Source organism: Trifolium pratense, linkage group LG3 (genome assembly GCF_020283565.1).
Source record: "Trifolium pratense cultivar HEN17-A07 linkage group LG3, ARS_RC_1.1, whole genome shotgun sequence".
NCBI lineage: Eukaryota > Viridiplantae > Streptophyta > Magnoliopsida > Fabales > Fabaceae > Trifolium > Trifolium pratense.
In genome coordinates, this window is record NC_060061.1 from 43,708,085 (window position 1) to 43,780,173 (window position 72,089).

At 33.5% G+C, this 72,089-nt stretch overlaps 5 protein-coding genes and 4 pseudogenes across 11 annotated transcripts; 8 read left to right on the plus strand and 1 right to left on the minus strand.

Annotated features, from left to right (window-relative positions):
* Positions 1-1,326: 1,326 nt before the first annotated feature.
* On the plus strand, positions 1,327-8,291 carry LOC123912971 (annotated as a pseudogene).
* A 39-nt stretch (positions 8,292-8,330) lies between these two features.
* LOC123912972 (ABC transporter C family member 3-like) lies at positions 8,331-16,642 on the plus strand. 7 transcript variants are annotated; one of them, XM_045963570.1, is made up of 13 exons: positions 8,331-8,653; positions 8,729-8,781; positions 8,935-9,019; positions 9,502-11,309; positions 11,838-11,924; positions 12,027-12,677; positions 13,627-13,791; positions 14,180-14,474; positions 14,561-14,775; positions 15,448-15,753; positions 15,840-15,903; positions 16,036-16,275; positions 16,369-16,642. In XM_045963570.1, exons 4-13 carry the CDS (start codon positions 9,540-9,542, stop codon positions 16,479-16,481), a joined length of 3,906 nt encoding a protein of 1,301 aa, XP_045819526.1. In that variant the 5' UTR covers positions 8,331-8,653; positions 8,729-8,781; positions 8,935-9,019; positions 9,502-9,539; the 3' UTR covers positions 16,482-16,642. The 7 variants fall into 7 exon arrangements, with proteins under 7 accessions (XP_045819526.1, XP_045819523.1, XP_045819525.1 ...); XM_045963567.1 differs by having other exon boundaries at positions 8,389-8,653; positions 8,729-8,769; XM_045963569.1 differs by having other exon boundaries at positions 8,410-8,781.
* A 232-nt stretch (positions 16,643-16,874) lies between these two features.
* LOC123915173 lies at positions 16,875-18,881 on the plus strand (annotated as a pseudogene).
* A 1,361-nt stretch (positions 18,882-20,242) lies between these two features.
* On the plus strand, positions 20,243-23,180 carry LOC123912976 (disease resistance protein RPM1-like). The gene has a single exon (XM_045963573.1). It carries the CDS (start codon positions 20,430-20,432, stop codon positions 23,133-23,135), a length of 2,706 nt encoding a protein of 901 aa, XP_045819529.1. The 5' UTR covers positions 20,243-20,429; the 3' UTR covers positions 23,136-23,180.
* Positions 23,181-27,776: 4,596 nt separating this feature from the next.
* LOC123912977 lies at positions 27,777-31,039 on the plus strand (annotated as a pseudogene).
* Positions 31,040-31,742: 703 nt separating this feature from the next.
* LOC123912973 lies at positions 31,743-35,208 on the plus strand (annotated as a pseudogene).
* Positions 35,209-35,682: 474 nt separating this feature from the next.
* Positions 35,683-37,721, minus strand: LOC123912979. The gene is made up of 2 exons (XM_045963576.1): positions 37,495-37,721; positions 35,683-37,295 (listed from the first exon to the last, which is right to left on the minus strand). The coding sequence occupies exon 2, from the start codon at positions 37,248-37,250 to the stop codon at positions 35,835-35,837; it is 1,416 nt and encodes a 471-aa protein (XP_045819532.1). The 5' UTR covers positions 37,251-37,295; positions 37,495-37,721; the 3' UTR covers positions 35,683-35,834.
* Positions 37,722-60,108: 22,387 nt separating this feature from the next.
* Positions 60,109-62,274, plus strand: LOC123912978 (cytochrome P450 71D11-like). Its single transcript, XM_045963574.1, has 2 exons — positions 60,109-61,089; positions 61,583-62,274. The coding sequence occupies exons 1-2, from the start codon at positions 60,178-60,180 to the stop codon at positions 62,198-62,200; spliced, it is 1,530 nt and encodes a 509-aa protein (XP_045819530.1). The 5' UTR covers positions 60,109-60,177; the 3' UTR covers positions 62,201-62,274.
* A 4,646-nt stretch (positions 62,275-66,920) lies between these two features.
* On the plus strand, positions 66,921-70,503 carry LOC123912980 (disease resistance protein RPM1-like). The gene is made up of 2 exons (XM_045963577.1): positions 66,921-70,099; positions 70,229-70,503. Exon 1 carries the CDS (start codon positions 67,374-67,376, stop codon positions 70,053-70,055), a length of 2,682 nt encoding a protein of 893 aa, XP_045819533.1. The 5' UTR covers positions 66,921-67,373; the 3' UTR covers positions 70,056-70,099; positions 70,229-70,503.
* The last annotated feature ends 1,586 nt before the right edge of the window (positions 70,504-72,089 follow it).

The window sequence follows — 72,089 nt, forward strand, 5'->3', positions numbered from 1 at the left end:
AGAACATACAGTCAACAAGACGCAGCTAACGATCCATCATGATGAAAAGCTAAACTGTATACGCTTCTACTATGGCCATCTTGAAGAAGCAACTCCTCTCCTTTTTCAATATCCCATAATCTCCATGTCTTGTCAAAGCTAGCAGTGCCTAATTATTTCCTTGACAGATGGAAGGCAATGCGTGCAATTCAAGACTATCAACACGACCCTCAAATCAAATGTTCTCAAAAGAGATCCTTGATCATTCCAATACTTCGCTGTCCGGTCAGCAGAGCCAGTTGCTAAATGATTGTGCAGAATAAAAGATACAAATTTTGTTATTGAAAACTTATGAAGTAACATAAAAGTTTATTTATTTGCATAAGCTCTTTTTATAAGCTAAAAAATAAGTCAAATTCAAACGTACCCTTTATCTCTCTCTACTTTTCTCAATAAACAATCACCATTCACCAATGAAAATTGTTTTTGCGTCTCACATTTATTTTAAGGAAAACACAAAAAAATACTCCAAATTACGCTTTGGTTTTTCTTAATAATTCTCCCTCCGATCCTATATAAGAAAAAGTTTGTTTTTCCCATTAATCGTAAAACTAATGTATATAGATAATATTATAGTCTAGATACATCAATTTTACGATTTATCAAAAAGTAAACATTTTCTTATATAGAACTAGAACTAAAGGGACTATGCTTTTTGTTTTAATATTCTTTTAAGATATACTACATACAACTCCTTACTTAAGAAAACAAAAAGAATACAAATTCTTAGCTACTATTACCTTTGTCCCTAATTATAAGCCACAGTTTGATAAAAATGTACTATTCACTTATCTTGTTTTGACCGTATTTTTTAATAATATATAAATGTAAATATTAGCATATAAGATCTTTGTGTATCTTGAAAAGAACACATTCACATCCATCCTATCATATTAGCATATAAAATCTTTTTCAATTTGTTTTGATGAGTATTTTTAAAATAATAAAAATTGTAATAAGGATAATATTAGAATTCTAAAATATATTGAGAATAATTTTGTCAGTTTAATAAAATTTAGAAAACCTTCCCTTGCCCCCCCTCATATCCCTTTTTAAAAATGGAACCAAACACACAAAATTTAAAATATTACCTCCTCTCTCCTCCCCTCCAAAACCCCCGAACCAAACACACGCTTAAAGTCATTAGGTTTGATCCAGTGGCAAGAAGGTTGGGTAGTATGCTAGAAGTAGTAGATTTGATTGGTAGCTCCGTTGTAAAAAAAAAAAAACTTGCCGTGAAATGATGAACTTTCCATTTTTTTCTTCATTATCTTTTACTAGCTTATGCAGAGACCCCACTTATGTATACCATTCAATTAATTGTGATCAATCAATCACAGAACTCTTGCTTTAGAGTAAAGTCAACAAGTCAACCATTACTCTCTTAAGGTAAGCTCTTACTCTTCACTCTCACACTACTTTCCTCCATGCTTTCACCTTCCAACTGATTTTCTACCTTCACAATCATGGATTGATTTGTTTGAGTTTATCTACTAATATAAAGTTTGTGTGACTGTTTTGAAGAACTTATAAAAACAATAAAAAATTTATAATCTTTTTTCAGTTTATTTTCATAAGTTTCAAATATAGCTTATGAGAAAAAACTTATAACATATAAAAAAACTTAATTTTATATTTTTTTATTGAAACAGCTTACTAAGAAACTTTCCATAGTATGAACATGATGGGTCAAAAGAACTTATCGCAATTTTTGATTTGGCTGCTAAAATAGTTGCTTTGTATGTGTTTGTTTAAATGTTAGAAAGAAAAGTGTACACTACAGGAACTGAGTTTCCTATGTTTCTTGGGAATTTTCTGCTTGGTCTATGCTTTTGTGTATTCATGTGGGATATGGAAAGTATGTTTATGCCAATAACATATTGTTTCTGATAGGGGGTTACGTAGTTCAACTAGTTTAAGCTAAGAGTGAAAGGATTTGAACGAGTTAAAACTCGGGTTCAAACTCTGGTCAAAGAGAAAATACTAACATAACTAATATCCTAACATTTTCCTTTCCAGAAAAATACAGTTTCTGATTAAGGTTCCTCTATTACAGGTCTATTTCTATGTTATGTTGGATGTTCTATTAACAATATGACTAAACTTAGCCCTCTTGAAGAGTCCCTTTTGAATGGTGAAGCTAGTGTAAGCAACAACAATTCTGATTCCAGAAAGACACTAAGAAATGAAATTTCAACGTGTTATTCAAATGCCGGATTTTTCAGCATCCTCACGTTCTCATGGATGAGTCCACTAATAACGTTAGGCAGTAGAAAGACTTTAGACCATGAAGACCTTCCACTTCTTTCAACCAATGACAGTGCCTATGGAACTTTTTCAACTTTTAAAAACAAGCTTGAGTTGGAGTGTGGTAATGTTAGGAATTTGACTGCTATAAACCTCGCCAAGGTGTTGTTCCTCTCGACTTGGCAAGGGATTCTTCTATCTGGATTTTTTGCATTGTTGTTCACATGTGCTTCTTATGTTGGACCCTACCTTATAGACAATCTTGTTCAATACCTAAATGATGAAAACAAGGTTAAAAATGATGGCTATATTTTGGCTATGATGTTTGTTGTGGCAAAGCTTGTCGAGTGTCTTTCGCAGAGGCACTGGATATTTAAGTTCCAACAGGTTGGTGTTAGGATGCAATCAATGTTGGTGTCAATGATCTATGCTAAAGGTTTGACCCTTTCAAGTCATTCAAAAGAGCAACATAGCAGTGGTGAAATTATCAACTTAATGACTGTTGATGCTGCAAGAATAGGCGAATTTTGTTGGTACATGCATGATCCATGGATGGCTGTTTTGCAAGTTTCTTTGGCTTTGTTTATTCTTCATAGAAGTGTAGGGGTTGCTTCAGTAGCTGCTTTTGCCGCCACCGTAGTTGTGATGTTGCTAAACCATCCTATCGCATCATTGCAAGAGAAATTCCAAGGTAAGTTAATGGAGTTCAAAGATAAAAGAATGAAGGCGACGTCTGAGATTATAATGACCATGAGGATTCTCAAACTGCAAGCGTGGGAGATGAAGTTCTTATCAAAGATCATTCAGCTTAGGAAGTTAGAGGAGGTGTGGCTAAAGAAATATCTTGTTGGTTCAGCAATTGTTAGATTTCTGTTTTTTAATGCGCCAACGTTTGTTGCTGTCGTCACTTTTGGTGCTTGTGTTCTTCTAGGCATCCCACTTGAATCAGGAAAGATCTTAGCGGCTCTTGCAACGTTCCGAATTCTTCAAATGCCTATATATAGTCTTCCTGACACAATTTCAATGATTGCACAAACCAAAGTTTCTCTAGATAGGATTGCTGCCTTTCTTCGTCTAGATGATTTGCAGGCCGATGTAGTGGAAAAGCTTCCACGCAGTAGTTCTGATATAGCAATTAAAATTGAATATGGAAATTTCAGTTGGGATTTATCTTCTGTCAATACAACATTGAAAAACATAAATCTTAGAGTTTCTCATGGAATGAGGGTTGCAGTTTGTGGTACTGTTGGATCAGGAAAGTCTAGTTTACTTACTTGTATAATAGGGGAAATGCCAAAGCTATCTGGAACCTTGAAGGTGTGAGGAACAAAGGCTTATGTTGCTCAATCACCATGGATACAGAGTGGAAAGATAGAAGAAAATATACTCTTTGGTAGAGAAATGGATAGGGAAAAGTATGAGAGGGTACTAGAAGCATGTTCATTGAATAAAGACTTAGAGGTTTTACCATTCGGTGATCAGACCATTATTGGAGAAAAGGGAATCAATTTGAGTGGTGGACAGAAGCAAAGAGTACAAATAGCTCGTGCTCTGTACCAAGATGCTGATATATATCTGCTCGACGATCCCTTTAGTGCTGTTGATGCTCATACAGGATCCCATCTCTTTAAGGTACCATATTAAAAACTACTGTTTCAGTAAAGAAATTATTTTTCGGTGACAATAAAGTAATTTGAAATTATCAATATATTCTAATTTTTTTTTAAGATTGCCAAATTTGCTGTGTTCTTATTGAAATGTAAAACTTAACAGATGGAATGAGTTTAGATGTCTCCAACTTGAATATTAAAATAGTTTAATGGAATTTTATATTCCTTACCTCTATATAATTTCCAATAGTATATTATGCAGAAGGATACAGTTATAATGTCAAAGGGTTTGGATTGTTCTGATTTCAGTTAAAGGGTAATGTGGTAATTCGAATCGTAGTATTTTATTAAAAGTTGTACACCATAAATCCTAAGCTTGAAATCTTGATACAAAGGAACTGAAACCACTTTGCACTCAGAAATGTAAGCACAATTGGCCAAGCTCCGTTACCAAACACCTGAGAATTATGCATTTGGATGGAAAGGCTTTTATCCAACTCAACATTTACTATTCTACTGTTTCAGGAGTGTTTGCTTGGCCTTTTGAAAACAAAAACAGTGATTTACATAACACATCAAGTAGAGTTCTTACCTGATGCTGATCTGATACTTGTGAGTGATTTATATATTTCTTCACGCTCATGAATTCAATGTTTCAAACATTATATCTTACTGTTTTGTTGGTACTTTTCACTTTCTTACAATTCATTTAGGTCATGAAAGAAGGAAGGATAACACAATCAGGAAAATACAATGACATTCTTACATCGAGAACCGATTTTATGGAACTTGTAGGTGCACATAGAGCAGCGTTGTCTTCAGTGAAGTCCTTAGAGAGAAGGAATACATTTAAAAAATCGACTATTACCGGGTCATCAAGTGAATTGGAAGTTGAGCAAGAAGTGGAAAACATAGATGATAGAAATGGCAAGTTAGATGACACAGTTGAGCCGAAAGGCCAACTTGTTCAAGATGAAGAACGGGAAATGGGTATAATTGGACTTAAAGTTTTCTGGACATACATCACAATAGCTTATGGAGGAGCTCTTGTACCTTTTATATTTCTTTCACAGATACTCACTGTGGTTTTGCAGATCGCAAGCAATTATTGGATGGCTTTGGCAACTCCTGTTTCAGCAACTGCAGAACCTGATATTGGAAGCCTTACTCTTATGGTTGTTTATGTTTCTTTGGCAATTGGAAGTTCCTTTGGCACCCTCTCCAGAGCAATTCTTGCTGCAATAGCTGGCTACAAGACCGCCACAATGCTCTTCAATCAAATGCATTTGAACTTTATTCGAGCGCCAATGTTGTTTTTTGATTCCACTCCAAGTGGAAGAATTCTTAATAGAGTATGTACTTTCATGTTTATAATTTTTCGTTGCAGTAATTGCATTATGCAATTACTGATATCGACCATCCGATTTAAATCCATGGTAGAAATTGTTTTTAAATTGATTAAGTGAATCTGAGCCGTCTGATCTCAAACCAATGGCCGAGACTGAGATTGATTACTGGGTTAAATTGTGATAGTTTGATTTCTCTATAATTCGTTTTTTTATCGTTTTCCAAATAACCATATTTAATGAAATTTATTGTTTAAATTTTGATTTTACTTTGTTGTTATAGGCTTCAACAGACCAAAGTGCAATAGATCTGACCATTCCAAATCTAGCATGGGGATTTACCTACAATCTGGTTCAAGTTCTAGGAAATGTTGCTGTTATGTCCCAAGCTGCATGGCAAGTGTTTTTAGTATTGATTCCTGTCATGGCAACTTGCATATGGTACCAGGTACTCTCTCCGTGTGATATTAAGTGTCGTCTACGTTTATGCACACTTTTTACTAAAATCAGTGAGTGTGCTAATTTTTATGATAAAATTAGCTTCATTTACTAATGTACATTTGTTAACATAGCAGTTAATGGAGTAGTTAGTTGAGCTAAGATACAATAAAATCGTTCGTTATATTAGTGGGAAAAGTAACTTACAGTTTATTTTGTTATCAAATGTGTTTGACTTAAGATTTCAATCTTGCTTTTCATTGATCATATCTTCAAATGCACTTACTTAAAGAGAAAAATAGGAATTTGTCTGCAATTTTTTGTGCAAACAATAGAATTTTGTATGCTAACTTTCTAAGTAACAGAGTGCTTCTTTATATGCAGCGATACTACTCTGCATCAGCACGCGAATTAGCACGATTAACTGGTATATGCCAAGCTCCAGTTATACAACATTTTTCTGAAACGATTTCTGGATCAACAACCATAAGAAGTTTTGAGCAAGAATCAAGATTTAATGAAATGAATATGCAATTGATAGACAAATATTCGCAACCTAAACTATACAGTGCTAGTGCAATGGAATGGCTGAGTTTCAGATTGGATCTTTTATCCATTACAGTATTTGCCTTCTGCATTGTTTTCTTGGTATCATTTCCAAGTTCGATAGTTAATGCTAGTGAGTATTTTTAATGTTAATTTACATATATTAACTAGTCATACTTGCTCATCGTGACATTAGGCATAAAATTTCATTCCTTTACAGGCATTGCGGGATTGGCCGTGACATATGGGATTAACCTAAATGCTGTACAATCTAATTTGATCTGGTTTCTTTGCAATTTGGAGAATAAAATTATATCTGTAGAAAGATTACTTCAGTACACCTCCATCCCAAGTGAAGCACCTCTTGTAATAAAAGACAACCAACCAGATCATTCTTGGCCATCATTTGGAGAGGTTCATATCCAGGATTTACAGGTATTCCTATATTGTTTAATAACTGTTTACCTCGTATCAAAATCTTCTGTTGGATTGAAAGGTACCATATAGAGTACATATGTAAACAGTACCTATGTAAAATTTTGCACTAATATGATTTTTGAAAAAGCCATCAATATTTGTTTATAAAGTCCCTAAAGTAAAGAAAAATAATAAGCCCTCAATAAAGTCTTTGACACAAGTAATTAATATGATAAATAGATGTTATGCAATGGTTTGATTAACAATTTTTACATTCTTGTAAACAATGTTTCATTTGGTATATGATATTTACTTACAAGTCGATCATGGTACTTTAAATTGTATCTATAATTACATAAGTCATGTGTGAAACAGGTTCAATATGCTCCTCACTTGCCTCTTGTTTTACGTGGACTAACATGCACTTTTACTGCTGGAGCAAAAACTGGCATTGTTGGAAGAACCGGAAGTGGAAAATCAACACTAGTGCAAACACTTTTCAGACTTGTTGAACCTGTTGCAGGACAAATATTGATAGATAAGATCAACATCTCATTGATTGGAATCCATGATTTAAGGTCAAGATTAAGCATAATTCCTCAGGATCCAACTATGTTTCATGGGACAGTAAGAAGCAACTTGGACCCGCTCGAAGAGTACACAGATGAACAGATTTGGGAGGTAAATTGGTTGTGTATGACAATAAGAAATTACTGATTCCTTTAATGCAAGTTATACAAATTTATATATTTTATGGAATATTTTAGGCTCTAGATATGTGCCAACTTGGAGATGAAGTGAGGAAGAAAGAAGGAAAGCTAGACTCCACAGGTTTGACTACTCAACACTTGTTAACGATTTTTCTTAATGGTTGTGAATATAACTTAAATGTCGCTTAATATGGAACGGAGGAAGTTTATAGCAAGTGTTAGAAGTCAATCCAATTTTTTGCAATGTATTAAATTACATCATGAATCATGAGTTTTGCAGTTACTGAGAATGGAGAAAATTGGAGCATGGGTCAAAGACAGTTGGTATGCCTCGGCCGTGTTCTACTTAAGAAAAGCAAGATCTTGGTGCTCGATGAAGCGACTGCATCAGTTGATACAGCTACAGATACTATAATTCAGCAGACAGTTAATCAACATTTCACTGATTGCACAGTTATTACCATTGCTCATAGAATAACTTCAATCCTCGACAGTGACATGGTTCTGTTTCTCAGCGAAGGTAAGAATCCTGGTTTTTTCGCTGCTTCTTTATTTCATCTTATTTTACTCAAACAAATGTGAACATGATTTTTCTTCATATTGATCATACAGGTCTTATTGAAGAATATGATTCACCAAAGAAGCTGCTTAAGGACAAATCTTCATCTCTTGCTCAACTAGTTGCAGAATACACAAGGAGGTCAAACACTGGTTTTGGAAGTTGAGACCTCAAACTTTATAGAAATTAAAGTAGAATAGAAGTTATAACTTGTAATAAGCTTATGAAATTTAAGAATAATGTAGTTTATGTTTGTAACTTGGAAGTATCTGAAACTTAAATGTAATACGTAATCGAAAGTGACATTTACTTTAATTATTATAAGTTTGTTGTAAACTGGTATTAAAACAAAAATTTGAATTTTTCTCATTATTGTAAAGTTTGATTGAATTTAAGGAAAAGTAGTAAAGAATTAATTAAGTTTAGTATAACTGGTTTACATGTAAAAGGAAGGTCCAATAAAGTTAAAATAAATATAGCACTAAACAAGTTGTTAGGTGGTGATGTGATGCTGTGAGAAAAGTCCTGCTTGGAAATCAACATCATCAACATCTTTCCCAAAGACCATACTTATGCGTCACACTACTTAATTGTGATCACAGAACAGAATTCCACATATCTTTTATCAAAGACCCTACTTACATGTCTCACTCAATTAATTGTGATCACAAATCAGAACTCTTGCTTTAGAGTAAAGTCAACAAGTCAACCATTACTCTCCAACTTGTTTCTTTATTTAAGGTAAACTCTTCTCTCAGTACTATTCCTCCACTATTCACCTTGGAACTGATTATCTCCTTCAACCCATTTTCACAGGTAGGATATATTCTTCACTTCACCTGCTGGTTGTGTCATGGGTATGTATGGGAGTAAGTTCTTTTAGACCAAATAGAAAAGAGTTAAAGAAATTCATTCCATAATCCTTGTTTCTTGTACTACAAACTCAAACTATTTATTATTTTTTGACCCATGTTATATGTCCGAATTAATTACATCGTTTATCATTGATTGATATTTGTCAGCGGTTGAACACACAAGGTGGATTCTCCTATATGGATTTTTTTCATGTATAAAGCTAGGATTTGAACTTCTGACCACTTGTTAAAGGTATCCATGTCACTTACCACTCTAAACAATACACACTCATAATTAGCTTCATTATTTGTGTGTCTAACCTTGTATTGTGCTTACTAAACTTCCTTCCATGATATGAGCATGATCGTAAAAGGAGCTTATCACAATTTTGGATTTGGCTACTAAAATAGTTACTCTGTATGTGTTTATTAATTGTGTATAGAAACTGAGTTTCCCATGTTTCTTGAGAATTTTGTTCTTGGTCTATGCTTTTGTGTATTCATGTTGCCTTGTTACTGACTTTGTAATATATGGAAAGAATGTCTTTTGCCAAACATAATGTTTCGGTAGGGGGTTGGGTAGCTCAACTAGTTTAAACTAGGGGTTAAAGGATTTGATGGAGTTAAAAGACTGGGGTTCAAAATATGGTCAAAGAAAAAAATATGAACAACTAATATGAAAACTATTTCGTATCCAAAAAAAATTAGTTTCTGATAATGGTTCCTCTATTACAGGTATCTTTCTTTGTTATATTGGATGTTCTGTTAGCAATATGACTAAACTTGGCCCTCTTGAAGAGTCCCTTTTAAATGATGAAGCTAGTGTAAACAAGGATTCTGATGCCAAAAACACACTAAAAACCTGTTATTCAAATGCTGGATTTTTCAGCATTCTTACTTTCTCATGGATGAGTCCACTAATAACTTTAGGCAGTAAAAAGACTTTGGACCATGAAGACCTTCCACTGCTTTCTACTAACGACAGTGCCTATGGAACTTTTTCAACTTTTAAAAAAAAGCTTGAGTTGGAGTGTGGTAATGTTAGGAATTTGACCACTATTAACCTCACCAAGGTTTTGTTCTTCTCAACTTGGCAAGGGATTCTTCTATCTGGCTTTTTTGCATTCTTGTTCGTATGTGCTTCTTATGTTGGACCCTACCTTATAGACAATTTTGTGCAATACCTCAATGATGAAAACAAATCTAAAAATGAAGGCTATGTTTTGGCTATGATGTTTGTTGCGGCAAATCTTGTCGACTCTCTTTTTCAGAAGCACTTTGTGTTTAAGATCCAACAGGTTGGTGTTCGGATGCAATCAATGTTGGTGTCAATGATCTATACTAAAGGTTTGACTATTTCGTGTCAATCGAAAGCGGAACACAGCAGCGGCGAAATCATCAACTTATTGACGGTTGATGCTGAAAGGATAGGTGAATTTTGTTGGTACATGCATGATATATGGATGGCTGTTCTTCAAGTTTCTTTGGCTTTGTTTATTCTTCATAGAAGTGTAGGGGTTGCTTCAGTAGCTACTTTTGCAGCCACCGTAGTTGTGATGTTGCTAAACCTTCCTGTGGCATCATTGCAAGAGAAGTTCCAAGGTAAGTTAATGGAATTCAAAGATAAAAGAATGAAGGCAACATCTGAGATTTTAATGAACATGAGGATTCTTAAACTTCAAACATGGGAGATGAAATTCTTATCAAAGATTATTCAGATTAGGAAGTTAGAGGAGATTTGGCTAAAGAAATTTCTTATTGGTTCAGCAATGGCTAAATTAATTTTCTTTAACGCCCCAACATTTATTGCTGTGGTTACTTTTGGTACTTGTGTTCTTATAGGCATTCCACTTGAATCAGGAAAGATCTTATCTGCACTTGCAACATTCAGAATTCTTCAACTGCCTATTTATAGTCTTCCCGACACAATTTCAGTGATTGCAGAAACCAAGGTTTCTGTAGATAGGATTGCTGCCTTTCTTCGTCTAGATGATTTGCAGGCCGATGTAGTGGAAAAGCTTCCTCGCAGTAGTTCTGATATAGCAATTGAAATTGAATATGGAAATTTCAGTTGGGATTTATCTTCTGTCAATACAACGTTGAAAAACATAAATCTTAGAGTTTCTCATGGAATGAGGGTTGCAGTTTGTGGTACTGTTGGATCAGGAAAGTCTAGTTTACTTACTTGTATAATAGGGGAAATGCCAAAGCTATCTGGAACCTTGAAGGTGTGTGGAACAAAGGCTTATGTTGCTCAATCACCATGGATACAGAGTGGGAAGATAGAAGAAAATATACTCTTTGGTATAGAAATGGATAGGGAAAAGTATGAGAGGGTACTAGAAGCATGTTCATTGAATAAAGACTTAGAGGTTTTACCATTCGGTGATCAGACCATTATTGGAGAAAAGGGAATCAATTTGAGTGGTGGACAGAAGCAAAGAGTACAAATAGCTCGTGCTCTGTACCAAGATGCTGATATATATCTGCTCGACGATCCCTTTAGTGCTGTTGATGCTCATACAGGATCCCATCTCTTTAAGGTACTATTTTCTAAACTCTGGTTTTCAATACAGTTTGTTGTTGTCTTTTCATGATAAAGTAATTTGAGAATGCTAAATTTCATGGAATTTTATGTTTCCGATCTAGATACCAAATCAGTAGTATATTTTGCCCATAGATATTGTTGGGTTGGGTATGGCTCACAGTTTACTCAGAAGTGGGCAGGTTGCTCGAGCAGTTCAAGGGTATTCCTGTAAAATGGACCATGATATTTAAACACAAGTTCTATGCTGTAAACCGTAACTTTCAACAAAACAAAGGTGTTGCAGCTGCTTCTGCAGTTAACACGGCGAGTTTTTTTTTTTGTTTTCTGTTTTTTTTTTATTTTTAAACAGGGTTTTTGTTTTAACAGATACAGTTATAACATCATTAAATCAGGGATTTGGATTGTTCTTATTGCCGTGATATATGATATCCTTCAATCTTCAAACATAATTTCACTAGTTTAATTATGCTTTTGGTTGAAAAGTTTGTTGTCTAACTGCACATTTACTAATGTAATGTTTCAGGAGTGTTTGCTTAACCTTCTGAAAACAAAAACTGTGATATACATAACACATCAAGTAGAGTTCTTGCCTGATGCTGATCTGATACTGGTGAGTGATTTATATATTTCATCATGCTCATGAATTCAAAGTTTCAAACACTATAGCTTACTGTTTTATTAGTACGTTTCACTTTCTTACAACTCATATTAGGTCATGAAAGATGGAAGGATAACTCAATCAGGAAAATACAATGACCTACTTACGTCCGGAACAGAGTTTATGGAACTTGTAGGTGCACATAGAGCAGCATTGTCTTCAGTAAAGTCCTTAGAGAGAAGGAATACATTTAAAGAATCGAGTATTACTGGGGAAGACACAGGTTTATTAAGTGATTTTGAACTTGAGCAAGAAGTGGAAAACATAGATGATCGAAACGGCAAGTTAGATGACACAGTTGAACAGAAAGGCCAACTTGTTCAAGATGAAGAACGGGAAAAGGGTACAATTGGACTTAAAGTGTTCTGGACATACATCACAATAGCTTATGGAGGAGCTCTTGTACCTTTTATATTTCTTTCACAGATACTCACTGTGGTTTTACAGATCGCAAGCAATTATTGGATGGCATTGGCAACTCCTGTTTCAGCAACTGCAGAACCAAATATTGGAAGCCTTACTCTTATGGTTGTCTATGTTTCTTTATCAATTGGAAGTTCTTTTGCAACCCTTGCCAGAACAGTTCTTGCAATTATATCTGGATACAAGACTGCCACCTTGCTCTTCAATCAAATGCATTCCAGCTTTATTCGAGCACCAATGTCTTTTTTTGACTCCACGCCAAGTGGAAGAATTCTTAATAGAGTATGTCATTCTTCACGGTTTTTTTAGGCTTAATTGCAGTTTTAGTCCTCTATTTTCACTATGTTGTAGAATTGGTCCTCCAATTTTAAAATTTGCAGTTTTAGTCCCTCAATCAAATATTTGGTCTAAAATATGGTGATACTACATGTTTTAAATTAAATTTATAACTGAATTTTTTAACAATTTCATCAATGTTGGTATTTGCTTATCGTCAGATCATATGCCATCGTTTAAAATATATCACATCATCAATTTTTAGACAAAATATGTGATGGAGGGCCTAAAACTATCAAATTTTAAAATAGGGGACCAATTTGTAAAATGGTGAAAATAGGGGGACCAAAACTGCAATTAAGCTTTTTTTTTAAAAGACAAGTGTTTACCTCATCATGGTAGAAACATATTTACTTCAATAATTGCATGACGTAGTTACTGATCTCGACTGTGTGATTTAAATCAATGGTCATGATTGTTTAAAATTGATTTGGTGAACGTTTAATCTGAGCTGTCTAATCTCAAATAAATGATCGCTATTTTTTTTTTTTGAAACCTTGGTATCCGGCCCTAGGACCGACTAATCCAAGGGGATCAATCCCACCGCCCACTTGCGGGGGCTCCATTTAAAGACAGAGTTTTCTTTTGCTCTACATGGACTTAGCCCACCGAAATTGGCACCAGTGGGAATCGAACCTGAGACCTTGAGAGGAGCATACTTCAAGGACCCAAACCAACACCACAAGACCAATCCCAAGTGGGTTAATGATCGCTATTTATTACTCTGTGAAACTGCATAGTATTATTATTGCATACGAACTAGATCTCATAATGGCTTAGTACATCCCTTTTGACAGTTCATTCTCTCTGTAAAATAATTTTTTTTCTTCCAAATCTCCATATTGAACGTAATTGTTTGTCGATGTCTATGTTTTATTTTAGTTTTTTGTTGCAGGCTTCAACAGACCAAAGTGCAATAGATATGAGCATTTCAAGTCTAGCATGGGCATTTACCTACCGTGTAGTTCAGCTCTTTGGAAATGTTGCTGTGATGTCTCAAGCTGCATGGCAGGTGATTATAGTATTGATTCCTGTCGTGGCAGCCAGCATATGGTACCAGGTACTCTCCCCATGTAATATTAAGTGTCGTTTAAGGTTACATGCACTTCTCAAATTAGCTTCATTTACAAATGTACCTTTGTTAACATAGTAGTTTGTGGGAAAAGTAATACACGTTTTATTGGTAATCATAAATGACAAATAATCAGACAGAGTAAATGTTCCAAAAGTGATACTTAATACGGAACGTCTAACATATCATTCCACAACATTCAAGTTAAAGTCATGCTATCAAATGTGTTTGACTTTAAATGTATAGTTACTCTCATTGATCAAATAATTAAATGCACTTACTTAAAGGAAAAATATGAATTTGTCTGGTATTATTGTGCAAAAAAAGTGTTATGTATTCTAACTTGCTAAGTAACAAAGGTCTGCTTTATATTTAGCGATACTACTCTGCATCAGCACGCGAATTGGCACGATTAACTGGTATATGCCAAGCTCCAGTTATTCAACATTTTTCTGAAACAATTTCTGGATCAACAACCATAAGAAGTTTTGAGCAAGAATCAAGATTTAATGAAATGAATATGCAATTGATAGACAAATATTCGCAACCTAAATTATACAGTGGTAGTGCAAAGGAATGGCTGAGTTTCAGATTGGATCTTTTATCCATTACAGTATTTGCGTCCTGCTTGGTTTTCTTGGTGTCTTTTCCAAGTTCAATAACTAATGCTAGTGAGTATTTCAATGTTAATTTACATACATTAACTAGTCATACTCGCTCATCGTGACATTAGGCATAAAATTTCATTCCTTACCAGGTATTGCGGGATTGGCTGTGACATATGGGATTAACCTATGTGAAATACAATCCGATTTAATTCGGTTTTTTTGCAACTTGGAGAACAAAATTATATCTGTAGAAAGAATACTTCAGTACACTTCCATCCCAAGTGAAGCACCTCTTATAATAAAAGAAAACCGACCAGATCATTCTTGGCCGTCATTCGGAGAGGTTCATATTCAGGATTTACAGGTACTACAGCGTTCAATATCAATTTACCTCTATCAAAACCTACTGTTGGATTCAAAGTTACCAACATATAGAAAATTATATATGTAAACTTTTTCCCTGATTTAAAATTATCTAATGCCATCAAAATATGTCAAGATTAATGTCATATAACTTGTAAATTACATGAAAATGAATCATTAGGTTATAAACTTTTACATTTTATGAGATTTTACACAAGGTGATTAATATGTAATATAGTTATTAGTTATTACGTGACGGTTGAATCAACAACTTTAACATTCTTCTAAAACATTGTTAATGGTGTATTATTCCTAAATTAATACACCAATGTTACATTTGGTTTATATGCTTACTAACAATGGCCTGTTTACTGTCAACAAAAAAAAAATGGCGTTTGTAGACTGGCTTATTTGAGCTTATCTAATAACATAAGCACTGGTGAGACTGTCTGGGAGAGCTTATGGAAACAACTTATAACATTTCATAATTTATTTTCAGATTTTTTTCGTAAGCTCTCTAGGATAGCTTATGAAAACAATTTGACCTTTTGTTATTGAAATAGCTTATACATAAGCACTTAAATGATAAACGCTTATGCTATAAGAGGACTTAAGCGTCTATCATGGTAGTTTAGATTGTATCTATCTTTAAATAAGGCATTGTGTGATACAGGTTCAATATGCTCCTCACTTGCCTCTTGTTTTACGTGGACTAACATGCACTTTTACTGCTGGAGCAAAAACTGGAATTGTTGGAAGAACCGGAAGTGGAAAATCAACACTAGTGCAAACACTCTTCAGACTTGTTGAACCTGTTGCAGGACAAATATTGATAGATAAGATCAACATCTCATTGATTGGAATCCATGATTTAAGGTCAAGATTAAGCATAATTCCTCAGGATCCAACAATGTTTCAAGGGACAGTAAGAAGCAACCTAGACCCGCTTGAAGAGTACACAGACAAACAGATTTGGGAGGTAAATTGGTTTTGTTTGACAATAATAAACAATTTATCTCTTTAGTGCAAGTTGTACAAATTTATATATTTTATGAAATATTTTAGGCTTTAGATAGGTGCCAACTTGGAGATGAAGTGAGGAAGAAAGAAGGAAAGCTTGACTCCACAGGTTTGACTACACTTCTTAACTTACGAATTATTTTTCTTTATGGTTGTGAATATAACTTGAATCTCACTTAATATGGGACGTAAAAAGCTTATAGCGAGTGTTAGATAACATCATGAATCATGAATTTTCCAGTTACTGAGAATGGAGAAAATTGGAGCATGGGTCAAAGGCAGTTGGTTTGCCTCGGCCGTGTTCTACTTAAGAAAAGCAAGATCTTGGTGCTCGATGAAGCGACTGCATCAGTTGATACAGCTACAGATAATATAATTCAGCAGACTGTTAATCAACATTTCACTGATTGCACAGTTATTATCATTGCTCACAGAATAACTTCAATCCTCGATAGTGACATGGTTCTGTTTCTCAGCGAAGGCAAGAACCTGGTTTTTTCGCTTGTTCTTTATTTCATCAATTTTTACTCATAAACAAATGTCAACATGATTTTTCTTCATATTGATCATATAGGGCTTATTGAAGAATATGATTCACCAAAGAAGCTGCTTAAAGATAAATCTTCATCTCTTGCTCAACTAGTTGCAGAATACACAAGGAGGTCAAACACTGGTTTTGGAAGTTGAGATCTAAAACTGTACAGAAAATAAACTAGAATATAAGTTGTAATAAGGGTATACAAATTAAGAATAACATAGTTTGTCTGTGCTTTTAAGTATTACTGAAGCTTATGTGTAATAGAACAAAGTAAACATTTGAGGAAAACATAAAAAGTCACTTCAAATTATTTTTACATCTTTCCATGAAATTTATTTCGAGGAAAACATAAAAAGTCATACTTTTATTTTATTTTTAAGAAAATATACATTATTGAAACTTTTACAACGAAAGTGAACGGTACGCTCAAATAAGACTAGCCAAATTTATTCTTTCCGGGCAGAGGCAAAACTTATTCTAGAATGTATTCCTTTCTTTTTTCATACTTGCTAGCTTATCAAAATGACACTATGCTATGAGCCATGTTGAAGCAACTTTACAAACAAAAAAGGCACTCTCGACCTGTAGATATCTCTAGAATGGATCGAGGTTCATTGATTTCTAAGCTCAGAAAAAACTTGCAACAAAAAAGGTATGTTTTCGTATTTGATGATGTATGGAACATACAGTTTTGGGATGAGATTGAATATGTTGTGATTGATAATAAAAATGGGAGTAAGATATTTATTACAACAAGAAACATGGATGTTGCTTTGTATTGTAAGAAATCTTCTTTTATTGAAATGCATGAGTTGCAACCATTAACCAAAGAAGAATCTTTGGAGTTGTCCAAAAGAGTTAATTGATATATCTTCTGAAATTGCTAGAAAATGCAAAGGTTTACCACTAGCAATTGTGACAATTGGTGGTCTTTTATCTACAAAGGAGAAAAATGCATTTGAATGGCAGAGATTTAGTGATAATATGACTTTAGAGATAAAGAAGGATTCTCATTTGACTGCGATAAAGAAAATTTTAGGTTTCAGCTATAATGATTTGCCTCTTTATCTTAAGTCATGTTTGTTGTATTTTGGAATATATCCTGAAGATTATGAAGTTGAATCAAGGAGACTAATTCGGCAGTGGATAGCTGAAGGATTTGTGAAAGAAGAAAGAGGGAATACTATGGAGGAAGTAGCAGAAGGATATTTGAAAGAGTTAATCCATAGAAATTTGGTGCAAGTATCTTCAATTAAAAGTGATGGAAAAACTAAAAGTTGTTGTGTTCATGATCTAATACATATGATGATCGTTGAAAAGTGTGAGGATTTAAGTTTCGGCAAGCATATTGGTGAAGATGGTTATTCATCTTTAGGTGGAATTATTCCACGCCTATCAATAACAACCAATTCCAATGACTTTTTGGCATGTCTTGAAAACTCACATGTTCGGTCGCTTTTTCTTTTCGCAAATAAACCAAATGTTTTAGATGATTACTCTGTGAGAAGAATCTTGACCAAACATAGGCATTTGAATGTTCTTGATTTTCAAGATGTTAACTTGCATACTATTCATAAAAATTTGGGAAGTTTGATCCATTTGAAGTATTTCAGTTTCGAGAATTCTCATATAATACTAGATCAACAAAATCTTTACAAATCTATTGGCATGCTGCAAAATCTGGAGACCTTGGATCTAAGGACTTGTTATAGTTTTCATGGGATACCAAAGGATTTTAGTAAGCTTAAGAAACTACGACATCTTCTTGGCAACAAAATGCCTTTGTCTGAATTGATAGGTGCAGGTATCGGAGGCATAGAATCTCTACAAACATTGAGTGAAGTGATAATAGATAAAGAAGAAAAGGAGTTGATTGAAGAGTTTGGAAAGTTGTGGCAGCTAAGAAAATTGGGTTTGGTTGGTGTTAGGAGAGGAATTGTAAACACTTTATCTTTCTTATTGATCAAAGAGATGCGGCAATTGGAGAAACTACGCATTGGGTTAAAATCGACACCTCTATTTCCTTTCGAAATCATAGATTTGCATTTGGTTTCACCCCCTCCTAGTATTCGAAGTCTTAGACTATATGGAAAGTTGGATAATTTTTCAGAGTGGATTTCGGAGTTTCAAAATCTTGTCGAGTTTAGGTTAAAATACTCCCACTTAACTGATGATCCATTAAAGTCTTTAGAAAATATGCAAAACTTGTTGTCCCTCCAAATCGACTTCAAAGCTTACAAAGGTGAAAGTTTACACTTTCATGATGGAGGGTTTCAAAATCTAAAGGAACTATATATTAGAGAGTTGCTTGACTTGAATTCAATTGTAATCGACAAAGGAGCATTGCAATCTCTAAAAAAGTTCAATTGTTATCATTCAGTAACGTACATGCTTTGTATATTTTTGAATTCTTCATCAATAATTATCATAATATTTTTATTGTGTTGTGACCCTCAAGAGCTATTTTGTTGTAATCCTTTCATTATGCACAGCATAATTTTCATTCCCTCTAGTAATAATTTATTATTAATCTGTAGGTAGATGGATAGCTTCTATTGTCGACTTTTATAACAGTGGCATCTTCATGTTCCTGTTTGTCACTTGTGTTCTAGAGAAAAGTATAATGTGTTTGTCTTTCTTCAATAATAATTGTATATGAAACCTCTAAGTTTATTTGAGATTTGAGTTGTCTGTGATCATGTGTCATATATGCAATATGTTGTAAGAACTTTTCTTACAAGGATTGTAAGACCTTATTATTTCTCTGTTTATGTAATTTATAATTTATATCTTTTGCAAGTGAATATGATTCAATATTAGAGAATAACTATAGCCTATAGGGTCAGTCCTCTACATAGAGGAAGCATTTTCTTGTCTTAAACAAAACTAATGGGACGGTAGAGTTTTCTTACGGATATAACCTTTAGGGTCTGTTTGGTTCAATTGAGGGGAGGAAAAGGGAGATTTTAATGGAGGGAGATTTTAACGAGTGACCCCGGGTACTCTTTAAGCATTCCATTTAAAGAAACTTTTTATTCAAAAAGTTAAATACTACAATTTCCTCACTTTACTTTTCTTATGTCATATACTTTCTATATTTTTTAAAATTCTACATTAATAATTATAAGGTTTTTATTGTAATCCTTTTAATCTTCGCTGTCCATTTTCCATAATTTGTTGTTAAACTGTAGGTGGGTTGGCTTCTCCAAGTGGACTTTTACAACAATGGCATCTTTATTTATGTTCATGCTTTAGCACTTCAGTTCCCAGTGAAAAAATGTGTTGTCTTTTTTTTAATAATGGTATATGAAACCTCAAAGTTATTTATTCAAGATGGGTGTTGAAGGTGTTTTGATGTTGAAACCATTGTATATAGTCTTAGATGGTAGTTGAAAATATAATAAGATGGCAGTTGAAAATTGAAAGCTTTTTTCATTCAAAGCATTAATGACTACTATTCCTTATTCCCATTCTGAGGCGTGTCGCACACATGTGTGAGGTGTTCGATGGCATCGGGCCTCAAAATTTTGAGGGTCTCAACTCAAAATTTTGAGGTCCTATAATATTACTAATATATTATTTATACTTATAAAATATCAAATGCATATTAATATATTAATTTTTAGGCCCTAAAATAATAGTTATATATTGTTAATGTTCATAAAATATCATATGTATCAATAGATTAGTTATCTATAATCGTAAATATAGTTCTAGTCCATTTTAATCTTTACATACAATTTGATCTTAGATTAGGATGTTCCTTTTTGACGTTATATAAAGATAATTATTTTATATTTCTTGTTTCATTTAATTTAATGCAATTCATTTAATATTGATAATTTATATGTTTATAAGAATGATTTTTTTTTTTTATATTATATGCTTTACGGATTACCATTGTGTGGATAGCATGGAATTGCTCATTGGAAATACTCATTGTGTACTGTGCTTTACGGATTACCATTGTGTGGATAGCATGGAATTGCCTTCTTTCTTTCTTTCTTTGTTTCTTTCTTCATGTAGAAATTAGAAGCTGCGCATAACAGTGTAGTCTTCACATACAGCAAAAAAGAAATTGCCACAACTTATCTAAAATGGCCGAAATGGCCGTGTCTTTTGTTCTTGAGCAACTGATTCCACTGTTAACAGAAGAAGCCAAGCTGTTGGGAGGTATTCACAAAGAATTTGCAGACATTAAAGATGAATTTGAATGCATTCAAGCCTTCCTTAAGGATGCTGATAAAAAAGCTAAAAGAGACGACACTACTGAAGGAGTCAAAACTTGGGTGAAGCAAGTTAGGGAAGCAGCTTTTCATATTGAAGATGTCATTGATGATTATCTGATCCAAGTGAGACAGGAGCCTCGTGATCCTGGATTTGTAGCTTTACTCCATAAGATTGTTCACTCACTCAAAGTTATTATCCCTCGTCATCAAATAGCGTCGAAGATTCAAGGCATTAAGTCATCTCTTCGTGGGATCAAGAAGAGAAGCCAAACCTATGGCTTTCAACGTTCTTTGGAACAAGGATCGAGAAGCTTTAGAGGAAGAAAAAGTGCGAAATGGCACGACCCTCGAATGGATGCTTTGTACATTGATGAAGCTGAAATGGTAGGCTTTGAAGAACCCAAAAATAAATTGATTGAATGGTTGCTAGAGGGAAGATCTGAGCGCACTGTCATCGCTGTGGTAGGTATGGGAGGACAAGGAAAAACCACTCTTGCAAAAAAAGTTTTTGACAACAAAAAGGTAGTGGGAGACTTTGACTATCGTGTATGGATCACAGTGTCACAATCATACTATATAGAAGGGTTGCTGAGAAGCATGTTGAATGAGCTTTACAAACAAGAAGGGGACACTCCTCCTCAAGATATCTCTCAAATGGATCGAGAGTCGTTGATTTCTATGCTAAGAAACTACTTGCAACAAAAGAGGTATGTTTTTGTGTTTGATGATGTGTGGAACATACATTTTTGGAATGAGATTCAAAATGCATGTATTGATAATAAAATGGGGAGCAAGATATTTATTACAACGAGAAATATGGAAGTTGCCACAAATTGTCGTAAATCATCTGTTGTTAAAGTGCATGATATGCAACCTTTATCGGAAGTTCAATCATTTGAGTTGTTCAAAAAGAAGGCATTCCAAAAAAAAGACATTCCAAATGAGCTCAAAGAGATATCTTTAAAAATTGCAAACAAATGCAAAGGTTTACCGCTGGCAATTGTTGCCATTGGCGGTCTATTGTCTACAAAAGAGAAAAGCTTACTTGAGTGGCAGAAATTTTGTGATAAATTGCCTTTAGAGCTAAAGAGGGATTCCCATTTGACCGGGATAAACCAAATTTTAGCTTTGAGCTATGATGATTTGTCTTTTCATCTTAAGTCATGTTTGTTGTATTTTGGAATATATCCTGAAGATTATGAAGTTAAATCAAGGAGACTAATTCGGCAGTGGATAGCTGAAGGATTTGTGAAAGAAGAAAGTGGGAATACTTTGGAAGAAGTGGCAGAAGGATATTTAACAGAGTTAATCCATAGAAGTTTGGTGCAAGTATCTTCTGTTAGATTTGATGGAAAAGCTAAAAGTTGTTGTGTTCATGATCTAACACGTGAGATGATTCTTGAAAAGTGTGAAGATTTAAGTTTCTGCAAGAATATCAGTGGAAATGGTCATTCATCTTTATCTGGAAGTATCCGGCGCCTATCAATAACAACCCATTCCGATGATTTTATGAAACGTATTGAAAACTCACGTGTTCGATCACTATTTCTTTTCGAATATGATTCACAACTTTTGAGCAAAGCTTTTATTAGGAGAATCTTTAGAGAATATAGGCGCTTGAAGGTGCTTGAGTTTGATGTTTTCTCTAATGTTAGATTGAGTAATATCCTTCGTGAAAATTTGGGAAGCTTGATTCACTTGAAGTATTTAAGCTTAAATAATGATTATCGTCTGAATTATGGATTTAAACTTCCCAAATCAATTTCCATGCTCCAAAACCTGGAGACTTTGGATCTGAGACAATGCGCATTATATGACCTACCAAAGGAGGTTAGCAAGCTTAGAAAGTTACAACATCTTATTGGCTCCAGAATGTCTTTGTTTAAATTGAAGGGTGGTATAGGAGGCATGGAATCCCTACAAACTCTGAGTAGTGTGGAAATTGAAGATGGTGATGATGGAATAAAGATAATTAAAGAGCTGGGACAGCTAAGGCAGTTAAGGAAATTGAGCTTGTTTCTTGGGAACGAAGACCATATAAGCACTTTATCTTCATTGAATGAGATGCAACATTTGGAGAATCTAAAGATTGGGACAAAAAACGTAAGAAACCGTAGTTATGATTTAACTGATTTGCATTTGAATCCACCTCCATCTAAGCTTCGAACTCTTAAACTAACAGGAATGTTGGAGAAGTTTCCAGAATGGATTCTTCAACTTCAAAATCTTGTTAAGTTGAAGTTAATATTGTCCCTCTTAAAAGATGATCCAATAAAGTTGTTAGAAAACATGCAAAACTTGTTGTCCCTTTCATTCATCGAATATGCTTATGAAGGTGAAAGTTTACATTTTCATGATGGAGGGTTTCAAAATCTAAAGGAACTATACATTAGTGACTTGCCTAACTTGAATTCAATTGTAATTGAAAAAGGAGCATTGCAATCTCTAAAAAAGTTCGAGTTATACAAGATCCCCAACCTCAAGACTGTTCCTGCTGGCATCCAACACTTAGAAAAACTTCAAGTTCTCAATGTTCAATATGTGCCACATGAAGAACTTTATGCTGAACTTTAAGGAGTTAGAAATCATAAGCCATCCAACTTCAAGGGGGGAGAAAAGGTGATCATTTTATTCCATATAATTGAATAAATATATTCTTGGTAATATTTTTTGTTCTATAATCATTCAGTAACATACAAGCTTATTTTTATCCTAAAATAATTTCACTATTTTTCCTCATTTTATTTTTCTTATGTCATATGCTTTGTATATTTTTGAATTCTTCATCAATAATTATCATATTATTTTTATTGTGTTGTGACCCTCAAGAACTATTTTGTTGTAATCATTTCCATTCTCTCCTCAATGATCTTTAGTAATAATTTGTTATTAATCTTTAGGTGGTTGGCTTCTAGTGCGATGGAAATTCAGATTTCTCCAAGTGGACTTCTACAATAATGGCATCTTTATTTATGTTTTTGTTTCTTTGTTGGACATTTGAGTTGTTTGTGATGTATCATGTATGTAAGATGTTGTGAGAGCTTTCCTTTCGAGAATTGTAAGAGATAATTATTTATTATATTCAAACTGCACTCTTTTTCCCTACATCAAGGTTTTATCCCACTGGGTTTTCCTTGATGAGGTTTTTAATGAGGCAGTTGACCAATAATTTGGTATGCATTGTTGTTATTTTGGGTTTTGGTCTAGTCCCCCCAAGCTTTTTCTTTTTTATTTTAATAATATTTGGTTAAAGTTGAGCATTTTGAATGTGGATGCAAATGTGCCAACATAGTTGGGATGTATGTGGCTTCATCTTTTGCTTCACTTTAACTTCTATTGGTGCTTAAATTGGAAAAATTAGCAGAAATTTTTTTGGTCAGGAACAGTGGGAGGGGGGTGTTTGAATGAATTTTCTGGTGAGTCGGAGGTGCATACTTTGAATGTATTGTTGTTTTGATTGTATATTTGGTCATTTTAGAATGTCATTTGTTGATAGATTATAATTTCTTTTAGATTCAATGCATTTCATTTAGATTAAATTACTGTACATGGTAGTTGAAAATATAGTTAGATGGCAGTTGAAAATTGAATGCATTTTTCAGACCATTATTGACTAATGAGTAATGACTACTATTCCGTATTCCCATTGGAAATAATCATTGTGTATTGTGGATTCTCATTTTGTGGATAGAATGGAATTGTCTTTTTTCTTTCTTTCTTTCTTCATGTAGAAATTATAAGTTGCGCATTGTTGTGAATTCGAACCGAAAACCACACCAATAATACTTAGTGTGTGAGACAAATGAATTGAAACAACCAAATCAACAATGAATGAGCAATTAAACACAAAAGCTAAAACTATGAAAGCGACAAAGAACACGATGAAATTGTTTACCCAGTTCGGTTAAAACCAACCTACTCTAGGGGAGAGGGAGCTTTCCGTTCCACTATCAATAGAATACTTGATTACAATGAGATTCACCACAAGAGTTACAAGATTTAGAGTTTTCCTAAATCTACCCTTTTCCCGATTCTCTTCCCGTGACCAAGAGATTCAATCAATAAGTGTTTCTAAGGTGTTACAATCACTTCCCCAACCCTAGAGATTACTCAAGAGAAACCCTCTAACCTCTCCAGGCTTCATGTTCAAGAAAGAACCCTAAAAATCACATTTTTCCTCCCTCTTGCGGCTGCAAAACGCAGCAGAAAACATATATATCAGGTGACCTGCGCATGGCGCAGCACCACCTGCGCATAGTGCAGCCAACAGATCAAGAAACCAATTCTTGAAACAACAATTGTGCATGGCGCAGCCTCTCCTGCGCATGGCGCAGGGCACAGGGGCAGGACTGTTTTATGCTTTTATGCATCATTTCAAAGGCAATTCCAACAATCTCCACCTTGCCTTCAAAATGATAATGGTGCCAACTTCCCACCAACCACCGTGCAGCTCCACCTTGAACTACCGTCCAAGACACCAGATCAAATCCAAGTCTCACTCGAATCATGACCTTGACACCAACCTTCACTTGCTTCCAACAACCATTGCTAGACTCACAAGCTTCCTGGTTTGAACCTCCTCCCTTCATACCTCGGAATGTCAAGATCTTGCCTCCCACTACCATAGGATTTTTAGGTAGCTTCATAAGTTTACACCATCCCTCTTCGAACCCCGGAATGTTCCTTTCCGTACTCCCGAATAAACACTTGCTTCCGACTATCCATGGAATTTTAGAATAATCCTACAAGCCTCACCACACCTTCTCAATCCCTGGAATGCCTCCCGTACTCTTGAAGATTTGCTTGCCTCCAAACCAACCTTGGAATTTTAGGTGGTTCCACAAGCCGCAACGTCAAACTCTCTTTGCATCCAACTACCTCCAGCAGTCATACAAGTTACCAAGTCTGATCACCGTTGCTTTCAATTGTCTCCCAGAAGATATTCCAAGTTTTGCACTTCTTCGGCCACAATCAAAACATAACCCACAAGGTCTCCATAGCCATACCACATTGGTGTACACCTCCACCTCAAACCGAGTCTCCTCCACCAAAGCTTCAAACCGGTATATCCACTATGTCTTCCACCTTGTACAAAAATTTCAACTACTCTGAAACTCACTTCAAGTCATTGTTAGTCTCCAACACTTCCAATTTAGTTTCAACCACCTAATAAACTTCATTTTACTAGACTTACTAAATCCAATGTCACTAACAACTACCAACCTGAAGATCCACAACTTAACCATATCATGAGAATTACCACTAGTAGCAAAAGCATGACCAATAGTAGAACCAACTATCTTTGCATCAAAAGTTCAAGAATATACCTCACATCATGTAACAAAGAAACAACCATTCCTTGAACCTTACTAGCTTTCCCTTCTCCAAGATGAACAAACTCCACCTTCAACTAGCTCTAGGGCTTCAAAGTACTCATTCCTCAAAACACATGTGATCGGAGCATCCAAAAGTCCACGACTTAAGCTCCACCAATTCTCAACTTCACCACACTAGCATCTCCACATTCTCACAATAAAGTTGTTGTTTCACAAGTAACCCGAGTATTATTCCACCGCCTCTTCAGGCCGAAGCCGAGTATTGTTCCACCGCCTCTCTAGGCTGATGCCGAGTATTGTTCCACCTCCTCTCCAAGCTGATGTCGAGTATTATTACCACCACCTCTCCAGACTGGCCTTCATCGCAATCTTCATTAGCTTTTTACCTCTGAAGCACCGGATAACAACATGTCGTGTTTTACCCATCATCCTGAACCTTAAAATTGCTCTTGCTCCCATCTTCACTTTCCACAATTCCCAATTGTTTCCGGAAAGTCCCTCGATAACCCATTTTGAATCTATGGTACTTAATCCGTTTAACCCTTTGCCCCACGGGGGGCTCCAATTGTTGTGAATTCGAACCGAAAACCACACCAATAATACTTAGTGTGTGGGACAAATTAATTGAAGCAACCAAATCAACAATGAATGAGCAATTAACACAAAAGCTAAAACTATGAAAGCGATAAAGAACACGATGAAATTGTTTACCCAGTTCGGTTAAAACCAACCTACTCTGGGAGTGGGAGCTCTCTGTTCCTCTATCAATAGAATACTTGATTACAATGAGATTCACCACAAGAGTTACAAGATTTTGAGTTTTCCTAAATCTACCCTTTTCCCGAATCTCTTCCCCTAACCAAGAGATTCAATCAATAAGTGTTTCTAAGGTGTTACAATCACTTCCTCAACCCTAGAGATTACCCAAGAGAAACCCTCTAACCTCTCCAGGCTTCATGTTGGAGAAAAAACCCTAATAATCACATTTTTCCTCCCTCTTGCGGCTGCAAAACGCAGCATAAAACATATATATCAGGTGACCTGCGCATGGCGCAGCACCACCTGCGCATAGCGCAGCCAACAAGAAACCAATTCTTGAAACAACAACTGCGCATGGCGCAGCCTCTCCTGCGCATGGCGCAGGGCACAGGGGCAGGACTCTGTCTTCTGCTTTTCTGCATCATTTCAAAGGCAATTCCAACACGCAACACCGTGTAGTCTTCACATATAGCAAAAAAGAAACAGCCACAACTTAACTAAAATGGCAGAAATGGTCGTGTCTTTTGTTCTTGACCAACTGATTCCACTGTTAATTAAAAGAAGAAGCCAAGCTGTTGGGAGGTATTCACAAAGAATTTGCAGACATTAAAGATGAACTTGAATGCATTCAAGCCTTCCTTAAGGATGCTGATAAAAAAGCCGAAGGAGACAACACTAGTGAAGGAGTCAAAACTTGGGTGAAGCAAGTTAGGGAAGCAGCTTTTCGAATTCAAGATGTCATTGATGATTATGTGATCCAAGTGAGACAGCGTGATAGAAACATGGATCAAGTGATGGGCCTTGAAGCTGAGCCCAAACCAAAGAAAGGAAAGGGAATTAGGAATGATGAGGTGGACAAGTGATGATGTACATGAGAGTGAGTGCTATAAAGGTGGTGTCAGTGAGGGAATAATATTGTTCACAGCGGTCTCGTGATCCATGTTTCTATCACAGCAGTCTCGTGATTCTGGATGTGTAGCTTTACTCAGTAAGATTGTTCACTCACTCAAAGTTATTATCCATCGTCATCAAATAGCATCTGATATTCAAGACATTAAGTTTATCTGTTTGATGATGTATGGAACATACATTTTTGGGATGAAATTGAAAATGCATTGATTGATAATAAAAATGGGAGTAAGATATTTATTACAACAAGAAATATGGATGTTGTTTTATGCTGTAAGAAATCTTCTTTTATTGAAGTGCATGAATTGCAACCTTTAACAAAAGAACAATCTTTTGAGTTGTTTAATAAGAAAGCATTCCGATTTGAATTTGATGGATGTTGCCCAAAAGGGATAATTGATATATCTTTTGAAATTGCTAGAAAATGCAAGGGTTTACCGCTAGCAATTGTTGCCATTGGCGGTCTATTGTCTACAAAAGAGAAAAATGTAATTGAGTGGGGAAGATTTTGTAAACACATGACTTTAGAACTAAACAAGGATTCTAATTTGACCGGGATAAAGAAAATTTTAGCTTTCAGCTATGATGATTTGCCTTTTCATCTTAAGTCATGTTTGTTATATTTTGGAATGTATCCAGAAGATTACATAGTTCAATCAAAGAGACTGATTCGACAATGGATAGCTGAAGGATTTGTGAAAGAAGAAAGTGGGAATACTTTGGAAGAAGTGGCAGAAGGATATTTAACAGATTTGATCCATAGAAGTTTGGTGCAACTATCTTCTGTTAGAATTGATGGAAAAACTAGAAGGTGTTGTGTTCATGATCTAACACGTGTGATGCTTCTTGAAAAGTGTGAAGATTTAAGTTTCTGCAAGCATATCAATGAAAATGGTCATTCATCTTTACATGGAATTATTCGACGCCTATCAATAACAACCCATTCCGATGATTTTCCGACATGTATTGAAAACTCACGTGTTCGTTCACTATTTCTTTTAAAAAATGAGTCACAATTTTTGAGCGAAGATTTTACGAGGAGAATCTTTACAAAATATAGGCGCTTGAAGGTGCTTGAGTTTGAGGTTTATTCTAAAGTTAAATTGAGTAATATCCTTCATGAAAATTTGGGAAGCTTGATTCACTTGAAGTATTTAAGCTTCAAGAATTATAGAGCGGGAACTATATTTGAACTTCCCGAATCAATTGGCATGCTCCAAAGCCTAGAGACTTTGGATCTGGGAATTTATTGCTATGAGATACCAAAGGTGGTTAGCAAGCTTAGAAAGTTACAACATCTTCTGGGCTTCAGAATGTCTTTGATTCAATTGAAGGGTGGTATAGGAGGCATGGAATCTCTACAAACTCTGAGTAGTGTGAGAATTGATGATCGAATTGAGCTAATTATAGAGCTGGGAAAGCTAAGGCAGTTAAGGAAATTGAGCTTGTTTCATGTGATGGAAGACAATATATGCACTTTATCTTCCTCATTGAATGAGATGCAACATTTGGAGAATCTAAGCATTCATTGTCCTCATTTCACTGATTTGCATTTGAATCCACCTCCATCTATGCTTCGAAGTCTCATGCTACATGGAGTGTTGGAGAAGTTTCCAGAATGGATTCTTCAATTACAAAATCTTGTTAAGTTGAAGTTACGATGGTCCTCTTTAATTAATGATGATCCAATAAACTTCTTAGAAAATATGCAAAACTTGTTGTCGCTTGAAATCTTCGATGCTTATAAAGGTGAAAGTTTACATTTTCATGATGGAGGGTTTCAAAATCTAAAGGAACTATACATTAATTAGAGACTTGCCTAACTTGAATTCAATTGTTATCGACAAAGGAGCATTGCTCTCTCTAAAAAAGTTCAAGTTATACAAGATCCCCTACCTCAAGACTGTTCCTGCTGGCATGCAACACTTAGAAAAACTTGAAGATCTCGATGTTCGAGATGTGCCACATGAAGAACTTTATCCTAAACTTTAAGGAGTTAGAAATCATTGATGGGGAATTAGCACAATAATAATAATAACGAGCAATATGCAGCGGAAATAAAATTCCCCAAACTTGTAAGAACCTTGAGGATCAACAACAAATAATATGGCAGACAATAAAGCAAAATAAAGACACCGGAATTTTAACGTGGAAAACCCTCGATGTGAGAGTAAAAAACCACGGGTCGTCCAGACCAAAGAAATAGCTCCACTATAATCAAATAAGGGTACAAAAGAGTCTCCAAGTGAGGCACAAATAAGTGCTAACAACCAATTAAACAACAAAGCACTAAAGCTTTCAAAACAAGAACAAGAAGATGAAAAATACCCAAAACAGAACTGCTTCAGTGCGGACTGAATATCTCACGAACCAGACCTGATTTCGACGATCCGAACGGTGAAAACGTAGCCCCTGGAGCTGCGAACCTGCCCTCCAAATTTGAGCCAAATCCAACGGTTAACGAATCGGGAATCGGAGTTTTAGTGGGACTGATTTGAGAAAAACGGGAATTGTTTTCTCTCTTCTTTTCTCTCTTTTTGAAGGTTGTTCTCTCACAAAATTTACTCACATAATAACCCTAGTATGACCACTCTCCACTTATATAAGTGAGACATAATGGGCTAATAAAATTGGACTTTTCTCCACATAGGAAGGGAGCCCAAAACCCAACAATCATAAGCCACTCAACTTCAAGGAGGAGAAAAGGTGAACATTTTCTTCCATATACAGTAATTGTATAAATATATTCTTGGTAAGGCTTTGTGTAACATGAAAGTCTTTCATGGTGCACAAGTCTTCACTATTATTACAACGAATACGAATTTTACAAAACTCACTGTTTGATTGAAAGTTTATATCATATAGATCATCCATAAATGATTGTCAAAAAATTTGACAATCATTTGATGTTATCGAGACCCATCAAGATTAACAATATTCAATAAAAATCCATAAATCGTTAATCGTAATGGGTCTCAATAACATATCAAATGATTTTCAATTTTTTTTAAAAAATTTATAGGTGATCTATATTCTATACGATATAAATTTTCAATACAACAGTAGATTTTGTAAAATTCGTATTCATTATAGTAGTATTCGTAACTTGTGCACGGATGCAGTCTTTCACCATAGACTTGGTCTCTTGGTAATATCTTTTGTTCTATTATCATTCCGTAACATACATGCTTATTTTTATCCTAAAATAATTTCTCTATTTTTCCTCATTTTATTTTTATTGTGTTGTGACCCTCAAGAGATATTTTGTTGTAATCCTTTCATTATGCACAGTCTAATTTGTTATTATTCTTTAGGTGGTTGGCTTCTATCCAAGTGGAATCCTACAACAATGGCATCTTTATTTTTGTTCATGCTTTTGCTCTTTTGTTTGTTTCTTTGTTTGAGATTTGAGATTTGAGTTGTTGGTGATGTATCATGTATGCAATATGTTGTGAGAGCTTTCCTTTCAAGGACGACAAGACCTTATCTCACTTCTAAGTGAACGGTTCCCTTGGCCTGAATGGTTCTAGTTTCACTTGGTGGGAATATGTTACTAATGATGTTTATGTAGTTTACAATCATAACAGGCTTGGTCTTCCTGAGTTTAGATTTAAGTGAAAATTATTTCTTGAGTAAGTGAAAATTATTTCCTGTATTCAAACTGCACGTTTTTTTTCCTACATCAAGATTTTTTTCCACCGTGTTTTCTTTGATGAGGTTTTTAATGAGGAGGCAGTTGGCCAATCATTTTGGTCTACATTTTTGTTATTTTGGGTTTACTTTTTATAAGATAGTTTACTTTTTAGATACATTGAATAACTAATGTATCTAAAAAAAACTTAAGTTTTTCTTTTATATTAAAGACTAGATGGAATATTTTTTATGACCCTTGAGCGAGTTGAGCATAAAAAAAAGTGATTGACTTTGAATTGAACATCAATATTTGCGAAAGTATTAGTATTATTATTTCACAAAAGTAACCAATTCTTCAAGGATGCACGTGATCTCATAAACGGGCATCAAGCAAATGCACGTAACTCTTTAAACAATGTCAATAACATAAATTTTAATCACTTATTAGCATCTTGCTCTATAGCACAGAAAAATATTGTATAAATAAGTCCAAAACTCAACTTCCTCAGAAGAATAATATTAAAAGTCTTCCTTTGGAGAAGAAAGGAAACTAAAAGTCTTCCTTTGGATCCACCGCATAAGTTGCGCTAACTAAGTCTTCATCTAGCCAAAAATCCAAAACTGCAAAAACTGAGAGGTTGACTCAAATGGCTGAAATTGCAGTGTGTTTGGCTATTGAGCAACTACTTCCAATATTAAGAAAAGAAACTAATTTGCTGAGAGGGATCCACCAAGAGTTTTCATACATTAAAGAAGAACTAGAAAGTATCCAAGCCTTTCTTAAGGATGCTGATAAAAGAGCTACGGTTGAAGGAGACAATATTCGTGAAAGCGTCAAAATATGGGTGAAGCAGGTAATAGAGGCAGCTTTTCGCAAAGAAGATATTATCGATGATTATATCATCTATGTGGAACAACAGCCTCGTGATCATAAATGTCTAGCTCTACTCTGTAAGATTGCTCACTCCATCAAAACTTTGACCTCTCGCTATCGGGTAGCATCTGAGATTCAAGATATTAAGTCATCAGTTAAAGAGATTAAGGAGAGATGTGAAAGATATGGGTTTCAAATCCAACCTACTTTTGAACAAGGACCAAGCACAAGTCAAAAAACCAAATGGCATGACCCTCGAATGATTGCTCTTCACGTGGAGGAAGCTGACGTTGTAGGGTTTCAGATGCCAAAAGAGAGATTGACCGATTTATTGGTAAATGGAAGAGTGGAGCGCACTATCGTCTCTGTGGTAGGAATGGGAGGACAAGGTAAAACCACTTTGGCTAAAAATGTTTTTGACAGCAAGGAGGTCATTAGTCACTTTCATTTTCGTGCATGGATTACAGTGTCTCAATCATATACAATAGAAGGGTTGTTGAGGGACATGTTGCGTAAGTTTTACAACTCTCTCACTTGCGATATCACTAATATGGATCGAGGGTCATTGATTGATGAAGTGAGAAACTACTTGAAGAAGAAAAGGTATGTTATTGTGTTTGATGATGTATGGAATGTACATTTTTGGAATGAGGTTGAATCGGCTGTAATTGATAATAAAAATGGAAGTAAGATATTTATCACAACAAGAAACATAGATGTTGCAATCTCTTGTAAGAAATCATCGTTTGTTGAAGTGCATGATCTACAACCTTTAACTCAAGAACAATCTTTAGAGTTATTCAATAAGAAGGTATTTCAATTTGACTTTGATGGATGTTGTCCAAAAGAACTCATTGATATATCTTTTGAAATTGTTAAAAAATGTAAGGGTTTACCACTAGCGATTGTTGCCATTGGTGGTCTTTTATCAACAAAAGATAAAAACACCTTTCAGTGGAAGAGGTTTAGTGAAAATCTAAGATTAGAGTTAAACAAGGATTCTCATTTGACTGGGATACAAGAAATTTTAAGTTTGAGTTATGATGATTTACCTTACTATCTTAGGTTCTGCTTATTGTATTTTGGAATATATCCAGAAGATTATGAAATTGAATCGAATAGATTGTTTGGCAATGGATAGCTGAAGGGTTTGTGAAAGAGGAAAGGGGGAAAACTTTGGAAGATGTTGCAGAAGGATATTTAACAGAGTTGATTCGTAGAAGTTTGGTGCAAGTATCTTCAATCAGCATTGACGGAAAAGTTGAATGTTGCCATGTTCAGTATTTAATACGAGTGATGATCCTTGACAAATTTGATGATTTTAATTTTTGCCACCATATTAGTGAATATGGTCAATCATTCTTCAGTGGAACAATTCGACGCCTATCAATAGCGTCAATCTCTGATGATCTAAAGGAATGTATTGAAAGTTCGCATGTTCGATCACTTCTTTGTTTCACCGATAAAGAATTACCTGAACACTTTGTGAGGAGAATTCCTACAAAATATAAGCAATTAAAGATGTAGAGCTTCGTTATGTTCCTAAAAATCTAGGGGGCTTAATCCACTTGAAGTTCTTAAGCTTGAGAAACAATAGACATATAAAAAGCCTTCCTAAATCTATAAGCATGCTTCAAAACCTCGAGACCTTTGATCTACGGGATACAGGTGTTCGTGAGATGCCAAAGGAGATTGGCAAGCTACGAAAGCTTCGACATCTTTTGGGAGACAGAATGTCTTTGATCCAACTAAAAAATTGTATCGGATGCATTACATCATTGCAAACGCTTCATAATGTTAGTTTAGATGGAGATGGAGCTGGAGTATTGGAACTAATTACAGAGTTGGGAAAGTTGAAGGAGTTAAGGGAGCTAGGCTTGGTTGGTGTTGTGAGAGAACATGGAAGCTATCTATCATCCTCAATCAATGAAATGAAGTGCTTGGAGAAACTAGATATTGAATCAAAATCAAAAGAAAAAGTCATTGATTTGCATTTGATTTCATCTCCACCACCTACGCTTCGAAATCTTACACTAAATGGAAAGTTAGAGAATTTTCCAGAATGGATTCCTGAACTTCAAAATCTCGTTGAGCTGAGGTTGGTACGCTCTCAATTAACTGATGATCCAATGAAATCGCTAAAGAATATGAAAAACTTATTGTCCCTCTTTATTAGTGATTGTGCTTATGAAGGTGAAAGTTTACATTTTCAAGATGAAGAGTTCCATAAACTTAAGGAACTATGCATTGCAAATTGGGATAACTTGAGCTCAATTGTTATCGAAAAAGGAGCATTGTGTTCTCTGAAAATGCTTACGTTATACTATATCCCTCAGCTCAAAACAGTGCCCATTGGCATCCAACATCTAGAGAAGCTTGAAGTTCTAAGAAATTGGTATATGCCAACTGAATTTGTGGAGAGTGTTTCTTCTGATGGAGGAAAAGAGCATTGGATCATCGAGCATGTGCCCCTGGTTGAATTCCGTACCCTTGATGGCACATTTATTCGACACTCCAAGACTTAGAAATCCAACTTTTTGGGAAAAAAGGTATTTTTTTCTTCATAGTTGTAAAATTATTTATTGTTTGGTTATCAAAACACTATAGTAATTATTTATATTTGTGATTGATAAAATCAAATGTTTGAATATTTTATATTACATAATGTCACTTACCAAAAAAAAAACATAATGTCAAGTTTTTTAATTGAACAATGCCATCCATTAGTTTCAAAATTTGAATGTTTTCTTTTGAAACTAAGTGAACCCTATGTTTGAATATTTCAGATCATGAAGCCAATGGAAGACATAATCATAATGTGTTTGGAATTCGGATGCTGAAATGGAGGAGCGTCTCACCGCAAGCCTTTGATTTCCTCACCACCACCTTACACCACAACTATTACGGTTGTTGTTTTGTTGCTCTCTATTCCTAGTTTTCATGTTTCTGTCCCTTTTGTAACAACCTAGTCATTTGATTGTAAGATATTTTATATGAAATCCTGAATTTGAATCTGGACCACCACATTTCCTCCTTCCTGTGTGTCTATATGTGAGTTATGTGTTGGCCACTAGGCCAGTAGCAAAAAAAAGTTTCCATGTTTCTCCATTTATGTTTTATTTTGGTGTTAATTTTAGTGAGTACTTTGTTCTATTTGGTTGACTAAATTGTAAAACTATGTTTATTTATGTTCAAACTTAGTTATTACTCTATTGACCATCGACTGTATGTTTATTTCATTCGACTTAATCTATTAACATCTTCAAATACTGTATGTTCTATGTTGTATTCCTGTCTATTTTGTATGGAATGTCATTAACATTTTTAGATTAGATATATGACTTGGCATGTATGGTTTTCCTGAAGTTTGTCAATTATATAATGTACATGTCTGCGAATTGATTATTCTAATTTTTCTGTTGTACTTTTTCTATTTGATGATGTCAAAGGGGAGAAGTAATTGATATTAGTAAGGTTATTTGTGTGAAAGAAAAACGAGCACACAAGCAGAAGCAGTTTTGAATGAACATATCCGTTAAGTAATTGATATTAGTAAGATTATGAATTGATTCATGAAGGACTGTGAATTGATTTATAACATTGCTCTGTGTAGTAAACAAACTTCTTTAAATATACAACAATGATACCAAGACTGTTTCTGCCAATTCTCATGACAACACTATGCTGGGGAGTAAGATTGATACAAGAGACTAAAAACCTTTTTTGCAAAAGCATTGAGATCAAAACATACCTGTAAGACGATTAAACCTGATCCCGGTTCAAGATGAATTCCTCAACACTCATTGAACGTAAAGCTCTAGGCAGATGCCCAGGCATATACCCATCCGTTGTACGATTACTAAATAGTCTATTCTGCATATTTCTAAACGAAGGACTATTAACAAGATCAGATAATCCATCACGGTGTAATGGATCTTCATGAAAATTAGAAAGAAACTCGACAACATTATCACTTAGTTCCTCAGTCTCATCATGTAGCAAGTCAATGAGAATTGGAATTGCACCAGCATCAGCAAGGGCCATTCTACCGCTTTCACTATAGCTCAGCTGAGAAAATACCCCAGAAACATTTAGCTTTGCTTCCTCACTCCCATGGAGCAGAAGCTCGACAAGGATAGTGACACCTGAATCATGAATCACAGAAATTGTGTTGCTGTTTGCAGACAGATCCCAAATCACATCAGCAGCTGTTGTTTTAGCTTCATCATCATCTTCTCTAAGAATTCTAACCAAGTGACCAACAATTTCAACCGCATTCGCCTCTTCAAGAGCCAATATACAAAACATATTCTTAGCTATCTCCTTACCAGAAACATCGGGTCCTTTAAGAAGCTCGGCATAAAGAGGTATAGCCCCGGCTTGAGCAACTAGTTTAATGTAATCAAGACGAGCTACCACACCAAGACTATTACCGGCAACAAGTTTCATAGTTTTATCTCCTATGCGAAACAACTCCACAAGCACGGGTATGACTCCCAATTCAACAAGTGTACGCCTAGTTTGTTTCGTAACTCCAATCAATCCAATTGATTGACATGCCCTTTCCCTGGAAATCATGCTGCCAACACTAGCAGCTTCCACAAGAAAACCAAGAGCTCCTATTCTAGTAAGTTCCTTCCTAACTTCCCTCAGAAGCGTCAATGCACTCAAAATCTCTAACAAATACAATCTAACATCATTGCCACCAGTAATCAACAAAGTGATTATAATTAATAAACCCTCATTAGCTCCAACAACTGCCCTACTTGTACTACAAAAACTAACAACAACCATTAAACATTTTGTCAGAGATTTCTGCATCATTCCCTCGGAACAAAGCAACAACCTTATCATAGTAAGTGGAACACCATGTCGACCCATTTCAATAGCCAAACTACCATCACCTCTACAAGCAATGCACTTCAAGCAATAAGCAGCAGCCTCTTGAAGTGAATCCGGAACCGAATCCCTTCCAATGTCCTTATAACCAAGAATCTCATTGAGAATTGGTATGAAGCTAGATAATACATGTTCAGGGGCTTGTTTAGAGTATTTAGCTAGATTAACCATAGCTTTAATTTTCATAGATTTGGTTCCTAATGCTAAAACATTCTCACACTTTCTTAATGCAATTTCCCAATTAGGGTTCCCAATTTCACTACTTTCACAATCTTCCATTATTTTCTTTCGATCTCTTGAATGACTAATTCAGAAAATTCAAACCTAATTCAATACAATGTGAAATAATTGAAAACAAAAATCATTATTGAAAATATTCTACAACAAATCAACAATAACAAAAACAAAATCAAAAACAAGTCCCAAAATAATGTATAGAAATTAGAAAATAGTAAGAGTAAATAAAACCCATTTGGAAAAAGTGAATGAATTTGAAGAAAAGGGAGAGAATGTGAAATGGTACCTCTGAAAAATCAAAACTTTTGCAGAAAACGAATGGTAAGAATAAAACCCAAGTTGCGCAACAGCTTAACTCAAGGAACGGTGCATTGTTTGAGAGAAATGAAGAGTAGCCTCGAACTCCGCCAATGAATTTGACTGATTTTCTCTTTTTCTATAAATTTTTAAGAGAAATGGTTATTCCTACGAAACACGTTTCCACGAAAACTAAGAATAAAACATTCAACGCGTAAAAGTTCGGGTCAACCTTCTTTGGTTTTTATTCTTTTCCGCTTAGCTTGTTTAATAAAAACGTACGGCACATACATATCACTCAAATCACTTTGCATTTGTCTCATGCATCTCTTTCTTTTCCGCCGTTCCATTGTATCAAATACTCTTCGGCTTAATTATATTTTTGTTCTCTTACGTTTATTTTAGATTTTTAAGTTGGTCTCGTATTTCAAAAATTTTAAATTGATTTTTTATCTTTTCTTCCGTTGCATTGGTTAGTCTCTCAAAACAAATTTTAGGTTTCATGTTGGTCTCTTATGTTTTAGTTTTATTTTTCTTAATTAAAAAAATACATGAAATATCACCGAGTAAAAAATGTCATTTGTCTTTCTGTCCATAAGGACTAACTAATGCAACGAAAGAAAAGACAAAGAACCAACTTAAAACTTATAAAACATGAGTTATTAACTTAAAATCTAAAATAAACATAAATGACTAAAAAATGTAATTAAGCCGAAACTTATAATATAATTGGAGTAAAGTAAACTAAACAGCAACCGAATGGTGGTAGTGAACTAGTGATTATGACATAAATTGACAAAAATATGCAAATGAGAATTGAAGCGGTGACCAAGTGAAATCACAAATAACTTGAACTAAATATTGGCAAGTTGGCAACGCTCGTTGTTTTCGTTAAATTGTCATTCGTGTTATATAGCGGTGCTGAATTTTTAATAATCGTTTTTATATAATTTAATTAAAAATAATAAGAGTTATATTAAATTTTATCTATAATTTATAACAATATATAAAGGGGATAAGAGAGTTTGGGTTGGATTTTTTTTTGTCCATTTTGCACTTAACTTCCTTTATGGTTTTTTAATTATTCCATAATTGCCCTTAACTTCCTCTCTTTTTTTTTATGGTTTTTTCATCTATATCTATTCTATACTATCTATAACAATATATAAAGGGGATAAGGGAGTTTGGCTGGATTTTTTTTGGTCCATTTTGCCCTTAACTTCCTTTATGGTTTTTTAATTATTCCATAATTGCCCTTAACTTCCTCTCTTTTTTTTTATGGTTTTTTCATCTATATCTATTCTATACTATAATAACAATATATAAAGGGGATAAGGGAGTTTGGGCTGGATTTTTTTGGCTCATTTTGCCCTTAACTTCCTTTATGGTTTTTTAATTTCTATAACAATATATAAAGGGGATAAGGGAGTTTGGGCTGGATTTTTTTTTGTCCATTTTGCCCTTAACTTCCTTTATGGTTTTTTAATTATTCCATAATTGCCCTTAACTTCCTTTCTTTTTTTTTATGGTTTTTTCATCTATATTTATTCTATACTATCTATAACAATATATAAAGGGGATAAGGGAGTTTGGGCTGGATTTTTTTGGTCCATTTTGCCCTTAGCTTCCTTTATGGTTTTTTAATTATTCCATAATTGCCCTTAACTTCCTCTCTTTTTTTTTATGGTTTTTTCATCTATATCTATTCTATACTATAATAACAATATATAAAGGGGATAAGGGAGTTTGGGCTGGATTTTTTTTGGTCCATTTTGCCCTTAACTTCCTTTATGGTTTTTTAATTATTCCATAATTGCCCTTAACTTCCTCTCTTTTTTTTATGGTTTTTTCATCTATATCTATTCTATACTATCTATAACAATATATAAAGGGGATAAGGGAGTTTGGGCTGGATTTTTTTTGGTCCATTTTGCCCTTAACTTCCTTTATGGCTTTTTAATTATTCCATAATTGCCCTTAACTTCCTCTCTTTTTTTTTATGGTTTTTTCATCTATATCTATTCTATACTATAATAACAATATATAAAGGGGATAAGGGAGTTTGGGCTGGATTTTTTTTGGTCCATTTTGCCCTTAACTTCCTTTATGGTTTTTTAATTATTCCATAATTGCCCTTAACTTCCTCTCTTTTTTTTTATGGTTTTTTCATCTATATCTATTCTATACTATCTATAACAATATATAAAGGGGATAAGGGAGTTTGAGCTGGATTTTTTTTGGTCCATTTTGCCCTTAATTTCCTTTATGGTTTTTTAGTTATTCCATAATTGCCCTTAACTTCCTCTCTTTTTTTTTATGGTTTTTTCATCTATATCTATTCTATACTATAATATACTAGCGGGCCAGGCAGGCGCGTTCCGCGCCTGCCTGTGTCTAACTTATGTACCCAAAAAAAAAAGATACGTCTTATGTTATGGTGAGTTTGTTAATAAAAGATTTTTGTTGCTACTAAAAAAAAGCAAGGGTAATGTTTGTATTATGAAAATTTTACCCCAAAACTCATGTATTCTTTTTATATATTATAGTATAGAATAGATATAGATGAAAAAACCATAAAAAAAAGAGAGGAAGTTAAGGGCAATTATGGAATAATTAAAAAACCATAAAGGAAGTTAAGGGCAAAATGGACCAAAAAAAATCCAGCCCAAACTCCCTTATCCCCTTTATATATTGTTATAGATTATAGTATAGAATAGATATAGATGAAAAAACCATTAAAAAAAAAAGAGAGGAAGTTAAGGGCAATTATGGAATAATTAAAAAACCATAAAGGAAGTTAAGGGCAAAATGGACCAAAAAAAATCCAGCCCAAACTCCCTTATCCCCTTTATATATTGTTATAGAAAATTCTACCCCAAAACTCATGTATTCTTTTTATATATTATAGTATAGAATAGATATAGATGAAAAAACCATAAAAAAAAAGAGAGGAAGTTAAGGGCAATTATGGAATAATTAAAAAACCATAAAGGAAGTTAAGGGCAAAATGGACCAAAAAAAATCCAGCCCAAACTCTCTTATCCCCTTTATATATTGTTATAGATATAGATATATTATAGTATAGAATAGATATATATGAAAAAACCATAAAAAAAAAAAGAGGAAGTTAAGGGCAATTATGGAATAATTAAAAAACCATAAAGGAAGTTAAGGGCAAAATGGACAAAAAAAAATCCAGCCCAAACTCCCTTATCCCCTTTATATATTGTTATAGATATATTGTTATAGATATATTATAGTATAGAATAGATATAGATGAAAAAACCATAAAAAAAAAAGAGAGGAAGTTAAGGGCAATTATGGAATAATTAAAAAACCATAAAGGAAGTTAAGGGCAAAATGGACCAAAAAAAATCCAGCCCAAACTCCCTTATCCCCTTTATATATTGTTATAGAATAGAATAGATATAGATGAAAAAACCATAAAAAAAAAAAGAGGAAGTTAAGGGCAATTATGGAATAATTAAAAAACCATAAAGGAAGTTAAGGGCAAAATGGACCAAAAAAAATCCAGCCCAAACTCCCTTATCCCCTTTATATATTGTTATAGATAATTAAAAAACCATAAAGGAAGTTAAGGGCAAAATGGACCAAAAAAAATCCAGCCCAAACTCCCTTATCCCCTTTATATATTGTTATAGAATAGAATAGATATAGATGAAAAAACCATAAAAAAAAAAGAGGAAGTTAAGGGCAATTATGGAATAATTAAAAAACCATAAAGGAAGTTAAGGGCAAAATGGACCAAAAAAAATCCAGCCCAAACTCCCTTATCCCCTTTATATATTGTTATAGATTATAGTATAGAATAGATATAGATGAAAAAACCATAAAAAAAAAGAGAGGAAGTTAAGGGTAATTATGAAATAATTAAAAAACCATAAAGGAAGTTAAGGGCAAAATGGACCAAAAAAAATCCAGCCCAAACTCCCTTATCCCCTTTATATATTGTTATAGAAAATTCTACCCCAAAACTCATGTATTCTTTTTATATATTATAGTATAGAATAGATATAGATGAAAAAACCATAAAAAAAAAAGAGAGGAAGTTAAGGGCAATTATGGAATAATTAAAAAACCATAAAGGAAGTTAAGGGCAAAATGGACCAAAAAAAATCCATAATTGCCCTTAACTTCCTTTATGGTTTTTTAATTATTCCATAATTGCCCTTAACTTCCTCTCTTTTTTTTTTATGGTTTTTTCATCTATATCTATTCTATACTATAATAACAATATATAAAGGGGATAAGGGAGTTTGGGCTGGATTTTTTTTGGTCCATTTTGCACTTAACTTCCTTTATGGTTTTTTAATTATTCCATAATTGCCCTTAACTTCCTCTCTTTTTTTTTTATGGTTTTTTCATCTATATATATTCTATACTATCTATAACAATATATCTATAACAATATATAAAGGGGATAAGGGAGTTTGGGCTGGATTTTTTTTTGTCCATTTTGCCCTTAACTTCCTTTATGGTTTTTTAATTATTCCATAATTGCCCTTAACTTCCTCTCTTTTTTTTATGGTTTTTTCATCTATATCTATTCTATACTATCTATAACAATATATAAAGGGGATAAGGGAGTTTGGGCTGGATTTTTTTGGGTCCATTTTGCCCTTAACTTCCTTTATAATTTTTTAATTATTCCATAATTGCCCTTAACTTCCTCTCTTTTTTTTTATGGTTTTTTCATCTATATCTATTCTATACTATAATATATAAAAAGAATACATGAGTTTTGGGGTAGAATTTTCATAATACCAACATTACCCTTGCTCTTTTATTAACAAACTCACCATAACATAAGGCGTATCTTTTTTTTTTGGGTACATAAGTTAGACATTCCGCGCCTGCCTGGCCCACTAGTCTTAATAAAAATCACAACTTTTTGAAAAAAATTATCTCTAAAAAATATATTTAAATACTTTAAATGATATGTTAAGAGAGGATCCTAACTCGTTAAGAGAAGCTATTTAAACCAATATTTCACTTGAAACATTTATAAAAAAAAACTTTTAACACAAAAGCAATACAACGTAAAAATTTGAATTAAGAGTTTCAATATAACGTAAAAATCTTTTTTAAAAATCATTTTAAAAAAGAAAAACTAAAACAAACACACGCTAATTTTGATATAGTACTACACTATAAATATTTGAATTAACGGTTTCAATATATTTTTTTAGCGTAAATCAGGTTTCATTTGCATGCAACATATGAGCTGTAAATTCTCTTAGGCTCTGTTTGGCAAAAATAGTTTATGGTTGATAAGCTAGCTAATAGCTTATGGCTGATGGTGTGTATGGCTGATGGTTGATAAAGCTTATTGGAGTGTTTGATAAAATTAGCGGTTCAACTGACTGATAAATGTAAAATGATATAAAAGGACATATTTAATTTAATATTTTTTTTTTATCAAATTAATATTATTTAAGATACTTAGAATTTAATATTTTAAGTTTATTTTATTTTTTTGTACGATATTTTAAGTTTATTAATTCAATAAATATATCTTTCAAATATTATTATTAAACTAATTTTTATATGCTGAATTTTTTTTAAAAAAAATTCTTTTCCTTTCGGTTGATATACTTTATGAAAAAATAACAACAAAATATATTCACAATATAGTATAATGGTTAATTATAATAAGGTACGTTGTTTCAAAAAAAATTATAGTAAGGTACATACCTATGAATTGATAAAAAAAAAATATGTTTTAGCCTTCATATTTGAAATAGATAATAAGGCAACGTTAAAACATACTATATACATGTGATTTTAAAAGAAGCAACGTTAAAACATGCATTTACTTATTTTATTTTAAATTCTAATGATAATAAATTATAAAGGGTAAATATGAATTTTAGTTAAAATAATAAGGGTAAGAGAGGAAGAAAAAATGAAAAGCAATAAGCTCAGAAGCTAGTTGAAATTAGAGCTGTAAAAAGGGCCTTAAGGGGCCGGCCCTTTAAGGGGCGGACCCACTTATTCATGATTATTAATTTTATTTAAATTTTAAACAATTTTTCTAGTGTCGTGAACTTATTCTCTTTTTCTTCAATCAGCACTGTCCACGATCGGCACCCTAAAAAAACTGTGTTTAAAATTTAAATAAAATTAATAATCAGGAATAAGTGGGTCCGCCCCTTAAAGGGCCGGCCCCTTAAGGCCCTTTTTACAGCTCTAGTTGAAATAGCTTCTGAAAAATAAGCTATAAGTCGGTAAAATAAGGTAAAAGCTCTTTCTGAAAATATTGTTACCAAACAGGTCTTTTAGCTTATAAGCTATAAGACAAAAGCTGAAAACTAACTTTTTTGGCTTGCCGAACAGACTCTTAGAGTTTTAACATTAGTGCATACCCAAACTAGAGATTGAACTCATAACCTTGGTAAGTTATAAAAAATTAGTGTCATCTCATCTATAAATGCTCTTGGGTAATTTCAATATTTATCATTTGTGCCACACGTTTTTGGACTCTTACCACTTTTAGTATAAAAAAAAAGTGAATTTTATATTGATAATAAATGGGTAATAACTATAATATTATTAAAATTTATTAAAAATAGAAACATGCACATTTGAACCAAATCTATATTCGGTGTCCGTAAGAAATAAATCTATATTCAACATTTGTTTCTTGATTGTGGTGATAGTATTGCATGCATATTTTGCATAATTTAATTACGAGCTTTTTTTTAATGTTTTCAAATGTATTTGTGGGACATTTAGTACACAATAGCTAGCTACATTTGCAATGAAATCCTAAGGCTTTGTTTGGTTTTGAGGAAAGATTATAGGAAGGAAAGAAGGTGAGTGGAAAGAATCACTTTCCACTGTTTGGTTTCACCACAAAAAGGGAAGGAGAGAAAATTTTAAGTAAGACACACATGAAATTTGTTTCTGCGCAAAACTGGACGGAAAGGTGTAAAACAAACAAACAACACATGTTTTGCCGAAAAGACAAAAGTGTCCCCTGTAATGTTTTAATAATAGTAGGGATGACATTGGGCGCCCATGGATGCGGGTTTGACACTTACCAAACTCACACCCGAAATCAACACCCAAACCCAAAGGCTGTTCGGGTGGCAAAACAATACTCACGCCCACACCCATTGGGTTCGGGTTTTTTCCACCCAAATTCAAACTCGCAGCACATTTGAAAATAATTTGCAAATTTAAGAAATTAAATTCCAACATAGACTTTGAATTAAATTACAACTAAAATTAAGGTCTTCCAAGGAAATTCAAACATAGACTTTCAAGAAATTACAACATAGACTTTCAAGAAATTAAATTACAACTAAAATTTAAGGTCTTCCAAAGAAATTGAGGGAGACTATGGGGGTAATTAGGTAATTATAAAATATTTCGGGTGGGTGTATGAGTTTCAGGTGTGAGTTTGACTGATACCAAACTCACACCCATATTATCGGGTGTTACCCGAACCCAAACCCAAACCGAGTCAAATCGGGTTTCGTCCGTTAACTTGGATTTGGGAGAAGTTATTATACATAAGTGTAATCCTTATGCATGGTACATAAGTCAATAACATCCATTCGATTGAGCATCCACATGTAATAATCCTAGCCAATCTCAACTCACACACTCACACCTAATCTCACACCCCCCAAATTTCTCACGTACCCCCAAATTACTCGCGCACCCCCCAAATTTCTCGTGCACCCCCCCCAAATTTCTCATGCACCCCCAATTTCTCGCGCACCCCCCAAATTTCTAGCGCACCCCCCAAAATTTTTCACGCACCCCCAGATGACTTGTGCGCCCAATTTTTTTTTAACCCCCCATATTTCAAGCCTAAACCATTTTGCTGTGGGAATGGTTTCAAAAATATACACTCCAAAACCATTAAGTGCATAAGATGGTTTTGAAGTACAACCTATAATTAGAATCATAATTGTTTTTTTTTGGTACAATTATAATCATTATTTAAAACCAGTTAAATGGTTTCAGATAGTTATACACTAAAACCATTTGTATTGTAAAATGGTTTTATGTGTGTTTTTATGGTTTCAAAAATTCTGGAAACCATTATGCTGGTTAAATGGTTTCAGATAGTTATACACTGAAACCATTTGTATTGTAAAATGGTTTTATGTGTGTTTTTATGGTTTTAAAAATTCTGGAAACCATTATGTTGGTTAAATGGTTTCAGATAGTTATACACTGAAACCATTTGTATTGTAAAATGGTTTTATGTGTGTTTATATGGTTTTAAAAATTCTGGAAACCATTATGTTGGTTAAATAGTTTCAAATCACAATTATTGTTTGTATTCTAATTATAGGGTTGTACTCTAAAACCATCTTATACACTTAATGGTTTTGGAGTGCATATCTCTGAAACCATTCCCACAACAAAATGGTTTAGGCTAGAAATGTGGAGGGGACCAAAAAAATAAAATTGGGGGGCAAAAGTCATATTGGGGGTGTGCGAGAAATTTTGGGGGTGCATGAGAAATTTGGGGGTGCATGAGAAATGTGGGGGTGCACAAGTAATTTGGGGGGTGCATGAGAAATTTGGGGGTGTGCTAGTAATTTGAGGGGTGCACAAGTAATTTGGGGGGTGCACTAAGTAACTTATGCATGGTGCATAAGGATAGCTTATGTATAATAACCAATCCCATGGGGGTGTATTCAGCAGTTTACTGTAGCTTATGGACGGTGCATAAGCTAGTAACCGGACCCGTTAAAAGTAGAATAATTAATTAGTGATACTTTTTAAAAAGGGCGATGTTAACTTGTGCACCAAGACACATGATAAGGAGTAATAAATGATGATCGGAGGGAGTATTAGAATCTAACATACACAATTTTTAGATTCTAAAACAAAAATATGTGTTGTATTTTTTTTCTTCTCAAAAACTCTATAAACATTAAAATTGATTACTCCCAACCGGATCTTATTGTTTGAAGGTTTTAATACTTCATATCTAATCAAATAAACCCATCAAATTGTTTGACGGTTTTAATTTTTCTTGCTAATTTTTAATGAAATTAATAGGCGATTAAATTGATAGATTTGTGTTTAATAATTAGTTTGAAGAAAGTAATTAATGAGGATGTGCTTGTGAGGTAGAAGAAAAGAATAAGAAACACAAGTGATAAACCGCAATGAGAGAGATGATGAAAAGAGAGAGAAAGAGATGATGAAAAGAGAGAGAGAAAACTCTCACACCGCATTGGCCTTCAAACAGCTTGGTGGCTGGGTGTTAAACCCAACGAGCCGAAGATTGGGGGTTCTATTTTCCTGCTACTTCAATTTTTGCTCTTTTTCTGTTTTAATTTAAAAAATTTAACAAGAAGCATGATGATTTGAAGAGATGCCTTTGAGAAACATAATATTGTACCATACATTAAAACAACAAATACATCTTTTTTAAAAAAATTGCTTTTTCATATCTATATACCTCTAAATTACTACATTTTAAAAAAAATTAGATAAAACTACATTTAACAATTTCAGTTGTTAGTTTATCTTCAACTTTGTGCAACATATGTATAATTGTTTATCATCAACTTTGTACAAGTATTGGTTCAAAATTAATTGTTAATGATTTAAAGTGATTTGCTACACATAGAATATTATTTTAAGGTATTTAATTAAATTTTTTGATAATCATCAACTTTATGCTTATTATAGCTTAAATTTTTATATATAAAATAATTTTTGTATATAATTTATATATTATAATTTTTTGTGGCCACTCGAATATATTTTTCCGGCTCCGCCACTGAATGAGGATATGGTGATGACAGCTGTTGAAACTGAGGCATGGAGTTTGCGTGAATGCCTTAGGGTCTGTTTGGTAAAAATAAGCTATAAGCTAGCTGATAGCTGAAAAGTTATCTTATAGCGGATAGCTGAAAAGTTAGCTTATTGAAATTAAAGTGTTTGGTAAAATTAGCTTTTAAAGTGGTTATTAAATATAAAATTACATAATTGATAGTGGGTAGTTTATTTTTTAGAGTGGGTAGTTATTAAATTAAAGGGTAAAAATGGAATAAAGTGTAAAAAGCTATAAGCTATAAGCTCAAATGCTACTTGAAATAGCATCTGAAAAAAAGCTATAAGCTAGTACAAAAAGCTTGTTACCAAACACCTCTAATTTTTTGAAACAAGTTTATAAGCTCATATAATAAGCTATAAGCTAGCTTATTTGTGTTACCAAACACACCCTTAATTGGTTAGCTAACATGAAATATCACAAGGTCATGTTTGTGAACAATTTGAGCACAATCTAAGTAAACTTGAACATATGTGTCGGCAAGACATACAAGTACTACTCCAAGTTTGGAAGTACCGATGATGGAAATGTGACCGTAGGATGACATGGACAACATGCAGTCAGTCAGGCAACCATATAGCGACTTGGACTACGCGAAAGACGGAATCAGATTGCTTGTTTGTCTGAATTAAATGGCCTCTTTGGGAATTTATGTGGGCATACTTTCAAATAAGGAATCATAAAATAGAATGAATGAAAGATAAGATCAAGTAGAATGAATGAAAGAATGTGTCTGTTGAAAAGACACATAAAAGGAGAGAATTAAAGATATTTATAAGGCTTAACTACACATTTGATCCCTTACATTTAAAAAGTATCAATTTGGTCCCTTACGTTTGTTTTAGGTTTCAAGTTAGTCTTTTCCGTCAATTTTGTCAAATGTGACAGCCAATTTGCATATGTGGACTGACACATGGCACTTGGACACACTGACACGTGTACTGTTCAAACGATGTTAGTGATAAAACTAACGAAAAAGACTAACTTGAACCTAAAATAAACGTAAGGGACAAAATTGATACTTTTTAAAAGTAAGGGACCAAATTGAAACCTAAAATAAATGTAAGGGACCAAATGTGTAGTTAAGCCTATTTGTAATCAAAAGTATATATTGACATACGTGTAGTGGTCAAAGAGTTCATATTTTGGGACGGAGGGAGTATTTCATAACTTATAACTTATAGTAATAATCCTTCCGTCCCAATATATAAGACCTACTTTGACTAAATATACTATTCATTTATCTTGTTTTGACCATATTTTTTTAATAACATATAGATATAAACATTAACATATGAGATCTTGTTTAATTTGTTTTGAAGAGTATTTTCAAAATATCAAGTTTTTATAACTTTTACAAATAGACAATTAAAGATATTAGTGATCAAAGTTGTGCATTGGCGTACGTGCAATAGTTAACTGAATCTTATAATATTGGACGGAGGGAGTAATTTATAGTTTATAAGTTTATTTGGCTAAAAAAGACCTGTTTTGTAACATTTTTTCAAAAAAAGTTTATAGTTTATTTTACTAGCTTATAGCTTATTTTTCAAACGTTATTTCAAGTAGCTTATGAGCTTATACTTGTCATTTTTTCTTCTAACTTTACCCCTACCATCTTACTTGAAAAAAATGAATATTAATTAAATATATATATATATATATATATATTATGTCATTTCATACTTATAAGACAGTTCAACCACTAATTTTACCAAACACTACGAATTCCATCAAGCTAACGTATTCCCTATAAGTAATTAAAAGTTATCTTATACGTTATTCGCTATAGGTTAATTTATCAACTATTCGCTATTTTTTTAGCAAACATAACTTTTGTGTTTGGAGGAGAGAATTTTGTGAGATTTTTATTTTATTTTTTAAAACAAAGCAAAATCACCCTAAATTAAGAAATTTAGTCCCGTTTGTTAGGCAAGAGACGTAATATGATAATTATATCATATTATATCTCAATCTAGTATTTGGTGAAACAATAAAATATGATAAGTTAATCCGGAAACCTTTTGGTTTTCACTACCAATTAAATCTGGTTTGAGGGTCAGTTTTGACATCAAGTGATTTCAGCTCTCTCTCGATCACAGTTGCGGAGGATTGAACCGTAGTCCTCCCTACCAAGTTCAGCGCCAATTACCACTGAACCAACTATAACTATTGGTATCCTGATACCTTTCTTATCTTATATGTGTAGTTCAAATTATTACCCTAAATTTTAGCTTAAGAAAATAATTTCTTGATTCATAAAATATACTTTAAAATAAGAAAATGAAATAAATAAAATAATTCGATATTAAATTAAAATATATATAAATAAATTTTAAAAATATAAATTTGTTGTAAGGGTAATTTTGTAATTTACATAATCTAAAATATTAAAAACTTTCTAAAATTGGTATATATAACAGTACAATGTTTAATTTTTTTGACAATAAAAATAAAGTAAAATAATTATTAAAAATTACACATTAATTTAAATGTTATACCAAATTAAAATAGTATTCTTGTAATGGTAGCTTTATTATACACATATAATATATATCATATATTTTTTTAGCTTATTTAATACATATAATAAAATTATTTATCTGCTCATGGTTTTTATTTAAAATTACTTAATTTTTTTAAATTTATATAATTATAAATTTTTACAAAATAATTGATGAAATTCGTAATTGTTTTATAAGGTTAATTTTTTCATTTAAATATTATATATATCTTATCATATTATTATTATAAGGTGCGTTAAAAAAAAACGATATGATAAAATATTATTATCATGTTATCACAAGATAGAATAACGGTTTTCCTGCTTATCTTCCTTTGTTTGATGTTCTGGGATTTTGAGTAAACAAACTTCAAACAAGTTTATTGCTACCCTAGTGGTTGTACTTATACTTTATTTTACACAAATCAGTAGGTGTCCAAAAATTCTTCCACAAAATATTTGAAATTTTTTTCTAACATTAGTATCCAATTTGACACTACTTCCTAGCTACTATTAACTTACAATTGGTAGGGTGGTGACTGTAAATAGTATGTTCTCTTTGGATCATACGATTCAGATTTTAATTTATTTTTTATTTTTTGGAAATTTGATTTGGAGTTTACCTTTAATATACCGTAAATTTGGTATATTGTATGCTTCTAGAGACTGAATTTTTTGTGACGATGTCACCACGTGTTTCGTATATTCTTAATATTGAATCGTATGATGGGTGCTTTATATACGTGTTGTGCTGCCATTGATCATGAAACACAGATGTGTTATCGTTTATCATAATTTAATCAACAAGAATAATACTAGCAACACACTATTTAAATACACAAAATCTAAAAAGATGGTTAGCAAACTTCTGAATCGATGTGGTTAGATTCTTGGGAATGATTGTGGTATAAGATGGTTACTATCTTGGGATTTTTGTTAGGAAGGTGATGGGTGTCTTCTTGATCGGGGTTGTGCTTGGAGGTGAATGTGGGATTGGTTTCATGCTTAGCCATGACTGAGTGAGGGTATGGGAAGAAAAAATAGTTGTTGATGTTGAAGGATACATTGGCAAAATTAAAGAAAAAAAATGAATCTTTGATAATTGAAAGCTTGCAAAATCTTTCAAAAAAACACATTAGTGGAGAACATATTTATTAAGTCAGTAAAAAGAACTTCTAAAGTTATAGTAAGTGACGACGTAACAAGTTTTGAATTGTTAAATCAAATTTTGAGTCGCGTAGTAATTAATGACTACTCCAAGCATAAGAATGAAGGATTTTAATTCGATTTTTTATGCATGCAATTAAGTTAGATAGACAAATAAATGACTTAACAAATTTGAAATTATTTTAAAATTGTAATACCTATTCTACCCCTTAAAATTTTCTACTAAAAATGTATTTTTGCACTAGTGACACATGAATAAGGATGATCACAAACTATCTCTCATCCTTCAAAAACTTGTTTGGGTGCTTCAATGAAAAATTTATGAAAGAACGAAGCGGAATAATTATCTTCCTAACATCATATAACAATTTTTGATAGAATTTATAAGTGTAAAAAAAGTAGAGAAATGTATAGAAAATATAATAATTGTATGAGGAGTGCTAGCTATATATTCTTGTCGATATTCTTTCTAACACTCATTCTTTAATTAGTTGAAATTAATAAGAGTCTCTCATTTTAAAAACAGGTCCATATAAATGCATTAATTAATGGTCGACGTAGTTGCCGATCTCCACATACGTCAGCTGGCAAGGTGACAATGATAACAGTCGACGACCAGTAGTATATGACAATAGACAGAAAATTCTCTTAAGATAGTTTGACACATATACATGTTATTATCATCCAAGTGATTTGATTTATCATACTCTTAACGTATTCGCGTTAACGTTAGAGAATCCGCGTCCAACAAGCGATCATCAACGTGAACAAGACTATCACACTAAGACGAAAGAGACAATGATGCTGCCATGATGGGACAATAGAGAAACAATATTGTTGCTATATATGATGGGACGACGGAGAGAGAATCTGGTTAAAATAGCACGTAGGTTGCATTATCTTGCACGGTAATAGAAGCATGCTCCAATGATATGAAAATCATTCAAAATTTCTAATTGTTTTTCATTTCGGTTGTACGTAGTATTCCATAAATAAATATGTAAATTGACTAAGACCATTCATGAATTGCAAATAGAGACTAGACATGGTGGACAAAAAAGGACACATTTAACATAAAACAAAGATAGAAAATAATGGTACAAGGGGAAACCAAGAAATCAGGAATTTGTCTTCAATTCTCAACAATGCATTCATCAATTGACGTGACTTGTTAGCCTTATTTAAATTTCCTGCTGTAATAAGGCCCTATGGCTAATGGACCATGGCCTCTTCTGCTTCTGCGCCTGCCCATGTGCAATTCAATTGGGGGGTGGGACAAGTTGGGGTCAAGGATTTGGCAAATTAATAGAGATGATTTAATTTTTACCACAAAATAAATATTATTAAAAAAATTTAAGGTGAGGAATAAGAAAGATCTTAAGTCCTCAAGGTTAACATAGCGTTTAAAAAGATATTTATATTTATTTCTCTTCAAATGCAATAGCAGGATTCGAACTCGAGATATTTCATATTTAAAACTTGTCTTCTTACAAGTAGACTAATTAAGTCTTCGGAGTTAATTGTCTTCAATTTAAAATAAATGTTGTTTTTGTACACAAAAATACATAAAAATAGATGTTGTTTTAGAAAAAAATAAATTATTCTAAAATAAGCTAGTTCATGATTCTGTTTGATAAAAGTCATAAAACTAAATTTTGAGCTTATAGCAGATAATTTATAAGCTCTTATGACTATTATATAAACATGTTTGATAACAATTTTTTACCACAACCTTTTAGTATTTTTTTCGGGTACAGTAGCACTTTTTATACTAGCATTTGAAGAGATAGTGTTCCTGTCCATAATCACTTATAAGAAAGAGTCATTGCAACATTTGACATGAAATTGATGGCTACTTTCTAGGCCGTCAGGTACAGAAGTTTGAGTATACAAGAGAGTTTCAATTTTTAAACTCAATCTTTGTATTGCTTTACTTCCAACCTTTGATGACTTCATTGGATTTGATGGAAGCTAAGTCAGAGGCTGCCTTTGCATATTTGAAGTTATTAGTAGGATGAATATAAAGATTTGAAGTTATTAGTAGGAATATAAAGGAATATCCATAAGGTAAACAATATGTTAAATTAGATGCTTATGACCAACAATGAATTGGTTTAAGGGGTAAGAGTCTTGATCTTTTTAAATATGTGTTTAATTACTGACTCATGTGTTATGAAGAAAATTCAGTTGAAAGGGAGAACTCACTTGGCCACATTGTGTGCCGCACAGGTTCCCCGACAGAGACTAGTCATCACTAACGGCGGTGAAAACTTCATACCAATACCATGGTAACAAAAAAAAATAGATACCGGATATTCAAGTATTATTGTGGCCTGTCAAGATTAATGATATTCAAATAAAACACACAAATTGTTAATTTTAATGAATCTTATTAACTTATTAAACAATTTTAGATTTTTGTAAAATTAAATATGAATGCTTTATATGATATAAAATTTCAATCTAACAATAAATTTTGTAAAAATTGTATTCGTTAAAACATTATTAAGCGATGTAACATAAACTTATTGCTTTTAATTAAGATATTTTTTTTTATAAGGGGAGACATCAGAGGACAAAGCAGACTTCGCTCCATCTTTACTTATATCTCTTTATCTATATATATAAATCATAAATAGTTCTCCTACCACTAATCCTAACCCTAATTGTATCAACCAATCATAGCCTTTAGTTCATATTTTTTTGTGTGGATACGAACCTTTCTTTTCTGCAGCAATGGAGAGGAATTGAGAGGGTTCCGGAAACAATAGAGAATTGGGAGGGTTTCTGCAACAATGGAGAGAGCGACAGTTAACCTGAGAGCAGCGGAAGTGCCTTCGCGAAGAGCGGTCGTTAACATGAGAAATTATCTCGCGAAGAAGGACGGCGAACCGTGGGAGAGAGCGGCGGTTACTACTCTCAGTGGGAGACTGGGGGATTAATCAATGGTTCTGAAATTTAAGAATGAAATTTTCTCAAATTTTTAGGGTTCGCATGTCCCGCCAATGTGAAAAAGTAGTGGGAAATATTTTATACTAAAAGAAAAAAAGTAATGATAGAAGACCTATACCATCGGCTATTCTGAACCTATACCCACTGTTTTACTTGCCATCGCTAAAATTGTCCGTTGGTATATGGCAGATTTGTTGTAGTGTCAAGAGTTAGATAGTAAGTGGAATCTTTTAATTCATACCATACATGCAATAAATCATTATATTGGATTACTAAAATGCTTGTTTCACTACTTCCGGTTGAAATTGTTATATCCCTCCTCATACATATATGAGCATGTGAAATTTCTATTGAGAAGAATGGTATGTTTCTAAAATTCTATTATTTTATTGTATCTATCATTTTCTTCGTATTCAACGAGTGAGACTATATATAGATTTTGATGCTCTTTATTCTATTTTAACACTTCATCATAATCATTGTATAGTGAATTCTTCTAAAAACCAATCCTCTTTCTCATCCTTATTTCTTCATTTCTTTCCCTTTTAATATTCAATATTTATTTTTTTCTTAGCATTTTTATTCTCTAATTTGTGATATTTATGTAGTGGGACTTTGTATAATATTTACAAGAACAACAAATAAATTATTTGAAATGCAAATACAAATATAATTCATATTGTTAATATTTTTAATTAAGTTTTATTGTTAATATTATTTTGATAATATCTATTGTTTAAATTATTAATTCACTATTCATACAAATAATTTTTTGACGTTTCATTATAAAACAACGGATAATGCCCGTGCATCGGACATGTAAATGCTTAGTTATATTAAAAAGAAAAAATGAAACACTCATAATATTATAGCAAATGATTTATTCTAAAATAATATTAATGATTATTTTACAATCATCTCTAAATGATCTAGTGTATGTTTGGTTTCAATTCTGGAGCATCCAGAATTGATTCTGGACGTGTAGAATTGATTCTGACTTGTTTGGTTTCTCAAAAGTAGAATTGATTCTGCCTCCAGAATTGATTCTACTTGAAGCTAGAAATCGTAGCTTCTGATTCTAGAATTGATTTTTACACTCAAATTTTTTGTTCAACTCACTTTTTCATGAATATATCCAAACATAAACCACTTCAGCTTAAAATCAATTTTGGTCAGAATCAATTTTACAGAATCAATTCTGCCAAAATCAATTCTCTCCGACGCAGAACCAAACACACGCCTAGTTTAGGTTTCTATTAAGGAACACATTGTTTTTTTTTTTTGTCAGCCTTGTCAGTATTTTGGTCAGCATTAAGCAAGTCACCAGTATGATTTAAAGTTTGTCTTGGACCACATATTGCATAGGCAATTGCCCATTAAAGCGTAAGGGCCATTTTTTAATACTAAAAAAAGTAAGTCGGCAGTTGTACGGTTAACAATATGCATTGTTCAATTTGTTTGATTACTATTTCAGGAAATTACCACTAATTAATTCCTACGAAGCGTTGATATGCGACACAATATCGATACGATACGATACTGATACGGCGAGATATGTTATTTAAAAATTAAATTTAAAATAAAATATATAAATGCACAATATATAAACATAATTAAAATTGATAATGATAAAAATTAATATTCAAATTACTCAAAATAAGAAAACAAGTTACAATTACATATTAATGAAGCTAAGTACTACCCAAAAAGAGGGTGAGATGAGTATCTCAACTGGTTAAGCTAGTTAAGCTAAGCGTTAAGGAGTTGGAGGTCAATAGTTCAAATCATGATAAGGAGAAATACTAATAAAGACATAATTGATAGCATTACTATAACATTCAATACTTAAGAGAAAATACGAATTGCCCAATACTTTTTCGATCGATACGCGTATCGGAAAAATATCCGACAAGTATTGATTATATTTTATTTTAAAAAATAACATTAATTGTTGATACTTCACCGATACGTGTATCGAAAAGTATCGGACGAGTATCGGTATCGAGTACGTATCAGATACGATACTTTGTCATTTTTGAAGTATCGCGGGGTTTCACAGATTAATTCATATGATCCATAACTTGCTCTTGTACGACAAAATTTTAAAAGAACAAAATGACAAATCATGTACACCTACTCGATAAGTATTTTGGATCCTCATCATGCACAAATGAGGGCCATTGGATCAATCTAGCGGATAAAAGTCTGGTCTTTTCTCCAATTTTCTGTCGCACGAGAATAACTTCTCTGTTGCTTCTCTTACGACCCTTTATGAAATTGAAATGGGTTTGTTGGAGCTTTAATGGGACTTTAGTGTGAGAACACAAACATCAGGTGTGAAAATATGGGGTTTGGAATTTGATGGAACAATTTTTTTATTTTTCTCTCTATTTTGTATACTTTTTAGTAATTCCTTCTTTTCTATTTCTCATACAAGTTGGGAGCTTTCTCTCTAAAATCCCTAAAGCCATATGCCCAATACTCACTTTCTCTCTTGTTAAATTTTGTTTTTCTTTATTGTCAAAATCTATGGAAATCTGTTAGATATCAAAGAAAATAATACATAATTGCTTTGCTTGTGACTAAAAGTTGAGATCGAACAGAAAGAAGTTGTCCCCTCTTCTCTGGTAGCCCACCGTCGGTCACTCAGAAGCATAAATTCGTAGAAACTCCCCTGGTCTCATACGCGTATGGTGGTCAGGGACGGATCCAGAAATATATGAAATGGGGGGCCGAAAAATCTATATTAATTTTTTTTTTTGTTACTAGGTTATTGATACAAAGTTTTCCCTATTGTTTTCTAATTTTTAGTGGCTTTAATATTTTCTTGATAGAAATTAACTTTTTTTTTTGTTACAATATTATTGGTACGAAGTTTTTACCATTATTTAGCAGTGACTAATCTCTATATATTGAGAATCATCTGGAGTATACAATGTAGTTCTTTCATCCCAACCAAATTTTTTCATACACAAAACATAAATAGATCGAACTCTGACTACTTGCTTAAGAGATATAAGATTCTTATTCACTTAAACCAATTTATTGTCCATGTATATTCATTCATAATATTCATAGTCTTATGTATATAAAAAGCTAATGAACAAGAGGGAGGGAGGGGCTCAAACCCCTGCTTGCCCTGGCTAGATCCGTGCCTGATGGTGGTGTTGTGGCTGTTTTGATTTTTTCCCCCAAAATACCCCTAGGCCCCTCTTATCCGTAATACCCTCTCCAAACTTATTTCCCGTAATATCTCCTCAGGGGACAAAAACTGACGTTGCATGCAAGGAGAGGGAGTAGCGACATTCTCAATGTCGTCATTGCCTCGCGTATAGCAATGATCCCAATGTTGCTATTGACCAAGGGAATATTTGTTTTGTTTTTTCCGGTCTGCGTGGGAGGGAGAGAGAGAGAAGGGTTTTTTTTAAAAAAATTAAAATATTTTTTTATTCTACTATCTCATTCTATAAACATCACACCCCACACTTTCATTTTTCACTCAACTAACTTCATCTTCTTCATTTTATTATCTCATTTTCTCCACTCTCTTTATTTTATAGGAAATGACATCTTCATTCAATGGTTGCCATAATTTTTCTGTTAAATTTGAAGGCCGCAAAGAACATTTTAAGTTACTGATTGACAAATTGAGTTCGCTTGCAGCTTTAAAGAATAGGATTCAAGAAATGTTCTTGTTAAAAAACAATGTACATATAGAAATCCAGCATATGGCCTATTTAAATTCATGTACGGACATCACAAGTGACTCTCTCGAAGCTACAATAACATTGGTACAAATTGAATGGTGATTTGGAAGTGCAATTGATGTTTTCCTTTGTTGAAAACGATGTGGAATGAACCACATCGTTTGTACGCGACCTTAAAGAAAAGTTGTTAAGTTGTTGTTGTACGTGGTTTATTTATTTTTATTTTTTTTATGGTTTATGTATTATAGTTAATTAAGAATGATGCAAGTCTTCATTTTATGGTTTATGTATGTGAACTTTAGTTAATTAAAAATGATGTAAGTCTTTATTTTATTTTAGTTATTTCGTATGAATGTGGACAATTACGTGTTTTGCACCGAAATTTAAGCTCAAATATTGATAGATTCATTCATAATATAAACATAGAAAAAAAATTACATAAAATTAAAAATTAAAGTTACGATGAGGGTCCCGCAGCATTAGGACAATTAGTCCTGTTATGATCTGGCAATAAAATTCGAATAGACAACAACTTATTGCAAATTTTTTTTTCATCAAATAAAAAAAATTTTAAAAAAATGAAAAAGCTTTCTCTCCGTCCCATGCAGACCAGACCGGAAAAAACAAAAAAAAATCCTTGGTCAATAGCGACGGTCAGAGTGTCGCTATTGACTGTCAATGGCGACATTGGGAGTGTCGCTACTCCCTCTCCCTGCTGCAGCGCCAGTTTCTGTCCCCTGAGGAGATATTACGGGAAATAAGTTTGAGACGGATATTACGAGAAATAAGAGGGGCTCAGGGGTATATTTTGGGGAAAAAATCTGGCTGTTTTTTCCTAAAAATTAATTTATTTTCTAATATATTGTACCAACCATTTTTTATATTAACAATCAAAAAGAATGATTCAACATTCTATGTCGTATTAAGAAAGCGAATTAAAGACATAGCAGAAAATAATTTATTAATAGTATAAAATTATTTTACACCGTCGATGCATATTCTATTTTTTTAGGAAATATTTTGTTGGTCTTATGCTGTGATTGACTGTTTGCAAGTGTACAATTTCGTCAATTGAGTAATAAAAAAGATATCGATCATCAGGGATTGCGCGATTGTAATAAAGTAATTGTGTCTATAAACATACTAACATTAACACACATTTTGGGGGTTTGTTTGAGTAGTTTGGGTTGTAAGAAAACGTTACGAGTGAGGTTGGATCATCAGAACCACCTAAGCTATAGTAATAACATGCAATCAATTATATCGAATTGAATCACTCAAGCGTTACAACTAGATCAACAATATGGTGAATCTCAATCTCTTGATAAATTCACCCTATCCTTTGTCGATACTCCTCCGATCTCTCGGATGAAAGCTACCGACAACGGAGTAATTGAAAACGTGTTGATCGTGTGCTACACTCTATGTTTCAATCTCTCGACCGGAAACACTCAAATGCTTCATGAATTCAGTTCGGATTCTAACTCATATTCTCATACATAATTAGAATCTAAGATCATTGCAAAGTTGATCAGAATTTGAAATGCATTAAGTAAAGTCATTCATGAAATAACACTTACAAGAGAGTTTCAATTCAATAAGTAAGATTACATTAGATTACAGCCTAAGTTTCATCCTAGATCCAACCTCTATGAGGGATTTAGCTCCTCATAGCTTCTTGATTCACTCCAAGCTCCAACTTCATGGTAAAAGCTCCCATGCTGCTGAATCCCTTGAAGCTATCCACTGGAATGCAGGATCGGACCTCAATTCTTGCCTAGAATCTCTGAAATGTAGTGATGAACTCAGGATTTTCGAACTCTTTCACAAAAAACTGACTTTTCAATATATACTGATTGCAACCACGCCGCGCGTCAGATCCATCACGCCGCGCGTGGTTGCTTCTTTGCCCACTACGTCGCGCGTGTAACTGCTCCACACCGCGCGTGATTAAGTCAGAGGAGAACTGATCTTCAGTAAAGCTATTACGCCGCGCGTAACTGGTTCCACGCCCTCGGCGTAGTTCAACTCCTCCATCACGCCGCACGTGATGATGTCAGTGACAAACCCTCTCCTGATCAGGGTATTACGCCGCGCGTGGACAGGTCCCCAAGCCGCGCATAATTAAAGCAGGATGTACTCTTCTCTGATAAGTTAATTACGCGGCACGTGATGCTTCACGCCCCCAGCGTAGTTGAAATGCATAATTTCCTGTTTTCTTGTATTCCAAGTAACCTTGCTTCTGAGTTGATTTCTCTTGATTTATTGCTTAAAAACCTCTAAAATAAGTCTAATATTCCTCAAATAAGCATGAATTATGAGAGTGTGACGATACGTCATCATGCTGCATATCACTTGCAATATAAAATACTAGGAAACACTTATTTCAATGATCAAAATTAAGTCTATATATATATGTGTGTACAAAGAATGATGTTCTTCACTAAACTATAGTAAAAAAGAAAAAGAAACTTGTTCATCTAACTCCCTTGTTTCTTCCTTTATCTACATATGGATCTTCAAGCAATTTACCCTTTCACCCTTTTTACCATTTTCTTCTTCTCCATCATTGTGACACTAAAACTAAAGAAGAAAATCAAGAAAATTGAGTCAATTCCAAATATACCTCCAGGGCCATGGAAACTACCTATCATAGGAAACATAGCTAATCTTATTGGCTCTCCACCACATAGAAAATTAAGAGATTTAGCAAAAAAATATGGACCTTTAATGCATCTTCAACTTGGTGAAGTTTTCTTTATCATTGTTTCCTCAGCAGAATATGCTAAGGAAATAATGAAAACACACGATGTTATATTTGCATCAAGGCCTCATACACTAACCACGGATATAGTCTTTTATGATTCAACCAATATAGCTGCCGCGCCTTATGGTGAATATTGGAGACAACTTCGAAAGATTTGTAACGTAGAACTTTTAAGTATAAATCGCGTTCAATCTTTATGGCCAATAAGGGAACAAGAGATGAGTAATCTCATCAAAAGGATGTCTTCTGAAGAAGGAAGTGTCGTCAATCTTTCTCAACAAGTTGTGTCGATGATGTTTTCATTCACTTCAAGGGCTGCATTTGGCAAAAAATACAATGAACAAGATGAGTTTGTAATGGCGGTAAGAGAAATATTGCAGCTAGCAGGTGGTTTTTACATTGGAGACTTATATCCTTCGGCGAAATGGCTTCAAAACCTCACTGGAATGAGGCCTAAGCTTGAGAAGTTGCATCAAAAAGTTGATAATATACTTGATATGATCATCAATGATCATAAAGAGACAAAGTTGAGAACTAAAGATGATTTAGTTGAAGGAAAGGAAGATTTGATTGATGTTCTCTTGAAATATGAGGATGGTAACAACAATGATCAGGAATTTTCCATAACTAAAAGAAATATCAAGGCTGTACTCTATGTAAGTATATATTTACTTTCCTTTCTTCCAAAATCCTATGCTTATAAATAATTTTATTTATGCAGGTATGAATCGACCTATTTCAATTTTTCTACTGATAATCTGATATAAACATTTGTGAGATTGTTTCTAAGAGCTTATAGAAATAGCTAGCTTATGATATGTTCATAAGTTGTTTTCAGCATATTCTCACAAACTCTCTAGAATAGCTAATAAAAAAGCTTAAATGTCCCTTACTTCATGTGGTAGGGACATCACATATATTATGCAGGAGTCAGGGTTCGAACCCCAGACACTCCACCTATTCACCTTTATATGAAAACAATTTATTTAATTTTTTATTATGGAAATATATTTTGATAAGCACTTATAAACATTTATGCTATAATTAGCTTTTTAATGAAGTGGTTGATGTGGTATAGATATATTTGAAATATGCATCAATTTAACTTGATGTGGTTTTTTCTCTCTCTCTCTCTCTCTTGCATTCTAGGATATCTTCACAGGAGGAAGTGACACAGCAGCAACTACAATTAACTGGGCAATGGCTGAGATGATGAAGGATCAAAGAGTATTGAAGAAAGCACAAGCTGAAGTGAGAGAGATATTCAAAAAAAGAGGAAAAGTTGATGAAACATGCATTGATGAGTTAAAATACTTGAAAGTAATTATCAAAGAGGTTCTAAGAATGCATCCTCCTGGTGCACTTTTAATTCCAAGGGTGTGTGGACAAGCTTGTGAGATTGATGGATATCACATACCAATAAAAAGTAAGGTAATAATCAACGCATGGGCGATTGGAATGGATCCAAAATATTGGACCGAGCCAGAGAAGTTTTATCCAGAGAGGTTTATTGATAGTTCTTTTGATTTTAGAGGAAATAATTTTGAGTACATTCCATTTGGCGCCGGGAGGAGAATTTGTCCTGGTATAAATTATGGTTTGGCAAATGTTGAATTGGCACTTGCTATGTTATTGTGCCACTTTGATTGGAAGCTTCCAAATGGAATGAAAAGTGAGGATTTGGATATGACTGAGCTATTTGGTGCTTCTGTTATAAGAAAAGATGACTTGTACTTGATTCCAAGCACTTATGCTTTATTGGAGTAGTGCTGAAAAATGTAAAGCTTCCATTGCACACAAAATAGTGCTTTTATAATTATTTTGGTATTGTGTTTTTTCAATCTTTTATTGCAAAATTATTCATAATATGGTTTATTTAAAAAAAATATATGTTTTTTTTTTTGTTGACAAAATCAACACAAATGTTGTGGTATATATTACCATTCGGTATATAAAATTAGTTTATAAAAATTTCCTTAATGTATACCAGAAAAACTGCGCCCCTAAAATTTTCGGTCCCGGACAATGTATATTATCGTTCTTCATCTAAACTATAATCCTGAAGCAACTCACTAGTTTGCAAACTGATGGAAACAGCCCAATGCAGAAGAACCAGCTTAATAGTCTAACTTATGCAGTCATAGGATCTCTGGTCATGCCACATGCGATCTTAGATACTCAAAGAGAAAATGTCTTCCAACCTAAGCTAAACGGACATGAGGTTTGAGATACTATCCATGGCAACATAACTGGACTACAATAATGCATCCAAAGTTCCGCTAACACAGTTGTCACAGGCACTGCTGCGAATGGATGGCCTGATAAGAGTTAGATTGTCACACTGTCTGCCTGCACTAAGAGCTGCCTAACTAGCAGTGCACTAGTCAGATGAACTAGGATCTGCAGTGCATCAATCAGATGAACATACACAAATTTCACTGCTGTAAAACTCAAACACCAGCTAGCATAATTAAATTCGGGCCGCAACACCATAGCACACTGCACCATCCCTGCAAAAGAGGATGAAAATTTCTACAAACCAGATCTTCTCCACCCCTCTCTCTAGTGGAGTTTTTGCCTTCACTGGGAATCGAACCACGTACCCTGGGGTTCAAGTACGTGTTCAATCCATTCCCACTACCAATTGAGCTACGTAGCCCAATTGGTAGTGGGAATGGATTGAACAAGTATTTGAACCCCAGGGTACGTGGTTCGATTCCCACGAAAGGCAAAAACTCTACTAGTGAGGGGGTAGAGAAGATCGTGAGGTGGCAGTGCCGAGACCACCTAAATTGGTGGGGCCACGAGCTGTTACACTAACAAAATTAGTGTTTAACTGACCCTACCCAAACCAATTTCAACAAGTTGTCTACAACTTTAAAACCATGCATGGACACCGGGGCAGAACTTTGTGGTGGCGGGTGGGTGCCATGACCCAATCCTCAACGGAATCAGATTTGGTGCAGTTACTGCACCACGCAGTAATGCACCTGAACCGTCAGATCATGATCTGACGGATGTGATTTTTTCATTGTTTCTTTTTGTATATTTAATTTGGGACTATCGATTAAAAATTAACGGCCTTGATTCACAACAGCGTGAAACCGCGTGCTTTATCTACAGCAGGCGATCCAGATCCAATCCTCAACTATTTTATATAAATTCTACTTAGCATATTATTTCATGTGGATGGCAAATGTTTTTGTGAACATGAAGATTGTAGTTCTAGTTCGTATGCCACCAATAAGTCTCACTCATGTCTAAATCTTCGCTTTTCAATCCACCGGAAAGTTTCCAATCAAAGTGATACATCAACAGTGCAATTGGATACTCAACATTGATCTCACGAAATGTGATTCCCGGGCACATTCTTCTACCAGCACCAAATGGAACGAACTCAAAATTATTACCCCTATAGTCTACACAACTTTCGATAAACTTTCAGGATAAAATTTCTCCGAGTCGGCCCAATAATTTGGATCTCTTCCAATAGCCCAAACATTCAGTATCACTTTGCTTTTTAAAGTTATATCATACCCTTTTAACTTGCATTCTTATCCACATTCTCTTGGAAGCAAAAATGTAGCAGGCGGGTGCAATCTCAATGTCTCTTTCACAACACATTTTAAATATTTTAGTTAATTAGTTAACTTGATTGTAAAAGCATCCCAAACAGTTTGTAGTTGTTGCACAAGGAATCAATAATAAAATGTTTTCTTTGCACCATAAGGAGAACGATTTTGAGCCGTTGCATAAAATTTATAAAATTTCATACACTACTGCAACAAAATATGAATAACCGTTGCTCATGACATTCTAAACTATCTCTCAGCCTTCAAAAACTTGTTTGGGTGCTTCAATAAAAAAATTATGAAAGAACGAAGCGGAAAAATTATCTTTCTAACATCATATTACAATTTTTTTTATAGAATTTATAATTGTGTAAAAACAGTAGAGAAATGTATAGAAAATATAATTGTGTATGTGGAGTGCTAACTACATTCTTTTCTATATTCTTTCTAACACTCATTCTTTAATTAGTTGAAATTAATAAGAGTCTCTCATTTTAAAAATAGGTCCATATAAATGCATTAATTAATGGTCGACAAAGTTGCCCATCTCCACATACGTCGGCTGGTAAGGTGACAATGATAACAGTCGACAACCAGTAGTATATGACAATGGACAAAAAATTCTCTTAAGATAGTTTGACACATACGTGTTATTATCATCCAAGTGATTTGATTTATCATACTCTTAACGTATTCGCGTTAATGTTAGAGAATCCGCGTCCAACAAACGATCATCGACGTGAACAAGACTATAACACTAAGACGAGAGAGACAATATGATGCTGCCATGATGGGACAATAGAGAAACAATATTGTTGCTATATATGATGGGACGACGGAGAGAGAATCTGGTTAAAATAGCACGTAGGTTGCATTATCTTGCACGGTAATAGAAGCATGCTCCAATGATATGAAAATCATTCAAAATTTCTAATTGTTTTTCATTTCGGTTGTACGTAGTATATTCCATAAATAAATATGTAAATTGACTAAGACCATTCATGAATGGTAAATAGAGACTAGACATGGTGGACAAAAAAGGACACATTTTAACATAAAACAAAGATAGAAAATAATGGTACAAGGGGAAACCAAGAAATCAGGAATTTGTCTTCAATTCTCAACAATGCATTCATCAATTGACGTGACTTGTTAGCCTTATTTAAATTTCCTGCTGTAATAAGGCCCTATGGCTAATGGACCATGGCCTCTTCTGCTTCTGCGCCTGCCCATGTGCAATTCAATAAGGGGTGGGACAAGTTGGGGTCAAGGTTTTGGCAAGTTAATAGAGATGATTTAATATTTTTACCAAAAAATAAATGTTATCAAAAAAATTTAAGGTGAGGAATGATGTCATATTTTAAAGTAGGAAATATCTTTAAGTCCCAGCTTAAAGAGCGTTTATAAAGATATTTATATTTATCTCCTTTTAAATATAAAGTAGAACTCAAACCCAAGACATCTCGCATTTAAAACTCATCTTCTTACAACTAGACTAATCAAGTCTTTGGAGTTTATTGTCTTCATTTTAAAATAAGTGTTGTTTAAGAAAAAATAAATTATTCTAAAATAAACTAGCTAGTTTATGATTCTATTTGGCAAAACTAAATTTTGAGTTTATAGCAGATAATTTATAAGCTCTTATGAGTGTTATAGACATGTTTGGTAACAATTTTTTACCACAACCTTGTAGTATTTGTTTTGGTATAGTAGCACTTTCTTACTAGCCTTTGAAGAGATATTTTCCTGTCCATGATCACTTGTAAGAAAGAGTCATTGCAACATTTGACATGAAATTGATGGCTACTTTCTAGGCCGTCAGGTACAGAAGTTTGAGTATACAAGAGAGTTTCAATTTTTAACTCAATCTTTGTATTGCTTTACTTCCAACCTTTGATGACTTCATTGGATTTGATGGAAGCTAAGTCAGAGGCTGCTTTTGCACATTTGAAGTTATTAGTAGGAATATCCATAAGATAAACAATATGTTAAATATGTGTTCAATTCCTGGCTCATGTGTTATGGAGAAAATTCGGTTGGAAGGGGAGAACTCACTTAGCCACATTGTGTGCCCCACAGGTTCATCGACGAAGATTATTCAAGTAACAAAAAAAAAATAGATACCGGGTATTCAAGATTAATGATATTCAAATAAAACGCACAAATTGTTAATTTTAATGAATCTTATTAACATATTAAACAATTTCAAATTTTTGTAAAATTAAATATGGATGATTTATATAATATAAAATTTCAATCTAACAATAAATTTTGTAAAAATTGTATTCGTTAAAACATTATTAAATGATGTAACATAAAATTATTTCTTTTAATTAAAATAATTTTTTTTTATAAGACGAGACATCAGGGAACAAAGCGGACTTCGCTCCATCTTTACCTACATCTCTTTATTATATTAAAAAGGAAAAACAAAATACTCATAATATTATTGCAAATGATTATTAGTCTAAAATAATATTAATGATTATTTTACAATCATCTCTAAATGATACGTTACACTAATAACGACAAGTTAGGTTTCTATAAGCAACACATTCTCTTTTTTTTTTTTGTCAGCCTTGTCAGTATTTTGGTCAGCATTAAGCAAGTCACCAATATGATTTAAAGTTTGTTTTGGACCACATATTGCATAGGCAATTGCCCATTCAAAATAACCTAAATAAAGCGTTAGGGACATTTTTTAATACTATAAAAAGTAAGTCGGCAGTTGTACAGTTAACAATATGCATTGTTTAATTTGTTTGATTACTATTTCAAGAAATTACCACTAATTAATTAATTCATATGATCCATAACTTGATTGATCTTGTACGACAAAACTTAAAAAAGAACAAAATGACAAATCATGTACACGTACCTACTCAATAAGTATTGGGTAAAATTTTTAATACTATGGTGTTTAGTTGGATATAATAGTATCTTAAATAAAACTAACTTTGAAGTTTTTCCTAATGGCGCTATCGGTTGTCTTTCGAGAAGCGTCTCGTGAACTTAGCTCAAAGTTGACAGAAACATTACATTAGATATGTAGGGGTCGAAGTTCGAATCCCGGTCATCTCACTTATCAATTTTAAGGGTAAAATTTCATAATTCTGAAGTGTTTATTTGAGTAATACTCTCATTCACTTTTTAGATACACTGAAATATTGATGTATCTAGTCTATAATATAGTCTAGATACTTTAATATTTCGATATCCAAAAAAAGTAAACTTCTTTTCTTAAATATCCTATCACACCGTTGGACTTTATGCTATATAAATCTTGAAGGAAAAATATCTTTTCATTCACAACTCATCTCACTCATAATATTATAACAAATCAAAGATACATTAAAGTGTGTGACAAAATGTGTGATATTTTGCAAGCAGCCAACATGCTTAGGAGTGTACCAAAAGAAATTGCAGAAATGAAAAATGAACTTGAAAACATTGAAGAATTCATCAACAAAGCAGATAGAATGGCTGATGATGTTGAAGATGAGAACACAAGTCAAGGAATCAAAGCAAGGATCAAACAGCTCATAGAAGCATCTTTTGATATACAAGATGTCATTGATGAATATATGATCTATGAGGAAAAACCTCATGGATGTGCTGGTGGTGCTAACTTGGCCAAAACTATGATTCTTCGTCACCGAATAGCCAACAAGATTCGGAACATTAAATCCCGAATTAGTGAAATGAATGATGCAAGGGGAATGGATCATATCTTCCATATCCAATCAACTTTGGAACAAGGGTCAAATAGTTCTGCAATAAGCTTAAACGCCGAATTATTGCAGAACCTTCGAAAGGCTCCATTTTACATGGATGAAGCTGATATTGTAGGCTTTGAAATGCCTAGAGACATGTTGATTGATTGGTTGGTAGAGGGAAGAGCAGAGCGCACAATCGTCTCCGTTGTTGGAATGGGAGGACAAGGAAAAACAACTCTAGCCAAGAAAGTTTTTGACAACAACAAGATTGTTAAACACTTTGATTGTCATGTATGGATCAAAGTGTCTCAATCATACAATATAGAAGGATTGTTGAGGAGCATGTTGCACAAGTTTTACGAACAACAAGGAGCCAATCCTCCACCGAATATTCATCAAATGAATCGAGCGGTTTTAGTTGATGAAGTGAGAAAATACTTGAAGAAAAAAAGGTATGTTGTTGTTTTCGACGATGTATGGAACTTGCGATTTTGGGATGATATCGAATTTGCTATGATTGATAACAAAATGGGTTGTAAGATATTAATCACAACAAGGGATATAAATGTTTTGAATGCATGTAAGAAATCTGCTTTTGTTGAAGTGTATGAACTGAAATCTTTAACTGAAGAACAATCTCTCGAGTTGTTCAATAAGAAGGCATTTCATGACTTGAACGGACGTTGTCCGGAAAATCTTATTGATATATCTTCCAAAATTGTTGAAAAATGTAATGGGTTACCACTAGCAATTGTAGTCATTGGTGGTATTTTATCTTGCAAAGATAGAAATACATTAGAATGGTCTAATTTTAGTGAAAATCTAAATTCAGAATTAAAGGAAGATTCCCTGATAAAAAAAATTGTATGTCTTAGTTACCATGATTTGTCTTACAATCTCAAGTCATGTTTGTTGTATTTTGGATTATATCCCGAAGGCTGTATAGTTCCTTCAAAGATATTGATACGACAATGGATGGCTGAAAGGTTCGTGAAAGACGATATGGAAGAAACTTTTGAAGAGGTTGCAAAAGGATATTTAACAGAATTGATCAATAGAAGTTTGGTGCAAGTAGTTTCAATCAGTATTGATGGAAGAGCAAAAAGTTGTTGTGTTCATGATCTGGTCCATGCAACGATCCTCGAAAAATGTGAGGATTTAAGTTTTTGCAAGAATATTGATGAGGATGACCAATCATCTTTAAATGGAATGGTTCGACGTCTATCAATAGCAATCAAATCTGATAATTTAATGGAAAATATTGAAAACTCACAAGTTCGGTCACTTCTTGTCAAAACATTAAATGAAGCCTTTGTAAGAAGAATCCCTACAAAATACAGGCGGTTGAGCGTGCTTGATTTGGAGCATGTTGGATTGCGCGATGTTCCTAAAGATTTAGGATGTTTGAGCCACTTAAAGTATTTTAGGTTCAGGGAGAACTTTCGAGGTGACCGATGTGTACTTCCAAAAGCCATTGGCATGCTTGAGAACCTAGAAACCTTGGACTTAACACGTACAAGTTTCCATGCTATGCCAAAGGAGATATGCAAGCTTAGAAAGCTTCGCCATTTTCTAGGCTACAATATGTCTTTGATTCAATTGAAGGATGGTATTGGAGGTATGACATCCCTACAAACTCTACGCGATGTTTATTTAGATGGTGGAGTGAATGAAGTAGTAAAGCTAATCCAAGAGCTAGGAAAGCTAAAGCAGCTAAAGGAATTGGTCTTGATTGGTGTTAGGAGTACATACATGAGTGCTATATCTTCCTCAATCAATGAGATGCAACAAATGGAGAAACTACATATTCGCGCAAATGGATATAACATGGTCATTGATATGGATTTGAGTTCACCCCCTCCTATGCTTCGACATCTTACTCTTGAAGGGAAGTTAGAGATGTTGCCTGAGTGGATTCCAAAACTTCAAAATCTTGTTAAGTTGAAACTTAAATATTCTGAACTAACAGATGATAAAATGGAATTACTGAAAAGCATGCCAAACTTGTTGTCCCTTTCTCTTAGGGAAAATGCTTATGAAGCCGAAACCTTACATTTTCAACATGGATGGTTTGAGAATTTGAAGCACCTATATCTTGAAGATTTGGAAAACTTGAATTACATCATTATTGATGAAGGCGCATTGTGTTCTCTAAAAAAGTTACAATTAACCTTCATCCGCCATCTCAAGACATTACCAACCGGCATTCAACACTTAAAAAAGCTTGAAGTTCTCAACATCAAACAAATGAGCCACTTATTTAGTGAAGCCTTTTTCTTCGATGAAGGAAAAGCGCATTGGAGCTTCAAGCATGTGCCCGTCGTAGATATTTAAACTCATCAATCGGGATGGCAAATACATTGGAGGATCAACGAAAGGTGTGCTAGCTAGCTTTTATTTTTTTCTTCCATAGAAATTTTTAATAAATGTCCATGGTAATATTTACTATTTAATTTAGTCATCATAATACATGCCATATTATTGATGATTTGTTATGTATATTGTAGGTGATGGCCTTCGATCAATGTGATCATGGAGATTCAAATTTCTCGTGGACTACTCACGTTCCTCAATAAAAATAAGTGTAGTTTTTTTTTTGGTTATAGTGTAGGTTTTTATCGATAATTATAATGTATATATGTTATATACCATGATAATTGAGTTGTTTCTTATGTATCGTGTATGCAATATATCTTGTGAGAGCTTTTGTAATTTCAATTTGTAAGACATCATCTTCATTATTATTTATTAATTGCATCACTATGAGTTAGTGAAATCTCAATTATGTTAGTATCCTACAAATCAACAATCAAATGCAACACCAAAATAAGAAAAATTCTCGTCCAAAAATATAAGAACCAGTTGACTACTGCACGTACATCAATGCATAACTTTGATTACGAATATTTTTAATTGGCGATTAGTAAAAATTATAAAAGTTTGATATTTTGAAAATACTCTCGAAACAAATCAAACAAAATCTTATATGATAATATTTACATTTAATCATTTATATACTTTTATAAAAATACGGTCAAAACAAAACATATGAATAGCGCATTGAGGAGTGCTAGCAACACACTCTTTAACAAACACACTCCAACACACTCTCTTTTATTGGTTGAAATTCACATGGGTCCCATAAAAGTTATATGGGTCCACATTTTTTTATGAGACCCATGTGAATTTCAACCAATAAAAGAGAGTGTGTTGGAGTGTGTTTATTAAAGAGTGTGTTGCTAGCATTATTCATAGTGCATTTAATTAGTCAAATGAAATCTTATAAAATCAGACGGAGGTAGTATATCAATTCTCACTTTTTATTATGCGTTCATCCTTATTTTACCATATCGAAATGCACACTTCCTTCTTCTATTTTATTATTTGTCTGTGTGCAGCAAAATCCTCAACTTATGTTCTCCTCTGCTAATTTCAATAATCTTTTACCATATTTTACGGCTAATGCTATGGTGACCACCTTTATAAGTGGTCTACCGTGGATAAGTGATCTATCGAATATGAATTTTACGAAATTTATTATTGGATTGAAAGTTTATATCGTATACATCATCCATAATTTTTTTAAAATTTTTTAAAAATCATTTGATATGTTATTGAGACCTATCAAGGTTTACGTTATTTAATATACATTTAATCTTGATGTGTCACAATAACATATATCAAATGATTTTCAAATTTTCTAAATTTTTCTATGGATGATCTATATGATATAAATTTTCAATCTAACGGTGAATTTTGTAAAATTCGTATTTGTATCGTTATAATTTTCAATTCCGTTCAACTATGATCACCGTCCTACTTTCTCTCCACCAGGCTTCCCTGTGTGGCTCTCGTCGATCCTCTCCTTGATCAATCAAGTCCTTTCCATTAAACTCTGTCCCTGTCACTCTGGTGCTCACTGGCTCCAACTATCATTCTTGGAACGCTCTATGCGTCGTGCACTCGACGGGAAGATGAAGCTTGAAAATAAAATAACAAAAAACTTGAGAGTTGGGCTGAGTCTAACTCAACCTTACAAAATCGGTTAATAAGGTAGGAATTACCCTTACTTAAATGGTAGATGATGGTCCAATCAGAAACCTGATAGCAGACAGCCCAACGAATTGTGGATGAGACTTTGATACTATCTTAAAATTGAGAGTTATGTCTAACTCAATTCTATAAAACCAGCTTGTAAGGTGAGGATTGCCCTCATTTATAAACATATACATATGGGTAATCTGATGTGAAACTTTTAAATTTAAATATTTTGTAGATAAAACAAACATATTTAGAGTGAATGTGAGAGCGATGCTTGAACCTCTTACTCTATAACATTGATTGAATTTATTTTTCTTGGACAACTTG

Bases quoted from the DNA above. Each gene is read 5' to 3' on its own strand.
- LOC123912972 (XM_045963570.1), top strand. From the start codon at position 9,540: ATGACTAAACTTGGCCCTCTTGAAGAGTCCCTTTTAAATGATGAAGCT. The intron at 14,776-15,447 runs GTACTACAGCGT...TGTGTGATACAG, and splicing joins TTCATATTCAGGATTTACAG to GTTCAATATGCTCCTCACTT. The intron at 16,276-16,368 runs GCAAGAACCTGG...TTGATCATATAG, and splicing joins GGTTCTGTTTCTCAGCGAAG to GGCTTATTGAAGAATATGAT.
- LOC123912976 (XM_045963573.1), top strand. From the start codon at position 20,430: ATGGCCGAAATGGCCGTGTCTTTTGTTCTTGAGCAACTGATTCCACTG.
- LOC123912979 (XM_045963576.1), bottom strand. From the start codon at position 37,250: ATGGAAGATTGTGAAAGTAGTGAAATTGGGAACCCTAATTGGGAAATT.
- LOC123912978 (XM_045963574.1), top strand. From the start codon at position 60,178: ATGGATCTTCAAGCAATTTACCCTTTCACCCTTTTTACCATTTTCTTC. The intron at 61,090-61,582 runs GTAAGTATATAT...CTTGCATTCTAG, and splicing joins ATATCAAGGCTGTACTCTAT to GATATCTTCACAGGAGGAAG.
- LOC123912980 (XM_045963577.1), top strand. From the start codon at position 67,374: ATGTGTGATATTTTGCAAGCAGCCAACATGCTTAGGAGTGTACCAAAA.